The following is a 72,089-nucleotide window of genomic DNA, read 5'->3' on the forward strand; positions in this document are numbered from 1 at the left end:
GTCATAACAGGCTTTTCATCTGTAGAGATTTCTCATTTTATATAATTTTACAACTTAGGAAAAATGATAAAACTTGTGTTATCAATAGAAGTATTGTTATATAGAGATGCAAGGTGTGAGTGTTTATAATGTTTTGACTCTAGTTTCCTCCTAATTTCTGTAGTCATTTGGAATTCCCTGAACACTCTTTATTCTTCCTCTTCTCATACACAGATACTGTGTTTTCATCAAGTACTAAACTAAAATCAACCATGAATCGTTCCTTGGATGGTTTGGTGTATTCATTTTGTCTACTTTATGAATTTCAAAAGCACTAATTTGTGGTACATCATCTCTAAACGTTTTAAACAGCTGTGTTCTGTGGCAGAAAAATTATACATGCATCTGTCAGCCCCTTTAAGCTATGTGGGTAGAGTAAATGAGGGTTGGCATCTAAGATACAGGATGCCAGTGTCCTCACCCAGGTAGTATCACTTGCCAGCTATAAAGTTTAGCATTGGTTAGTAAAGTTCTCTGGAACTCAACTCCCTAATCGTAAAGGAAAGTAATTCATGTTGTCTGAGGATGCCATAAATATAAAATTAAATAATTCATATAAAACACTAATCCACAGCTAGGAAGAGAGATCAGAGCATAAAGTACTCGTTTCTCATGTATAAAGGACTGAATTTGGCTTGCCAGAAACCACCTAAAATCTACTCTAATGGTGCATTTGTTGTAACTCCAGAGTTGAACAGATGGGAGTCTAAGACAGGCAGATTCCAGATGCTTCCTGACCAGTCAGTCTAGACAAGATGGCGAGCAGCAAGTTCAATGAGAGACTGTCTTAAAAATTAAGGTAGGGAGTGATAGAGGAGTACAGGCCTCATCCACCTCTGACTTCCACACACGCCCACATGTGCACACACATATACACCACATTCACACAAAAGCAAGTAAATAAATTACAACCGGCAGTTGGCATAAAGTATTATCTAGTGAAAGTGCTACAAAAGGCATTAGAAACTTCTCAGATATGCTGGTACGTCAGTAAAGTCTACACTTCTTCAATAGCAAAGTCACATCACAGTAAGCTTTATATTCTATTTTATTACATTTATTTATTTGTGCATGGAAGTGTATGGAGGTCAGAGAACAATTTTCAGGAGTCAATTCTCTCCTTCTACTCTGTGAGTCTCAGGGATCAAATTCAGGTCCCCAGGCTTAGTGGCAAGAGCCTTTCCCCACTGAGCCATCTCACTGGCTCTGTATTCTTGATAATAGGCTGAATAAGAGAAGTAAATTTACTAAACTTATCAAGCAAGGAGAAATAAAATCAGATAAGATGGGATTGAATAGAATTGACACAACGTTTGACTAAATTCCCAGGGTCATTCATATAGCCCAATATGGAAATCTCCATTAATAATATTTAAAGGAATAAAAACAAGCAATAAACTGAAGATGAAAAATATGGCATTTAAATCATAAATAATGCAAAGATGAGTATGTATATAGCGCCTGGAGAAAAGGGTAAATGGTGTATTATACATGATGCCGGTGGGGAGACGGAAGCAAAGGTTTAAAGTCCACATGCACTTCTTTTCATAAAATGACTCTAAAAGTAAGCAGGTAGCTTTGAACAACATATACCAAGCTTTCCAACATCAAGTAGGAATAAAATTTAAAGAAGCCACCAACCTGTTCATAAAAAAGAATTCCCTCCACCTGCTAACTGGTACATTAACCACACACACACACACACACACACACACACACACACACACACACTTTTTAGCTGTCTAAATCATAATGTAAAAATCTCCATCAATAGCTTGAAAATCATGAGGCTCAGAGATATCAATAAGTGTACAATACTGTCAATAGCAAATCTAATAAATATTCTTAAAATAATCCAAATATCTGAAATCTTAAAAACTAGCAGTGAAGTTCATGTGTATAATTGAAACTCTGGCTTGGATCTGGTTGCAGTAAGGACAATCATTCACTTGTTGCTTTAACTTTTCCAAGGCCGGCTGTTCAGTGGCCTATTGTCATAGATAATTCTGCTTCTGTGTATCTTGTCACCAGCCCATCAGGTGCAGAGAAAAATGAGCCAACAGGCAGCACTCGGGGGTTGTTGAAGTGGCAGAAGGTTCAGTTCTGTGGAACAATGGCTTTAGCTTGACCTTGTATGATTGGAAGGTAAAATACTGCCTTACCTAAAAGCACGTGTCCACAACTGAGATGAAATCGTGTACCCATTCCTCAAAGAGAATGGGGACTCTGGAATTCTATCAGAAAAGGTGCTATGAGTCACCACTGTGTTCCAAGTTTTTTTTCAATTATTTTTGTTTTGTCTTATAAGAGATATTATAAACTGTTTTGTGACAGCTCCCCCTGCCTTTCTCTTCACATATACACACATGCCAAAATAATGCTCCTACATCTGGCACCCTGTAGTCCTTGGTGCTACTGTAGCTGCATGTGGGTAGTGGGTAGCCATTCCAGCCCTGATCTGGAAGTTCCAACCCCCATTGAGGCTTCGGTAACTGTCACGCCTTGTAGGCGGGGCCAAGAGAGGACCCTAAAGACCCGAGATCCAGATGCGCAGGCTCTCTTGGTTCCTGGACCCTGGACGCTGGAGGTAGACCGAGCAGACTTCTCCAGACAGCACTGCCGGATTGCGCCATGCCTTTCCTAGACCCTGCAACCTACCTATCCCTTCATTTGTAAGTTACACCTCTAAATAAGCCTCCCTTTTAACTACATGGAGTGGCCTTAATAATTTCACCAATACCTGTGTTTTAAGAAGTGTCACATTCTTCACTCTGAATGGCGAGACTGAATTGTCAGCAGATAGTCTATATGTAGCCCTCTACTAAGACTGAAGTCCCACTAATTGCTAATTGCAAAAAAATTTTAAAAAGTTGATGTCTTAGTTAGGATTCCCACTGCTGTGGTAAAAATCGCATGACCGAAAGCAATTTGAAGGGGTGGGCGAGATACTTCAGCTTACAGTTCTACATGACAGTCCATCATTGAAAGAAGTCTGGGCAGGAACAGTGACCTGAAGGTATGAATTGGAGCAGAAACCGTGGAGTAGTACTTCTTTCTGGTTTGTTACTCAAGGTTTGCTCAGTCAGTTTTCTTATAGCACAGAGGACCACCAGTCCAGGGGGGCTATTCCCCACAGTGATTTAGGTCCTCCCATATCAACCATTAATAAAATACCCATTGGCCAATCTGGTGGGAGCATTTTCTCAACTGATGTTCTCTCTTCTCATGTTTATAGCCTGTGTCGAGTTGACATAAACTAGCCAATACAATGGATATATGTACAATATAGATGCTACAAAAACATTCAAACAATGGCTGAGTGGTGACTAGGATAAAGCAGAAGAGAAAGAAGGAATATTCTCATGGGTAGGAGGGACATCCTAAATAACCAGAGATGGACAGTATGAATTTTTTTCAGACTTCTTTCCAAGTAAACATGGTGGAAAAAAATGGATATACATAAGCAAAAAATGCAAGCATCGAAAATATCTACAGCAGTTCCCACTCTGAGACTCCATCTGCCAATCCCCTTCTCAATTCTCCTTTCAATCTTTGACAATGCCATGTTGCTTGATAAAAGTTTGCAATGTGGGTCATTGTGCATGACAAAATTTTCACTTATTGTAGTTACTCTGAGGCATAGTATTAGCAAGTATAATTGCAGATTTTAAAAATATCAAAACAAAATAAATTCAGAACTCCAAATAATAGGTACAGAAGAATATTTTTTAATTAGCTTGTTTTTCTTGGCTAACAAAGCACATCTGTACATTCATTTGCATGAAACAAGTTAGATTTTGGCTGTCTCTGACCTTCATCCAACTCATGACTATCTTATTAATTGATAGATTCAGATATGCTCTACACTGGGGTGCCTGAAAGAGTTCAATGTAACTTCACTTTCTACCTGGTAATATCCCCTGCCCACTTACCTCCTTCTCTCAGATGTCTTATGTAGCACATTTCCCTATCTGTGCTTTGTTGTTTTCCTGAGCAGAGAACTCACATAGTCCTTGTTTATTTCTCCAGTTGTAACTAATATGTGAGTTTGGGAATTGAATAAATCATATCTGTAGTTTTAATTATTACTCCTAGCACTTAAGCTTGTGCTTGATGGCTTGCTTTCAGTTACTAAGACAAAGTAGTTTAGATGTCTTAAGAGCAAAAATGGTCCATTTGCCACAGTTCTGGAGAATGAAAAGATATCTGTGGCAGAGTGTGGTCAGGAGCTGGTGAAAGCCTACATCCAGCTTATACAGTGCCAGCTTCTCATTATATTACCACACTGCAGAGAAAGAATGGGATAGCTCTATTATCTCTCTTCAGGGAAGCATTGATGTCACTCATAAAGGCTCCTCTTCATGACCTAATTGCCTCCTAATCCCTACCTCTTAGTCCCTACCTCAAAATATTCTCCAGACTGGCATTTAGATAAAAACTTAATGAATTTGTAGGGAAGCAAACATTAAACCCATAACCCATAGCACAGCAGTTATGCACAATGTGTTTATTCAATAAATTAATAAGTAAGTAGTGAAGACCAGTCCTTTGGAAGAGCAGGCAGTTTTCTTAATTGTTGAGCCATTTCTCAACCTATACAATGCATCGTAATCATAGCCCTTTCTCATTCTCCCCTCCAACACCTCCTAGGCTTATCTCTTAAACCTCCCTTTAAATTTCACCTTTTCCTTTTATAATTATTTGATTACAGTTTTAAGCCACTGAGTCCAGTTAGTGCTATCCATGTGTGCATAGACATTGTGTCATCCTCTGGGGTAAGAGCACTCCACCATTATCCACACCCCTAAAGAAACTATCAGTTTCCATCACTGCCAAAAGCTCTCGAGCTAGGGATGGTACCTTGGGAACTCCTCCCATCTCCCATGCCAAAGTTTGTCATTGGGTTCATCTTGTGCGGACCTTATGCAAGTACGTATAAGTTCTATGAGTTCATGTGCACAATGGCCATGTCATGATCAGATGACATTTTACCGTATTCCTCCCCATTCTCCAGCTCTTTCATGCTGTCCACCTCCTCTTCTGGAATGTTCCCTGAGACTTTGTGAGGGTATAGGGCTATCAACCTATGGCTGATCACCCATCATCACTTATTCACAGCATTTTTAACAGTAATGGGTCTCTGCACTAATCACTATCCACTTCAATAAGAAGCTTCCGTACCAAAGTTGGGAGAGTTTTCTGGTCAGCTCAAAAGTGGTTTCTATGTGTCTTGCAGAATATGTGGTATCTTCAAAAACAGAGTCTTATCTCTGATTATGGCAGACAGCTAATTACAATGACAATAGCCTATACTGCTTGAGGTGCCACTGGGGCCTCTCTGACCACTAGCTTGTAGGGAAGTAACCAACACTTAGCACTGAAAACTTCTAATGAGAGTCTTCAGGAGAAAGTAGCTTACTAATGTGGAATACTTCTATTCAAACTTCTCTTGCTTCAAAGAATTATATTTTTAATTATCTTATAAACGTGTGGGGTTTCATAAAGCTTTGTCACGCATCCTTAGTTTGGGTTAACCCCACTCCTGTCATTATGTCTGATTAGGTCCTTAGCTCCCAGCACTCTCCACCTGTCCTCACACATTCTGTCCCCTTTTCCATTTTTATTTGGATTGAAAGATTTCTAGGTAGCCTCTTCATGGATACTTCACTTAGTTAAGCCTTCCTTCACCTCCTCATCACTCCAATACCTGTTGACATCTTCTGCCTCCAGTATCCCCCATCTCTACTTTCATTTCACCTATATTCTACTACCCACACCATAAATTCACTCCCTCCACCGATGGTACATTTCTAGTTGACTAGCTCACATGCATACTCCCTGTTAAACATGCAAAACAAAAGATTTAAAGCTATGACCTTTATATGTAAAAGAACATGTAGAGTATGTCTTTAGAGATCTGAGTGGTACTTCTCAGTGTAATTTTTCCAGTTCTATTCATTTACCTACACATTTCATGAGGCCAATTTTTTTATAGCTGAATAATGTCCCATTTATGTATATGTACCACAGTCCCTTATTTGATATCTCGGTTGATGCCATTTCTTGAGAATGACACAGTAATGAAGGGTAGAGTTTCATAACATCCCTCCATCAGCCACTCTTTATGACTTGTGATCTTAATGAAGGACTCAGGAGACTGTGTTTGTGAGATCACCCACTGTAAAGGTTTGTACTCTGGTGTTATTACCAAAACATTAAAAAACCCAATGACCCTTTAAAACTCTATTGTCTTTCAACATTAGAATAAAAAACAAGTTAAACCATTTCTTTACTCTGAGAGGGAAGAACCAGGGCACAGTCACATTCAAATCAAACTCCCACTTCTTTCTATGGCCCCCTTCAATTCTGGAGTTTGCAGCATAACTGTGACTGGCTACATCTCCATCTGTGATATCTTCTGATCTATCATTGTGACAAGCCTCAGATCCCCCCCCACACACACACACACCGTTTTAATTCTGGGGTCTCCACAGCAACTCAGGCTGCTCCTTTGGTGGCCTCTCACTGTGCCACCTCAGTTGATTTCCATGACCACTACCTACCTTCAAAGCCATTATGATATGAGAGATGCTTATATATTAATAAGTTTAGTTGCCTGAATGAGATGCTGCTTTGGTTTTCCTGAACCACGGTTTCTGTGTGCTGACCCAGAGGAAATATTCCCAGAAGACTTAATGTCGATGATGTAAGTCCCTTTAATCACTTCTAATTTATCAGCCTCAGCTAACCAGCATTGACCGTCCCAGCAAAGCAAAGGTTTCACTTCTGTGGTGCTAGTCTCTTGCTAATTACCACTGATTCTTCAGATCTAGCTGACCAGACTCTACATATTCTTAATTCAAAATATCACACAAATGGCAAGTATAGTCTTTGTTTCCCTCTGAAACTTCATAAGTCAGTTCTCCATCATCTGCATCTCTTTCAGCATTCCTGTCTGTCAAGCTTTCACAACAACAGCTCATTAAACTCAGTAGCAGTCCCTGCTGAACATTCCAAAGTCATTCCACCATCCTCCCCAAAATGTGGTCATGTCTGTCACAGCACTATCCTGTGAACTTTGTACCAACTTCTTTCTGTCTTTGTTTGTTTTCTATTGCTGTGATTAATAAAAAAAAAAAAATGGCCAAAAGCAATTTGTAGAAGAAAGGGTTTATACGGCATACAGCCCATCATCAGGTGAAGCCAAGGCAGGAATTCACAGGAGGAGCATGAGGGCCATAACTGAAGCAGAGGTCATGGAGAAATTCTGCTTATGATCCTGCTTCTCATGGCTTGCTTGGCCTGCTTTCTTATATAACCCAGGACCGCCTTTCCAATGGTGGCACCAGCCACAGTAGGCTGAGCCCTCCTACAAAAACTGTTGACCAAGACATGTCTACAGGGCAGTCTTCTGGGGGTATTTTCTCAGTTTAGTTTCTCTCTTCCAGATTATGCCTAAGTTCCTGTAAAGCTGGCAAAGCCCAGATAAAACATCATTCTTAATAATCTGTTTTTTTTTTTTTCCACACACTAGTGTTAGGTTCAAATGTGCTATCAACTTTTTGAAGTCGAGGACAATCTTATTATTGCATGTCTACTTTCAGTGTGGCATACATATGAGCACATACTTAATCTGTAAGCACCTACTGAAAATACACTGTTATCTGAAAGAAACTACCATGGCCATTAGGAACAGAGAAACAAACCATGCACAGTAGTTTTGTGACAGATAAAGGGGTGATAACTGTATAATATGACATAAGATTCTGGATCATAAGAGTTTAGAATATTTGCTCAGAAAGACTGCCTAGCAAGAATTGTGTCCATATGTCAAGGGACACATCCAGCTTATGTTGACCATTCCAGGATTATACTGAAGCTATAGTACTCGTATTTCAAGTCTGTGCTGCCTCTAACATACAGTGTCTGTTTGTGGAATGGCTGGATTCAATGAGGAGCTGGAGAACAAGGACGCTCTTTGTGCTGCTCAGTACTACTCTGTCTTCCAGAGCACAAATCAGAGTGCTTCAGGGGGGAAAAGACAATTTTGAAATATAAACGAAAAATCTGATGCAGACACAGGCCTGGGGGTATGCATATAACTTTGGGTATGGTAAATGCAGCATGTTTATAGGGTATTCAGCTAGGAAGAGAAATTGTGAGTTTAAAGTTGAGGACAGAAAGGTTTATAATAATCAAATGAAATTGGGCTCTATCAAAGTGCAGGTAGGTAAAATTATGAGTAGACAGAATAGCCAAAGTAGAAAAAAATAGATAAAATAGAAAAAAAAAGAACAATTTTACTGAAGTTCAGCATTTAGCATGTGATTGAGGATACAGAGTCCACAAATGACATAAAAGTTAGTAAAAAGTAAGGAAAAGAAGAATTAGAGTAACATTTCAAGGCATTCTGAAGAGAAATGTTTATGTGCAGTAGAGGGTTCAAACTAAATAAATGCTGGAGATACGGTCCTTTGGGTTGTTGTGAGTCTATCTCTAGAACTGTCAGTGAGTGGGCTACAGCAGAGGGGTGGGGTTGTGAGCCTACAGAATCCAAAGAAATCTGTGCAAGCACTGCTGCATCTTAATGTTCCCTGTGAACAGGCTGAGGCTAATGTTTCCCTGGGAAGTCAAGTCCTAAAGCAGCAACAATCAGAGAAATGAGGAGCATGGGGCAAGTGTCAGATTGGGAGTGCTTTACAGATAAGTGAGAAAGCAGAGTCAGCTTTTAGGTGTCTGGACAGACAACATGAAACTTCCTAAGTTGTGCAGAAATCTAAAGGCTGGGAAAGAAAGAGGAATTTAATCGTCCAGGTCTCTCATTCTCCCATCCTACATCTCCTTTAGCCATTGGTCCACGTTTACCATGCACATTACAAACTTACTCTTCCCAACTCCAACCACACAGCCCTGTGGAACAACTACTACAACAGCATCCCTCAACTCAGTCCTGAGAGACAGAAAAAGCTGAATCCCTTGGAAGACTCTGTTGAATGGTCATGATATCTTCCTCAGTCCTGGGTGAATATGACCATGTTGTTCATTCCAAAGCCCATCTTTCTCATCCACAAAAGCTACCAGCTGATTCCACAGCAGTGAATGTGGAGGCTCTCCAGCTCTCCAGGGAGCAAGCGGTAATTTTAAGGGGAAGCAGGAGACAGGTAAATCTGAGTTCTGTAAATTGGATGTAACACCAGAAGGAAGTGAATTTCAAGGGCTCCATCCTGAAATGTGGCTGAGAATGACAAAAAGGACTTCAGCAGAGGTGGCATTGGTTAAAGCATAGTACATGTTTGTGGACAATGCTGCATGCATATAGAACAGTTCAGTGAACCTCTCTGAGCCTCGGTGCTCATATATATAATGTATAAGTATATAAACTTCATAGGGTTATTATGAGTTACTATATAAACTTGCTGTGTTGTTTCCATCACATACTAGTCACCTTCAATTATGTGGTAGGACAAAAAAAGTGGTTTTTGTTTAAAAAAATGATATACATTTATTTTATTATGTGTGTGCGGAGGTCAGAAGATGACTTATGGAAGTCATCTCTCTCCTTCTGCCACCTGGGGTTCCAGATATTTAACTCAGGTCATTAGGATTGGGAACAAGTTCTCTACCCTTCGAGACATAACCAGCATTTAAGGTAGTATTCTTTAATTCCATAGACATCTATGCATCATTTTATGGTGAATTTAAATAAATTATAGGAATGGAAAACACAATCTGTGATGATAAAGAGATATTGTATGACCAAGCAAGACAGCATAGTTTTATAATCCCAGAACTCAGGAGGCTAGGGCAACAGGATCAGAAGTTGAGACCATCCATGAATATATACATAGTAAGTCCCTGCCTCATAAAATATAATAGTTTTTGATCAAGTAAAGGAATTATCTTATAACTGGTACTTAACTGTTGTTTGTTTATTGATCAATCAGAAGCAAATGTTAGATCAAATAAAATAAGCATATATATCTTACATGAACAAAAATATCAACAATGCTTACTTAAAATGTTCTTTTATTTAAAAATATATATTTATTGTGTGTCTTTTCCTGTGTGTGTGTATGCATGCCCAGTGAGACTAGAGGAGGGGTTTGGATCCCCTGGAACTGGAGTAACAGACAGTTGTGAGCTACAATATGGTTGCTGGGAAACAAATCCAGGTCCTCTGCAAGATCAGCAAGTGCTATTAACCTCTAGGCCATTTCTCTTGCCACTTAAAATATGTTCTGTAACCAAAAAAGTCACTATATCTGGGCTTTAGTAAGTGTTTGCTGAGTGAATGGAGAAATAAAGAAGTGATTGAAGACTGTTAATATTGACTGTTCTGTCCACTGGGTTGCTAATTCCATAAATCTTTATAAAACATTTTGGTTCATATGTGTTTGTATGTATAAATGATATGATCATCTTGCGGGGATGGTGTGGGTATTCATTCATATGTGAATATGACATATATTTAGAGGTAAGAAGACAACCCTGAGATATTGTTCTTACCTTCCACTTTATTAGAGACAAGGTCTCCTTGGTGTTTGCAACAGGATAGCTGACCCCTGAGCTTCAGGGTATTCTCTTATCGCCACTGCTCATGTGGCTCAAGGAGTGGTGAAATTTCAGATTCACACTACCTAGTCAAGGTAGTCAATGTTTGCATGAGTAATGGGGATTTGAATGCAGGGGCTCCTGCTTCTGCAGCATCAGGAGCCCTGGCCTCCAGAACCAGTCTCAAGCCTTAAACTCTTCAATTAACCTAAAGTAAGGAAGGAAGTCTTGTGGAGGCTTCATCTATAGGCCCTGAAGTATGGGGCTAGTTCTACAGGATCAGGTAAGATTGTAAATGCTGCTGTTGCTGTTATGGTATGCAGTTTTTGGTAGGGCCTCTGTCTTCCCATGTCTGTAAGCCTAGGATTCTACAATATACTTCGTTTTGAGCACTCAGTTCCCCCCACCCCCGGAATTGGAATTTACCCATAACTTTCAGCCATAGTATTAGTTTTTGTTTCTGTGCCTGCGTTTTTCAGGAAAAGGAAGGCTGGACTTCATCCTTTGACACAATAGCCTGCTTTCCCATTCCTAGTGATGGACAGCACCAGAAGGTAATACTCTCCCAATTTGACCCAATGCAAATGTTAACCTAATTTCATTCCAGCTGGATAACAGACAACATGAGTAGACATCATCCCAGGGCCCACAGGTTCCTTTGGAAACAACAGTGGATAGTTGGCTGCCTCTCACAAAGACTCAAGCTAAAATTGGATCATTTCAGCCAGCCTGTGATCTTGCAGCTTCCACCTCTGTCCTTTTCTTCACCACTAGGCTATTTTTGTAACAGAAATTCCAACACATCAAACAATCAAGCCTGTAGATGTAACCAACCGTCTTATTAAACAAGAAACACAGAACCAATGCAAAGAAGAAAGCCAAGAGATCAGAGCTAAGAGCCTTACCCGCCTGCTGCAGCTAGCCAAGAGACCTCTCTGAAAAAGGGGCCTACTTCCTATGTGGTTGTCTTTATATAGTCTTTCTGTTCTGCCTTCTCATTGGTTGTAAACCCAAACACATGACTGCCTTGTCACTGCCTCTCTGTAGAGATTTCCAGGTCTTCTATGGTATTTAGATTAAAGGCTTGTGTCTCCAATGCTGGCTGTATCCTTGAATACACAGAGATCTACCTAGCTCTGTCTACCAAGTGCTGGGATTAAAGTCATGCGCCACCACCGCCATGCTCTTGCTATGGCTCTAATAGCTCTGACCCCCGAGCAACTTTATTTATTAACATACAATTAAAATCACATTTCAGTACAAATAAAATACTACCATACAAGCCCATTGCAGGTAGAACATGCCCACCTAAACCACAATGTTTTCTGTTGGTATCAGAGATTATGTGAGGTTGTTAATTACACTGACTCATTCTCACATACATTTTCTAGAGATCCAAAGTGGTCATGATTCTAAAAGACAAATAATGTGAAATTATGTATTAGTTTCAACGTCCACTGCTTTTATCACCTCATGATTCTTTGTTTTTAATATCAAACTGAACATTCCCATGCATCGGGTCCTTGCTATGACAGCTTTCTGACCTGAATAGTTCAATATATTGGAATGCATAATGGTTTCACAGCCAGCCATGAGTTCAAATTCCATCTGTGAAAATTAGTCTGTGTCACTTCAGAAAAGTTACTCACTCTTTCCTGGCCTCCAACTCTTCAGTACTAAGAATGAGGTTGATAATACTTGCCACAGAGGTTGTTTGAGAAATAAATGCGATAACAGATCAAGACCATTCAGACCAGTACCTTGCCCTAAGGAAAAGGTAATCCCCTCCCTCTTCTTTAGTTTCCCTTAGTAAAAAGAACTAAAGATCAAACAGATTTCAGAATCAATCACAATCAGTTCTACTCCTGAATATATCCTACAATTTTAATAAACCACACCAATATAAGAAATATGACTGTAAAAACATAATTGGCTGTATTTTTCTTCTTACATCAACTAAGCAAATTCAAACAATTTCATAAATTGGAAGCATTTACAGACTTTTTTAAAAAAGAAGTTTCTTTCTTCATTTATTTATTTAATTTTTTGCAGTCCCTGGTCATTTTGAGTGTGCAATCAGCTTTATTGTTGTGGCACAGTTTGCAGCTGTGAGATCTTGGTATATAGGAAGGAAAAGACACCTTTGAAAGTGTTAGGAGTTGTATTTGCTTTCGTGAAATGTGGTTATGTTTGAAAAAAATCTAACTGATATCCTAAAACTTGACCTTTTTTGGTAAGGATACATCAAAATGGTAGAAGAACTTTTCAGATTATAAGGAGTAAAATCATATATTTCTTTGACCAATCCCAGAAAGAATTATTGTATATTGCACCAGACAAGCACTTGAGTGCACACTTCTTTGTACATCAAGACAGATGGCAAAATGTGGCTCTTTCAGCCACTGCCTCATAAGCTTCTTTCTTGAGTCTGTGCAAGCCCTTATCCAGGGTGTCACTTCTGTGCATTCATCTCCTAGTTTTGATATCTTCTCTTTCCTGATGGATCATATCATTCTGTATGCTGTGAAAATGTGTTGCCTTGATTGGTTGATAAATAAAGCTGTTTGGCCAATGGTGAATCAATATAAGGTTAGGTAGGGGAGATAGGAGAGAAGAAAAGAGAGCAGGGAGACACTGGTAGCTGCCAGAAGAAGCAAGATGTAAAGGTACCGGTAAGCCACGAGCCATGTGGGAAAGTATAGATTTATAGAAATGAGTTAATTTAAGATATAAGAGCTAGCTAGCAAGAAGCCTACCATGCCCATAGTTTAAAAATAATATAAGCCTCTGTGTGTTTAGTTGGGTCTGAGTGGCTGTGGAACCATGTGGCTGTGAGAGCCAGGCAGGACCAAGATAACTTCAGCTACACTTTCCACTTATTTGTTTTAAATGATATCCCTAAATTCTTTGATATGCCACCTTTTGAGAAATTCATCCTATTCCTTCCTCTTGGACTCTGTAACAATGAAATATTTTAATAGTTTTCAGGCAGACTACATTATACAATATATGACAAACTACCCCAAAATGAATCAATAATCCCAATAGGTGATCTAAACCCAAAAGACTGTAAGAGGAAACCGTAGCAGTAAACCTTCATAGCCTTGCATTTGGCAGTGAAGTCTTGTATATAACAACAAAGGCATGAGCAACTACAGCAAGGACAGACAACTTGGAATTCCTCAAAATTAGAAACTTTTGTCCATCATAGTATTACCCAGAATGTGAAAGGTAAGCCAGGTGAAATGTTGGTAAACTGTGTGACTTACAATACTTGGAAAATGTGACATGAAAGACAACGCAATTTAAGAGTGAGTGAAGGACTTGGGTCATCAGCATTTCTCCAAAGAAGACACACAAATGGCTAGTCATCACATTAAAGAAGAATCTCAATGTTTTTAGGAAAATCAAGATCATAAAGCACCACAATTTCAGAGTTTCTAAGGTAAAAAGAAACAGAAGTGAGGTTGGTGATGAAATGGAAAACTTGGAAACTTCATACCCTGCTTACAGAAATATTAAAAGCACAGCTCTTGAAAAAAATAGTTTGGCAGTGCCTCAAGAAGCTACAGATATTATGATCATTTCTGTTTATAATCCTAAAATATTTAAAACAAAGGCTTGAACAGGGGCTCGTATACTTATATGTACAACAGCTCAGGGCTATGCTCACTAGGAAGAAAAGTATGCGGCCATAAAAAAGAATGAAGTACTAATGCTGGTTTAATGTGGATGAACACACTATGCTAAATTTATAAGCCAAAGGTACCAATATTGTCTGATTCTACCTACATGGCCTGTGGAGAACAAACATACGGAAAATAGATTTGGGAACGTGAGGAGTTGCGATAAGTTTTTCAGGAACGGGGTTTTTGTTTAGGGCACTGAAGGTATTTAAGAAATGACATTTGTGTTGTGATGATTAGTATATACACTGAAGACTTTATTGAACAGCAAATTTTGTTAGACGTTATTACCCTTTAAAACCCCAGATAAATTTAAAAGGGGAGACATGCAGATACACAATTACAGCTGAAGCCTTCAGCACTCATGAATAATTTGAGCTTGTTAACATTCCTGCAGTACTCCAAATAAGAGTAGATAAATGTTTTCAAATGCACATGGACAATTTTCCAAAATAGACTATACCCTGAATTGTGAAACAAATCATAGCAACTTAAAAATAAATGAAATAATATAAACTTTGTTCTTGGATCACAAAAGGATTAAGCCAGAAATCATTAGCAGCAAAGAAACCTGGAAATTCCCAAGGTATCTGAAAAACTTTTAGTGTACTTTTAAATCACAGAGGGGTCAAGGAGGAGTCATGAGAGATGTTAAAAATGTTTTTATTGGATGGAAATGAAAGCACAAATAGATCAAATTTGGGGGGTTATATCTAAAGTGAAGCTTGGGGGAAATGCATAGCATTAAATACTTACGATAGAAAAGAAGGGTCTCAGATAAATCAGCTGAGTTTTAACCTGATAAAGGTGGGAAAGGGAGAGCACAATTTGCCACAACCAAGTTAAGAAAGAAGGGAAGCAACAGATATGGCTGCAGAAAACAATGGGGTGTGGCCTGTAGTAAGATGCTGAGAGGGAAAACCAAAGATGGCTTCAGACACAAGACCCAGGTCAAGGTCAGAGACTCGGGAGATTATGTTGTACTCCCACTGCGTGTCCTCTATGGCCAGTTTGGTGTGCTGCCCTCCTCCAGCACAATAAGCTATGCTCTCTGCTCAGGTTTCTCGTGTTTGCACCTTTATGTTATAACAGCAGTATCTGGACATTAAGTTTCTACTGTGAGTCATTGCAAACTGAGAGGTATTGAATCGGGTGCATTTGCATTTCCTACCCACTTTTTAAAAACTTTTTAAAGTGTGAGTTATATAACACATCTAAACAAGTGTCTCAAACATAAACAGTGATATAATTTTATTATTATATGACACTCCTACTAATTAGTTATAGCTAGTACCTTTTAATATTTCTTTACAAATGTTAGTACCTTGTTTTATACACACACACACACACAGTATAATATTAGCTTTTCGTAAGTTCTTACACAAAATTTGAACATCTTAAGGAATATTTTTGTGGTTTTGGTTGCCCTGTATGCTTATCAATTTTTAAAAATTGTGTTCTTCTTTCCTTCTACTCACCCTTGCCTCCTTCAACCATTCTGATTTTAGAAGAGAATTTTGATCAAGTTTATGAGTTATTCCTTTATGGTGACTATTTTTGAGTCTTATAGAGGCAAATTTTAGCCACTCTGGGAGAAGATAATGTTCTCCTATGTTCTCTATGGACCTCTAAAATCTATTCTACATGTTACCTGTCCTTTTAGGATTATAATTCACTTTAATTAATTTTGGAGTATAAATGTCATAAAACTTTTGATTTTTTGTATTAGCGATATATTTATTTATATAAATTAATATGCATTAGTTCTATCCCATCCTGTGTACATCCTCCGCCTTTCTGTAACTATTTTTCATAAATAACAGGTCATTTATGTTAGTATGGATGCTATTCTAAGCCCTGTTATGCTCTTAAGATAGGAAAAGTTCATTATTTTATCCAGTGTTGCTCTAAAATAAAATATCCTTAAAACTCCTGACATTTGAAAAAATATGTCCTCCTCTATCCCCAGGATCAGCTACATAATTTGCAAGGGACTCTGTAAAATTAAAAGTGGAATTTTACTCTGCCTCTTGGCCCAAATCCACTGTCCCCATAGTTCTGCCCTCATCCTCCTCAGCCTACCTTACTAGTCCATCTCCATTTCTTTCTGAAAGCTACCAACATGCAAAAATACTTTCTACCAGGAACCCCAATGGCCATACAGGGCTAAGAAAAGGGTAGGTGAGTTTTACTATCTTTCCTTTACTCCCTTTGGGTCTCTGGAGATTTAATCTTAGTCCTACAGTAGCCTGCTTGCAGTAGACCTTCCTCCCACATATCTCTATGCCCTGCAGAGTCTGCCTCTTGGTGCAGAGCCAGGGTTCCTCCAGTTATCTTCCCAGTAATCCCTATTAGCCTTTCCTTCTAGCCCATCTTCATTCATTTATGTCACTCACAGACCTGCGGATACACTCAATGTCAGGAACCCCACATCCACCACACTTGCCTAGGATCCAGAGTAGGTAATAGCAACCAAAGAGAGGAGCACCCATCCTACAAAGACAAAACCAGATAACTACACCAAGAAACACCTCAAACATCATAACTCCAGAAGCCTAGACCCTAGTGCAAAAACACAAACTGGAATGACCAAGACAGCATGCTTCCAACAGAGCCCAGTAATACAATTATAGTAGGTTTAAAAAAATGCAACATAGCTGAAGGACAAGACAAGGACTCCAAAATAAAAAAGCAATCATAGATATGTCTGAGAACCTTAAAATGATATAAATAAAGGCCTTAATGAAGACAATGAAAATAAAAGGAAAACATTTAAACATTTCAACTCATAAAGTAGGATTTAACAAAGAAATAGAATTGCTAAAGAAAACTCAAAATGAAATAAAACTTGAAATTAAAAACCTTAGGATGTCAAACAAAAACCGCAGAGATAAACTTCACCAATAGATTACTTATGCAAGACAGAATTTCAGGTCTTGAAGACCAGGTAACATCTTAGTCAAAGAAAATGTTAAATCTAAAAAAAAAAAAAAAAAAAAAAAAAAAAAAAAAAAAAAAAAAAAAAAAAAAAAATCCTGGCACAAAAAATCCAGGCAATCTGGGACACAATGGAAAGATTAAACCTATGAACAATAGGTATAAAGGAAGAAGAAGAAACCGAGGTCAAAGACACAGAAAGTATTTTTAACAAAATCATGGAAAAAAAAATTCCTCACTGTAAAAGAGGAGATGCCTATGAAGGTACAAGAATGATGTAGAACTCCAAGTAGATTGAATTGGAAAAGAAATTTCCCACAATACATAATAATCCAAACTCTAAATGTACAGAACAAAGACAAGACATTAAAGGAGGAAAATACTGAATGAAGGCAGGAGCAGTAGGATAACAATGGAGACCCCTGAACGTCAGAAAAACCTGGGTGGTTGTTCTACAAACTCTGAAAGACTACAGCTGCCAGTCCAGACTACTATACCCAGCAAAACTATCAATCAAAATCAAAGGAGAAAGAAAAATGTACCTTGATTAAAACAAATTTAATCAATTTCTATCTACCAATTCCCCTCTACTGAAGGCACTGGAAGGAAAACTTCAGTCTGAAAGATTAACCACATCCTAAAAGACCAGTAAGTCAAAAGAGGAGGGAAAACACCCACAACCATATCAACAAACCAACAAAAATAAAAAATACTGTTAATTTATAACTCTCAATATTGTGAGTTCCATGATGAAAAGACACAGACTAACATAGTGCATTTCAAAACACCATCTATCTTTTTGTTTTATCCAAGAAATGCACCCCAACACTAAGGATAGGTATCACCTTAGAGTAAAAGGTTGTAAAAAGGCATTGTGAGCAAATGAACCCAAGAAGCAAGCAGATACAGCTATTATAATGTGGAGGCCAAAATAAGGAATCAGATCACCTGGAACTGGAGTTACACTTGGTTGTGAGACACCTAAAATGGATGCTAAGTACCAAACTGGAGTCCTTTAAAAGATAAGCAAGTGGCCCTAACTGTTAAGCATTTTCATAGGCCCCTCCAATCCACTCTTAATGTTATCATGATGGACTATCATCTATTTGTTTATACAGTCATTCCATAAGTATGTTTTGTATTTCCCCCTTTATCTCAAGTTTCTAAAGGCAAGAAAAAGACAAGTACTATTTTCATGGGACTCATGTTAGAGAAAGAGAAGCATAGACAATCTAGTAATTATTATGTAATATTAGATAAACAATAATACAGAGATAGTCAACTTAGTATGAAGGTTATTCAACTGAGTCTCAAGGAAACAGAGTTCAGGAAAAGCTTGCTGGAGATTCCAACTTGGTTTACAGGAATGCAAATAATTGGACAAGAAAAACAGAGACAAGGCAGAGTGCCCTGCTTGTTTTAACTATTGAAAAACATTTCACTGCATAGATATGCCATAGTTGGATTCTTCTAGTTCAGAAGGATCATTAATAACGCTTGATGAACAACCACACATAAATATTTGCATAGAGATATGTTACTTTTCTTGAGTAGATACCTAACACCGAATTGCTGCTGTTTAGTAAGTTTACTTTTTTAAATAAATGTTAATAAACTTGACATTGCCCTCAGCAGTGCATAGGAGTAGGAGTTTGCTAAGCATTCACCATTCCTTGCTATTATCAGACTGGTAGATTGGTTTGTTTGTCAATGCTGGGAATGAAGGTTCATATCCATGGCAAGCATATGCTTTCCCACTGAACTAGATATGTGAGCCACAGGATCTTTGATTATAGATTTTCTAATGTATTTACAGTAGTTTTGTTTGCTTTTCCCTAATGATATAATGATATTATTACATTTTCATGTACTTATTAGTCATGCTTAAAGCTTCTTTGGGAGGAAATTTTCATTTAAATCTTTTGACCCTTCATATTAGCTGTTCATTTCCTCATTGGAAAGAATTGTTCCAAAATAAGTGGCTTTAACAAACAATTGCAAACATTTATCTCTGTGAATTAAGGTTTCAGTGGCATTTTAGCTTGTCGATCAAGCTCAGCTTTTCTCATGAGATGGCAATTGGGATGTCAAATATCTGAAGCCTGACTTGGATTGCAGGACCCATTTCCAAGATGCCTCATTCACAAGGCTGCCAGTAGCTGCTCAACTCCATAATATATGACAGCCAGCTTCCAGAAGAACAATTAGTCCAATGGATAGAGAGCAAGATATAAACCTCCTTGGTCTTGAAAGTCTCATGCAGAACCTCAGTGAACTTGCCTAATATTTATACAGTCTAAATTCATATTTTCCTAAACAATTGTGATTTTTCTTTAGAGTTGAATAATATTCCATTTTATATGTGTGTCATGTTTCCATTACCTGTTCATCTCTGGAACAATATCTAGTTAGTTCCAGTAGCTTGTTATAGTAGAAAGAGCAGTAATAAGCATGGGTGTGCAAATATCTCTATGGTAGGGTGTGAAATTCTCTGGGTATAAATCCAGGCTTAGATTTACAAAGTCATTCGATTGCCCAATCTCAGAAGGAAAAAAAACCTAATTGTTTATTCTCCCTCATATGTGTATCTTAGTGTTTAATGTATGCATATACATGTGCAGTCAAATGCACATGTGGGTATAGTGTAACATTTAGTAGGAAGAACGAGAAAGAGTAATATTAGGTCATGAGGAAAAATGGAATATGGTTAAATGACTCAGGGATCATTAAAAAGTACATAAATCTATTTTTTTCTGGTTTTAACTTTTATAATTTTTCCTTTCTTGAGGTTAAATGCATAAAAATCTAGTTGATATCAAACATGTAAAATCTGAATCAAAGACCCATCATATTAGAATTGTTATTCTAACTTTATAGAAATTCACTGAGATGTAGAGTTTGGGACTGGGCAAATGTTTGAGTAGCTATGCTAATGAAGCCATATGTTGCTTTGATTTGTGAGTTCATTGCAATGCAGTGAATTAATAAAAATTGGCATGCCTTCAATTCTGCCACACCCTACCCATAACATTGTCCACCTATTTTGTCACGTAGGTAGAAATTACACAAAATAACAACAGACAAGGTACCATCCAAGGCCATAAGAATGCTGTCACCCTTGTTATAATTTAATTGGTTTCCCTTTTCTTGAGTTGTTAGAAATATATTTTAATCCCAGCACTTGGGAGGCAGAGGCAGGTGGATCTCTGTGAGTTCGAGGCCAGCCTGGTCTACAAAGCAAGTTCCAGGAAAGGCATAAAGCTACACAGAGAAAACCTGTCTCAAAAAACCAAAAGAAGAAGAAGAAGAAGAACAAGAACAAGAAGAAGAAGAAGAAGAAGAAGAAGAAGAAGAAGAAGAAGAAGAAGAAGAAGAAGAAGAAGAAGAAGAAGAAGAAGAAGAAATATATTTTAATATTAGTTCTTTATCAGACTACAATTTAGAACTACTTTCCCTGGCCAATAGCCATTTATTAGTCTTTAGTTGTGTTGGTCAATTAGTATTGTTGCATTTTTCCATGAGCCAAATTTGGCTTCACTGACATTACTAGTTTTTAAAATTTTAATAAATTTTTCAATCTGGTTGTCAATATTTTCTCTCTAATTATGGTTAAGTAGAGTCTAATTGTACTTAAGTACATTTTCCCTTGTCTTTGGTGGTTATCAGCATATAATGTTAGGATATTGATTTTAAAAGTTTTTGAATAATTTTTAAATATGTAAACAGACACCATAATAGAAAGTTCAGAAAATCATCAGGACATATCTTTAAAACAATTATACTAAAATGAGAAACATTTAAAAGAAAGTGAAAATTTTCTAGATATAGATGACCTACTAAAATTAAACTAATATATGATAAACAATTTTTAAAAATTTACCAGTGACAAGATTCGAGCAGTTAAAATCAATTACATTGAAAATAATGCCCAAAATTGGATCAATGATTTTTAAGTTATTTCATAAAATAGAAGAGATTGTTTCCATGTCTTTTTTACAAAAACAAATTACACAGATACTAAAAAGAAACAGGCAAGGACACAACTGAAAACTGAAAATTATAGAACAATTGCCATGATGAACATAGACGCAAAAATTCTTAATAATAACATGCTAAATCAAATGCATGAATACAACAAAGAGATCATTTTTCATGACCAAACTGGCTTCATTTCAGAGATTCTGGAATAGTTCCACATATGTAAATCAATAAAAGCAATCCTTCACACATATGCACTCAGTGGAGAAATCAGATCCTCATCTTGCTTGATTCAGAAAACTCTTGACAAATCCAATTTTCCTTTATTCTAAAAGCCTCCAAAACACTAGAAATAGTAAGAATACAGCATAATATAAAAAACCCAATTATGAAAAGCTACAGTCAATATACTAAATGAAGAAAACTCAAATTTTCTCCACTAAAATTCAGAAGAAGGCAACTGTAACAACTTTCACCATTTTTATTAAATATAGTGCTTGAAGTCTTGGTTAGACCAATAAGACAAAATTAGGGCATATAAAGAGTCCATATAGGAAAGGAAGAAGTCAAAGTATCATCATTTGTGTATGATATGATTCTACACATAAAATGCCTTAAGGACTCCACCAGAAACTCCAAGATCTTATAAACTTTGTACAAAGTTTAAGGTTATAAAAGAAACAAACAAACATTACTAATATTTTATATACCAATAACAAGTCAGCTGAGGGAAAAATAAGGAAATAACTCCCCTCTGTAGATAGAGCTTTCCTGCCTTGCCCACAGTCAGGACAAATCTTTGTCACCTGCCAGTCCCACAGCCGCTCAGACCCCACCAAGTAAACACAGAGACTTATATTGCTTACAAACTGTATGGCCGTGGCAGGCTTCTTGTTAACTGTTCTTATAGCTTAAATTAACCCAGTTCCATAAATCTATAACTTGCCATGTGGTTCGTGGCTTACCAGCATCTTCACATGCTGCTTGTCATGGAGGGGGCTGGCAGTGACTCCTTCTGCCTTCCTGTTCTTTTATTTCTCCTCTCTGTTAGTCCCGCCTATACTTCCTGCCTAGCCACTGGCCAATCGGTGTTTTATTTATTGATCAATCAGAGTAATTTGACATACAGACCATCCCACAGCACCCCTCACAAATGCTTGTAATAAACTTAACCAAGGGCATGAAAGACTTGTATAATGAAAACTTTAAAACACTGAAAAATGAAATAGAGGAAGACACTAGAATATGCAGAGACCTCCCATGCTTATGGATTGGAAGAATGAAAATGCAAAAATGATCCTACTTAAAAAAAATCCTACTAAAATCCATATATGTATTTGATAAAGCTTTCATCAAAATTCCAACATCACCCTTCATAGAAACAGGTAAGAAGATCTTATTATTCATAAAAAGACCTCATACAGCTAAAAAAAATACTGAAAAACTATTAGAGATGTCACCATACTTGATATCAAATTATAATATGGGATAGTAATAACAAAACCAAACATGGCAAGGAACAGAAACAAATGTAGATCAATGGGGCAGAATAGATGATACAGAAGTAAATTCATGCAACTCCAGACACATAATTTTCCACAAAGTTGTCAAAAATATGCATCAAAAAGAAAAAAAAGGCTCCTCAGCAAATGGCACAAGGAAAACTGTACATCCACCTACACACAGAATGAAACTGGATTCCTAACTCTTATCTTGTGCCAAAAACAACTGCATTAACTTAAGAACTCAACATTTGATACTATTAAGAGGAAAAAGTCAGATAAATGCTTCAAGACATGGATATAAGTGGGAAATTTCTCAATAGGACTCCAGTTGCTCAGGAAATAATATCAATACTTGACAAATGGGAAAACATGAAATTAAAAACATTCTCTGCCATAAAGGAAGCAGATAATTGATTAAAGAGACAGCCTGAAGAACGGGATAAATCCTTTAATAGCTAAACAACAAAGGACTATTATCTCTAGTGCACAAACAACAAAACTCAACCATCCAATGAATAAGTGGGCTAATGACATGAGCATACAGTTCTAAAACAACGATGACATGGTAATGACCAATAAACATGGAACATGGGTAACTTAACTAGCTATGAGATAAATGCAAATAAAAACTGTACTGAGATTCCATCTCATTCCAGTCAGAATGACAATCATGAAAACAGATACCAACAATTGCTGGCAAGGACATAGATGAAAGGAATCCGTTATATGCGATTGGTAGGAATGTAATCTAATCAAACCACCATGGAAATCAATATGTAGATTCCTCAAAAAACTACAAATGGACTTTACCAGATGGTTTAGTGGATGCTGTCATCCCCTTTCTAAGTTATAATCAGATTACTTGGGTTCTGTATTACAAATTTTGAAAAGCAAAATTGTTAATGTTATGAATTCATTAATATTTGCATCTATAACTGGAAATGCAGTTTGGGAATACTTTAGTTTTATGTAAACATGTTATGTTTTCAGCAAATCCTTTAAAAATTCATGATAATATAGTCATAAGCAATTCCTTGATTACTGTACCCCTTCCTCCATTGCCCTAAGCTCTGGAGAGCGGAGTCTGTCTGATTCAGCCTGGTGTGCATGATTCCAGGAACACAGCAGGTTCTCACCTATATGATCAATGAAAAATGGAGATGATGTGTCATGAGAAAAAAATCAGAAGCATTTAAAGTCATACATTTTCTTTTAAGTAGTGTTTCAGCTGCAAATTGTCTGTTTTGATTCTCCATGTCTCCATTTAATCAATTCAAAATATTTTTAATTTTTAATCTCTGGTATAGCTCATGGATTATTCAGAAATATGATACCCACTGTCCAAATATTTGTAACTTCCCTGAAGGAAATCTGTTGATGAGGTTTTTATGTAACTCCATTTTAGTTGAAACATACTTTAAAATCTCTTTTGCTTTATGGAGATTTACTTCATGGTTTAGTATTTGGTCTAACTTGAAAAATGGTTCCTGTGTACTTGAAAAAGTGGGTTCAGTGTGTTTCATACCTATCAGACCAATTGTATAAAAAGAAATTTCAAGCTTTTTAGAACCTTGCTGACTTTTTGTCTGCGTTTCAATTGGAGTATTTAACACCAGGTTGAAATTTCCACTGCATACTTCTTTTTCTCTTATTCAATAGTGTTTGGTTTTACCCTAGGTAAAACCTAGGCTTCTAGTTTTCTAGTCTTTGGTTCTTCTGAGCTCTTTAGTCCCTGATTCTTGGTTACCAACGGCCATGTGTCTAGTCTCTTGCAGTGGTCCTTAAGTCAAATCCGACATTGGTTTGCTACTCCCACAAGCTCTGTCCCCCCACTGCCCTAATATATTTGGCAGACAGGACAGATTGTAGGTCAAAGATTTTGTAGCTGGGTTGGTGTTCATATTTCTTTTTTGGTAGCCTACAGAGTACCTATCCACACCAAAGAGACTACAAAGTAGGGGTGGAGGCTCTATGTAGACATTAGCCCAACTTCTCCATATTCTATGTGTTCTATGGGTGTTGTCCATGGAAATGCAGCCCCACTATCAGTTTGTGGAGAACAACCCTTTGTCTTAGCAACAGCTTGGGTTGTTTGGGAATTCCTGTGGGACCTCTTTGGCCGACAACTCAACTGAATACAACCTGCCACTGGAAACCTCAGCTGGTGATAAGACATGGCCAGTTGAGACTTCTATCGCCCATTACTACGAGTCTTCATGAGGATCACTTTACACATTTCAGGAAGTTTCCATTGTACCAGGTTTCTACAACACCCCTCAAATGCCCCCCAATTCAAGTGGTGTATCCCAGCACTCTCTTTCCACCCTGTCTCCACCAATTCCTGACCCCACTCACCCATCCAAGTCTGCCCATAAATAAATGCCCATCTATAAAATGACTTCCAATGGTATTCTGTCATACTCATAGATTAGGGCCTCATCCGGTCATCATAAGAGAGGCTTCATCCGGCAGCAGATGGGGACAGATGCAGAGACCCACAGCCGGATATTATGAGGAGAAAGAGTCTAAAATAGAGGTTTTCATTAATTCCTTCCGCTCAGAGCTGAGGGAATCCCAAGGGAAAGGAGGCAGAAAGATTGTAAGAATCAGAGGGGACAAAGGACACCAGGAGAACATGGCCATCTGAATCAACTAAGCAAGGCATATATGAGCTCACAGAGACTGAAGCAGCAAGAATGGGGTCTACATGGGTCTGTTGCAGGTCCTCTGTGTATAATCATTGCTATTATCTTAGTATTTTTATGGGACTCCTGACTGAGAGCAAGTTGGTGTCTGACTCTTGTGCTTGCTCTTGGGACTCTTTTCCTCCTGTTGGGATGCCATTTTCAACTTTGACAGTTTATGCTTCATATTATTATATTTTATTTTGTCATGTCTGGCTGTTCTCTTAGAGGCCTGTTCTTTTCTGAGAGACAGAAAGAGAATGGATCTGGAGGGGAGGGGAAAGGAGGGGAGATACGGAAGAACTGGGAGGAGTAGAGGAAGGGGAACATATAATCAGGTTATATTTTATGAGAAAATAACCTATTTTTAATAAAAGGAAAAATTAAAAAGAATTTCATTTGAATTACCTATGCTTCTCTAATTTTCAAATTTTGTTTAACGGTTTTTCATTGCTAGATATCTTTGCAATAGTAATCATTCTGTATTCCTGATGTTGAGATTTAAGTTATGAAAGTCATCTTGGAAATTTTACTTATCATGTGCGTGTGGTCATGCAAGTGTCTGTGTAAGCACTGCCATGCCTGTGTGTGTGTGCATGTGTGCATGTGTGTATGCGTACATGCGTACGTGTGTGTGTGTGTGTGTGTGTGTGTGTGTGTGCATATGTGTGTCCAGGAGCAAGTGTAAATATGTTTCTGGAGTCTGTTCTGGTCTTCGATGTTTCTCGAGGCAGGTTCTTTTCTGTTTCTGTCATTACACAGTGTACTCCAGGCAAGTCTCCTGTCCCTGTATCCTATCTCACTATGAGCATGCTAGGATTTTACATCTGTGTCACCACATTCAAATTTTTACATGGACTTCAGGGTTTTAATCTAATTTATCAGACTTGCACATCAAGCATATTTGCCTACCAAATAAGCCCTCCAGCCTCTATGATTCACATAGTATTTATTTTTCAAATTCTATTTTGTCTGATATTAATATAGATATCCCATCTTTGTTGTGGTTATTTTTAATCTAACAATTTCTTCCCATATTTCTCTTTCAATGTCTCTATATTTTTTAAATCTAAGATGAATCTTTTAGGCATATGCTATAAATCAGTTGGATAGCATGTTTGAGGACCTGAGTTCAACACTCATCACCACAAAGAAATAAATATGTAGATAAATAAAATATGAAATAAAATGGCATATAGTATGATGGTTAGCTTTAATTGTGAACTTGACACAAACTAAAATTATCTGAGAGAAAAAGTCTCAATGAGGGAATCTCTATACATTTGGCCCATGGGTATGTCTGCACAGATTATTTTGATTACCCTTATTGATGTGGGAAGACTCACCCAGAATGTGGTTGTCACCTTCTTGCAGCAACCCACAGGAAAGGATGTAGACACAGCCAATTACTCTGCTGATATTAGAGTCAGCTTCTTCCAGCTTCCAACAGGGCATGAAAGACTGGGCTTCTTCAAGAATTCTTGAGGTCTCTGGTACCCAACTGACACTGTTGAGACCCTCAGAAACTACTTAGTTCTCATTCTCTCCACTATGACACAGACATTGCTAGACTACTTCAACCCATATTGTGTAAGTAATCTTATGCACCCTCTTTTAATATATATTCATTCTACAGGTCTGTTTCTCTAGAAATCTCTGACTAGTACATATGGGAGCCACTTATAGAACATAAATAGCTGATTTTGCATTATTATTCCACCTGACACTTCCAGTATCTTTGATCAGAGAATGTTTGATAAACTCTCCTTGCATGTAATTCCTGATACCATTTGAATTCCAGGTGTGGCTCGGCTTTTCTTACTTCTGTGTAGCATATCTTTATTTTTCTGTTCCCTTTATTGCTTTTTTTTATGTCAAAAAACATGGTGTTATGATTACAATTCCTTTCTTAATTTTTATCTATTTAAGTAACCCAAAGTTCTGTGTATTTATGGGGCACAGTATAATTTTTAGATATTTATTTGTCTCTAACATGAAATAATACAAAATGGTATACATTTATGGTATAACATGTACTGTTTTGGTATGTGTAACATGTAATTTTTGAATCAAACTGAAGAATATTCTGCCTTCTTAGATATGAATTATGTCCCTGCCTTGAGAATGATTTAATGATTTTAATGGTATTTTCTTCATTGTTATCCCAGTCACTACACCATGTATCTTAGCTTATCAAAATCTATACTATTGTGTACTTAAAGTATTAATGTGAATTAAGTTCCATAAAAACAATTTGTCCCAACATCAAGCCATTTCTTTCCACTTCAGCCATAATGCATGGCATATGCTACATCTAGCTATGCTATGAACCAAAAATGCACCATTGTACATGTTACTTTATATGGTTACATTATTCAGAATAATTTTTGCAGAAGAGAAAAAAATATACAGAGGCAACATCTTTTGTGTCTATCATATGTTTCAGTGTTCTTCACTTATTCCTGTGGCTTTGTCTTTCTGTCCAGTCCCCTTCCATTCACCCAAAGAAGATCCTCATTATTAGTATTTTTGGCATAGGTCTATTCTGGTTTTGTTTCTCCCAATATTTTCTGTTTGTCATATGCTATCTCTTATCCTACAGATTCTTCTGAAGAGAAAGTAGCCTTTAGTTTTTGAAGAGTTTCTCTTCAGGATTTAATTTCCTTCTTTGACTATAACATCCCACTTCTTACTGTTTGGAATCCAGAGACATCCTGGGTGCACCATTGTTTGCCATCAACTTTTAGAAGGATTTTGGTGTTTGCTCTTCAGACACATTCCCTCTCCTTTTCCCTCTCTGCTGTCTTTGTGAGTCTCCCATTATACATATATTTGCATGCCTCGAATTGTTCCACAGGCCTTTGAGATACTCTTCATTCTTCTTGAGTTATTTTCTTGTAACCATTCAGAATTGATTATTTTTCTATGGACCCAAGTTCCCTGATTCTTCTCTACTGTCATCTCATGTTATTGTTTCCATTATTGTGCGTTCAACTCTACAGCTCATGTTTCTTTCTTTTAATAGTTTACTATTTATTACTTAAAAATAAATAAATCCTGAATTATTGTTAAGTCCACTTGAGCTTCAGTTCTTCAACATCCTTACCTTTTGTAGAAATATTTGTTTAGTTTAAAATGTTTGTCTCTAAATCACAGATCTGAGGTGGAAAAAAGAAAAGCCTTTGTTTTCCCCCTGATGTGTGCATCAGAGGGTCCTGTTTCTCTGCCCATCACTTTATTTTTTGACTGTGGAGAAGTGTATATTTCGCATCATGTATTGTACTAACTTTGTGCTTTTACCCTGAGGACCATTTTTCTAAATATTTTCTCATGATTTTTGCTATTGCTTTGCTGATTTTTGTACATGATCTGCTTCTCCTATGTGATTAACTTCAAGCCTAGTGACCGATGAGTTACACTCATCTAAGCAATGTTATACCCAAGGATTAGGCAGAGGTGCTTGATGTTCCAAGTCAATAAAGATGCCACCCTGTGAGTGGGCTTAAGAGAGAGGTGAGACAATTTTCGACTTGAGGAACTCAGCATTTGACTTATATTTTCAATTTACAGCTCGTGCCTTACTCAGTCTTCTTCCCTGATCTACTACTGTTTCCCAGCACCAAAAACTCACGACACATCAATTCTAAAGCCTTTACTTTTTTTTTCTCCTCTAGAACTAAAAACTCTCATTGTATGTTCTGCCCAGGTCACCCTGACACTGACCTCTTTATCACCACCTATTATCTGGTATTTCTGATTCTTTAGATACTGGTTATCACCCTGATGTCTGCCACTTCCTGGTTTGGTCTGTGCTATGAACAACTGAGTTTGCAAAATAAGGCCCAATAGAGAGAGGATGTTTCAGAAGAAAATATGCCTCATCTACATGGTATTTTTGTACAAAAACTGTTAGAGCACATTGTCTTCTTAACTATCTAGAAATTATTTGCTGAATTAAAATGAAGTAAATTTAATAATTTTTATTTGATAGCACTTTCTGAGTGAATTATACTTCTCAAAGACTGAGAATGTTTTTTTCTTTTAGTTTCTACACTCATTTTCCATGTAGTGGACATCAATTAGAGAAAGGTGATTTAAAAGCATTATAAAAGATATTTTCATACAATCAAAATTTTGTCAGCTATTTTAAGTTGTAAAAGTAAACTCTCCCATCTAAGTAGAGACCCCCATTCTATATTAGAGATGGGCATGTCTTCAGTAATGAGCCACCATGGTTGCTGTACTGTCTCACACATAACCATAAACTAATGATTCTTTCTTAGTATAATATGCATATTAATTAGTTCCTACAGCACTTGAGAGACTTCTGGACTATTCCCACCAGCAAGGTCAGGAAATGCATCCACCTTAGTTAGCAGCAAATTTAAAAATCCTGAAGCGAGTCAGGGTCACAGAGAGGAGTGAACACCCCAAGGGAAGGGCAAAATCAGGGCTCAGGATTTTTCACATCCCTGCAATGATACCATGTGACCTAATCAATGGACTTCATTTGTAAGCAGTCTAATCCTCAATACCCACAATTGCAATAGACAGTCCTGTTCAATTAATACGTGGTCAGGGTGCTTTCAGATTTAGTATTGAAAAATGTAGGTGTTCCACATTAAAATTCAAATATTCAAATGCAATATCTCAGGAGGATTTGGATTTAACGACTGGTGCTGAGCTATGTGTAATAATAATATAGAGGAGTTTGCCCATTAGAATTTTAAACTAAGGTTATGATGTATGCTAAGGTAAGAATGACAATCATTCAGCTTTTAAATTTTAGGGGCTACAGGTTTCTTGAATACTCAGTGAACAAGAAAATAAATTCTTTTACATTTTTTTATCAAAGAAAAACTGACATGATTATATTTTCCCTTAAAGACTATATCCATATTTATTTATCTCTGAATAAGTAAAGATATAGATATATGTTTCCATTTGAGCTGATATAAATCATTTCAAGTTAGTGCAAAGGAAATAATTAAATTGAGTATTTGACTAATGTCAAAATTACTAAATTACTCTGAAATTAGCTAAACTGTTTTTTCAAATATAACAATAAACTTGAGGAATACAATCCCAAATGTTAATGGTTATAGCGTGTGGTGAAATTCAACAGGAAAATGAACTTGTATAGTAGGAATTGGCTATGAAAAGCATTTTTAAGTATTTGAAGTAACATTAATATCAGGGTCTCTATGTTGCCTTCAGAGGGGAGACTTCAATCACTAGATAACATTTGGTTACTCACCTGCGAACTAAAGAAACTAACAGAATTAAAACCTGATGTGTGTTGAGAAGAATAAAGTAGCCAAAGGTGGCCTTCTTAAACCACAGTTCTGTAGATGTGGATTCACAATAACTAATACTGAGGAAGCCACGTGACACTGTGAGCTGCCGTGTGGTCATCTGAACATGAACGAACTCTTGTCGAATGGTCTGTAAGAGGGTCTTTGACAACCCATGATCTAGCCAGAGCTTGCAGACAGCAGTTATGATTTTAAGCAACAACAAAATTAGCTGAAAGATTTCTAATGATTATCTTATCTATGGTTCTTCCCTACCACTCATTCCCCTGTCTAAATCTGAAGATCTGACTGGGCATAGAGCGGAAATGCCAATGTAGCAACACTTAGCTTCAGTGACATCAGGACTATTTTCTCCCACTGCCAGGTCCCCAGTCTCAAGTGTGTGAACATACAATCATTTGGTCTCCATTTCCAATGTTCTAAAACTGCTTCAGTCTTGTTATCTTACAGGGACCAAGCCCAAACACATACAGTAAACACTGTGATACCCAATTCGAAGCATCTCTTCAAATTGCAATATTCTGCAAATTTCTAAATATTTGTATAATATTAAATTATCTGTTAAATTTTGGAATGTTAATCATTTATTTGGGAGGAATAAGAACTATAGGTGATGGATAAAAGAATACAATTATGATCTGGCACAAGACACAGGCATAGAAATTTGGAATAACAGGTCTTGCTCACTTGAATAGCCTTCATCTATTAGGCAAAGGTCTCTGGGAAATATGGACTTAGATAAAATGGCACATTAAAAATTTAGACAAAGAAGATTATGACATAATTTTCAAATAGAATTAAGGAAGAAAAGTGTGGCTGAAGAGCTGAAGGGGCTTTGTGGTTAGGAGATGTTTCTGCTCTTATAGTGTACCAGAGTTTAGTTCCTTGCTCCTATATGGAACATCTTACCACTGTCTGGAATCTGGCTCCAGATAATTTGACACCCTTTTCTGGCCTCTGAGGGCACTCACACACCTATACAAATACTCACACGATACACAGATTCACATAAATAAAAATAAAATAAATCTAAAAAGATAAACAAGAAAGGTTATGGTTATTCTACATTGTCACATTTACTGGATTTGAATTTCCTGATAGACACTATGCCATGGATGAGGATGCTTGGCCGAAATAAGAAGGATAAACTGGCTAGCAGTATTCATCTTTTTCTGCATTCTAACTGCAGTCATGACTTCCTGCCCCCCACGCATATTACCACAACCAGAGCCACTCTACCTGCCTTGCCTTTCTCTCCATGATGGTCTACACCCTCAAACTATTACAAGATAAACCCTCCTGTCTCAAATTGCTTCTTATCAGGTAGTTGGTCACAGCAGCAAGATGAGTAACTAAGGCAGAGGAGTAATTAATTTTTCTTAGTGTATTTGATGACAGACATCTCACTAATCTCTTTTTGTCATTATTTGATTTGGTAAAGCTCACAACTTGTGAATGGGTAGTCATTTCCCACAATATAAGAGTGAAAAATTTAGATTTAAAAAGGCTTGTTTTTTCAAGACTTTTAGCTTGTAATTCTCAGAGACAGGATTTGAACTTGTTTCTAAAGCCATATCTAACATGTAAAAACATATAACATTGGACTGTAAATTACCAGTTGAAATGTCTCCCAGTAAATTATAGTAGCATATAACAGTAAGTTACAACCTTATAATCGATTGAATGTCTGAAAGCCATTCTGTCCATTGAAAGGTTGAATACAGTTGTTTACAAAGGTGTCGGAAAGCCAGGAAGGGTTACACGAAAGTAGTATGGTTACACTTAAATACCATGAAGCATCCATTGGACAGTGACAGAAGAATCATCCATTTCTGAACTCACCCATTCCATAGGTGTTCATACTGATGCCCCTTCATCAAATTCTTTGTTTTACAAAATTGACCGTTATAGTTCTATTCCTAAAGGTCCTACTGACATGAAAATATAGGCACACCACAGCCCTAAAATCAACACTTTCAGAGCACTAGGGGAAATACGTCATGCACTATAATGTTCCTTTTTTTTATTGAAAGAGAGAGTCTAATTATGCACGATATTAAAAAGAGGCAGTTATCACCTAAGAATCATCTTTTGATCTTTAAATTTGGAGTGTGCTGTTCAAAGTTTCACTTGTAGCCCTATGCCTTGTTGTCATGGTCATTGTTCACTACATTGCCATCACAGAAAATAATCCAACTCACGGTGGTATTTACTGGGCCAAGAGTATCTCTTTCCAATGGCATACTGTGTCAAGTTCATATGCTCACAAAATATTGGTTATGTTAATATGATACACAAATACTTGACACAGCTAATCCTGTTGTGTATTTTAAATGTGACTGTGAAAAATATTTACTTATGTTACAAATCAAATTTAAATCTCTTTTGCTCTGAAAGTCAGGCCAAGTAGCAAAGCCTGGCCTCCTGCTTGTGCTCTGCACTAGAACATCTCTTGATTACCCTGACAGAGTTCCAGTCACAGGCCGTGAGTCAGAAGGAGGGTTTTCAATGTCCGGCAGCTAAATGTGTCAGCCATGACATTTCTGAAAGTTCTATTTTTATATACAGAGAGGAGGAAAAACCACTTCTTTGTATCTGTCCTTTGCAAAATTCTCAGTTTAGCTCCAGCTTTAGATACATACAATGGTGAATGCATTCTTAGTTAACACGACAAGCAACTGACATTTTAAAACTGGAATAATACATGTAATGAAAAAAATAATCGACGCAAGTTTGTCCCCCTGCATTCTTATTCTCTGTCTGCCAAAAGGCCTGTTAAAATGCAGTGCAAATAATACAAACTGCAATTCCTATTTCACTGTGATCCTAACCCTTTTTCCCTTACTGTTATATGGCTTAGCTGAAAATGTTGAAAAATAGCTTGCTTGAGTTAAAATATTATGTGAATTAAAGAGGCAGTATTGTTTGGAAGCCTCTTTTAATTGGTCTATGGGGAGATTTTTCTGTATATATTAAAATGATTGTGTGCCTGAATTATAACGAACTTACCTTTCTTTTGTGTTTAAATATGAATTTGAGACAAAACATTTTAATATTTCTTAGGCTGGGTTTTATTGCTAAAATTATTGGTTTGGCAATCCTGGCATGAATGGAAATTTCTGATTGGCTGTCATATCAATGTCAGTGGAGCCCAGGAAGTGCATGGCTCTGGCTGTTTTCCTTATTTTTATTTATAAATTCTGTTTCATAACAGCAATAAGATGCTCCAGGCCTTGCAGTTCTGGGGGATTATTGCACTTGTCAGATGGTTAAAAAAATAAAAAAAATCCCTACCCCACAGTCTCCTGTCTCCAAATACCACTAGAGGCATCTAATCACCAAGAAACACTATTCCTGGAACTCTTAATGCTTTATTATGACATATCTAACTTTTAAAATAAATCATTTATCTTGAAGTCTGCAGTTGCCATAAGAGAATCTAACCAGTACCTAAAGAAAGGGAAGAAAATAAAGTGTAGATATGAGAAGCAAAAATGACCAAGCCGTGGTCATGTGACTGTGAGTCCTAAGGGATTCCAATATCTAAAATTAAGCATATGTCACACTAAAATTGAGAGGCTTTTCTCTTGTTAGTCAGAATGCAGACATGCTCATATACATGTTTTTACCTGACTCTCTAAAGTTTGTTTTCGACCTTACAAATAAATACTGACCAGTTCATATAAGAAAATATGTATAAATTAGGCTGAATATGTAAATGCATCCATGTCATGTTAGGGAAAATGCATTTTTCTTATGCTGAAAGGATGTTTTCATTTGTGGAAAGATCTTATGTAGTGTAATTTGCTTGATAACTAAAAAAAACTAAAAATATTAAAAAGAATGCTTTTATTAAGTGCATATACTGTGGTTTTTGCTGTTGTTCTTTTGTTTTTTAAGATAAATAAAATATAAAATCAAGACCTGATATACAACAGTGGGGAGAGACTTAAGCTCTCAGATTAAATTTCTATTTCTAAATAACTATTTAGAAGTTAAGTTTCTATTTCTTTATCTTTACTATTGTTCCCAGGGACAATGTAAACTGAATGAAGCTAAATTATCTTTTCAGGCAAAGAGTATCAAAGTTTCTCTTGGAAGATTGCCAGTTTTAGGTAGGGGGTGTTTATGACCTAGGGAGTTGCTGAAGCAATAGAAAAAAGATTAATAATTTGCACATGTGAGATTCATGGAAGGCAGGATACAGCTGTAAAGAATTAACCCCTTTGAGAGACGAACAAACACAGAGCAGCTGAGAGGAGACCTGTTAGGAAAGACGAAAACTATTCAGAGTACAGACGTCCTCGTAGAGAAATGCAGAAAGTACACTGGGGATCTGACAGCTTTTGTCTTCATTTATAAATAAGCAGATAACTTAAGAAATCTTGAGACAAAAGGAGCCAGTTGTGACCAATTAAAATGTATCACGGAAATGTTAAGTAAGCACTCTGATGAGTCGCTTAATGAAATTAGTACTACAGTGCTCTGCTGATGGGATTGCATTCAGTTAGTGTGAAAGAAAGGTAAGTCATCCTTAGAGGGATGTTCTACACCTCCATTGTCTGGAAAGTCATCTTATTGACTGCTAGAAACTCATTTTTCCAGAATCCACAGACCTTAATTAAGAAACAAAATGGTAAACAGGCCGACACATATTGTCAATAATAAACAAGAAGCCTGAGTTTCATTTTAACTGAAATCAGAAAGGGGGTTTGTTTCCCTTCAATGAAAGAAGCCCACTATAATAATTTTAAGGAACTTAAATGTTGAATTTTAAACATGACGATGTTACTGAACCCATTTTTTGCTAAAATGTCCTTGAAGTAAATCTTCATCATTCCAGTTTCCTTTGAATGGGAGGCAGAGGTGGAAAAAAAGGCACACCTAATATGCATTACTCAGGCCTTCGGAGTCTATAAACAAATAGGTCAATGATCCTGAGCACCTGAGCTCGGGTCTTCAGAGGGTCCCCAAGACTCCCTGACAGGCTCTAGAGGTCATACTTTCCTTCATAACAATACTGAGGCATTATTGTTTTCGGAAGTTTCATCCTCTTGTGAGTAAACGTTTGGTAGGCTCTGAAGAGCCTACCTGACACAGGATGGCATCAACTGGTGACTAATAGCATGTGTGCTTAGGAGCTCTGTCCTTCAAGAATTATTAGTTAACTTTTTTGAGATGATCAATAATTTTTAGGAGATTTTATACATAACTCGGACTCCAAGTTTGAAAAGTTCTAAATTTTGAACATTTGACCCACTTTACCTATGCTTACCTATGTTTTTGTGTTCTTAATGTTTGCTTCGTGGTGCTAAACATATTGCAGTTGCTATTACCATGATTAGATTATACCTATATGTTCTGTGTACAGTACAAGCTCTGTCTTAGCAGAAGAACCTATAAAACCATTAAATTAACTCATTCCTCAACTTCCTATTGACAAGCCTGAACTTTCCCTTCTTGAAGTACAGCATAATTTTAAGACTTTTTCTTTTTCCGGTATTTAAATCTATATGAAAACTCTGTCTTAATAAATTCAATTTTGTTTCAAAAACAAGCAAACCAACAAAAGACAAAATCATGGAGTGTCAATGGCATATAAAATTAATAACAGTGGTTTTGCTGTCCTGAATGAACACACAGACGCATTCAGCAGACTCTTGAGACTTTCCAATTATTCTTCCCCTCCTCTTTTCCCAAACCCAGTCTGCCATTCTTTTAGTGGACACAGTTGCAAAAGAAGCGTTTACAATTTATCTTCTTATTTTATGTAAATTACTATCCAGATTTTTAATAACAGCTTCTTCTTAGTTAAGAATATGCCAGTTGCTCATTCACACAGATTCATAACCATATAGGATCAGAAAGACAAGGCAATAGCTAATATATGGTAACAGTTTTCAAGGCTAATCTGTGGTGTGTCTGAGTTAACCATGACAGCACATTTCATCCACAGGAAGTTGTTAGTAGATCCCTTTTTCCATTCTCCAAATTCCTTCTTCTTTTTTCAACCCACAACATTGAAATCTTAACTTTTATCTGCAGTATAGTAATATGTGCTTGGTAGAGCACCATGCACTACATGAAGAAGAGGTCAGTTTCCTAACGAGCTAGAATCTGCTACATTCTTGCAGTTACATGATCCAAATATCCCACCTCGCCCCAAATAAGACCTGATTATGGTCATTAATTTTAGGCTTCATTGAAATATCAGCAGCAGGCCCAGTCTGATAGCTTTAATACAAAGTTCCTAAATACTACACTTATTAACTAACTAGTGTATTCCTAAAAATTCCCCACCTGAAATTAATATTGTGAAAACAGTATTGGAAATATTGAAAAAAAGTAGTGGAAGCATTTGTCAGGCTGTGTTAGTTAGTGGTAACTCTACTGTAAAGAGGACAGAACATTCAAGGAAAATTAATGTAGTGATTTAACACAATTCTATGTTTAATTAACACTATAATGGCTTGCAGTTCAACTCTTGCATTTGTCTAAGTATCTACATTTTATCATACAAAATAGAACAGGCAAACTTGGCATTTGTATTTTTTTTATATTGATGAGGAGTTGTAGCATATTTATCTAATGTAGAAAAACTATCACAGGTGGATAAAGTTTATAATCCTATTTTATTAATGCTACAAGACAGAGTAGCTACATAATATTCCTGGAGTCATAGACACATGAATGAGGCTGAAGAAACTGAGTCACAGGAATTTTATTTCCTACTTAGGCTTTTAGGTGATAAGTTTTTGCACTAGATAAGCCTCTCCACCAAGGCAGCAATCCAAATCAGACCAAATTAGAAAAAGCCCCAGTTTAACAGGTAAAGCGTTCCCTCGTGATTTTCCAGCCCCCCAGAGAGGAGACAGGGAAGATAGACCAGAAAACCACGTGTCTGTTTTCTGGGATGCAGCTTATATACCCTGTGGGAGTGGTCTTGAGCCTCTCGATGTGGGAGGAGTTGTGTTTGTCAGGCATTGAAGGGGTGGGTTTGAGAAAAGAGATGGAGAGCAGAGTTGAGGTGGATCTTTCACCAGAACATTAGGTTCTTTTGTTGCTTTGAAATTACTTCCTTTGCTTCCTTTGTCCAAGGCTTTATTTACTAAGTACCTACTATGTGCTGTGAACTTCTGTACATGGTGTCTTAGACATTCTTTAAAAACTAACCTTCTAAAGATGATTTCTTGTCACTCGAATGAAGAGATGTTAAGAAATTTAGCAATTTTGCACATGACTAAATTACAGTCCCCACTCCAGGTTTAAGAATTTTTCTTTTACTACCTTGTCATAATTTCATTTAAGACTAAATGGTAAATATTTCCATAAACAAGTATATAAGCAACAAAATCATTAAATCCCAAGATAATCTAACAACAGTAAAAGAAAATAAACAGAAATCCGCCAAAACATAAAACTTTTGCTAGGGGGGAGAAAGTAATGTACTTAAAAGCAAGAATTAAAATATAGCAAATTAATATTGATCCCTTATAATGTCAGACATTCTAAATCCATGGCTTCATGTATCTTAGTTTCTAAAGCATTTTGATGGGGAAATAAGAATATATGAGTAAGGTGGGGCATAAGAATAGTTGACAAAATTCCATACACACAGAATAGGAAAAGAGAACCAAATGGTTCCAGCAGGAACCTATTCTGCTGTGTGAAACACTGTGTGACTACTCCCCAAGGTATTTTCAACCATGACAATTGAAACTTGCTTATTCTTTTACTAAGATAGACCAACTTGTTTTCATAAGCAATTACAATCCATATCTCCAATTTAGCAAGGCATTTACCCATAGAAACCTACCCAGATTCCATTGCTTCAGAAAATCTCCTGTGGCTTCTATTTTGTGCTCTGAATTGTTCTGGATGCATGGAAATACAGGCCAGTGACTTCGAGGTGATGAGGGACTGAAAGGTGGCTATGATCTCCTCTTAGGCTTATTAGCCTATTAAATTGGCCACGTGATTCTCCCAATGATGGCAACACTCTCGACTTTCATTAGGGTTTGAGGGGAGTGCTTTCAGAGGTTAGAGAAAAACACTTTCTGCTCGGTGGAAGTAGAGCAGATTCATCTGAGAGCAGCAGGACCAAGATTTTAAGAACTGTGAACAGATGAGTCAAATGTTTCTTACCTGAGGAACAGTACAGAACACAAGGATTTGCTTCATGTAGTATTGAGCAATTTGCTGAGACCTTAGGTAAAACTCCTAGTAATCCGACATGGCTGAAGTTGTCTCTCAGCAAACACATTAGCTTTACTAAGAAATAAAGTCTAAGACATTTGCCTACAATGCCCTCTTCAGTTCAGCGCTTTCCGAGGAGCACCCAGACAACTGTTTATTTTTTTCAGCTAACAAAGGAACAAGAGAGACACTGACATTTCTGCTTGGGAAAAAAAAAATCTTTCAGATACTTGAATGCATTTTTAAAATCAGAGTTTGGAGAGAGACTTAAGCTCAACTCAGTTAACACGCCTTGTTCTTCTCACTCCTTTAATTACTGCTCAAGGGAGACTAAGTTGGCTGTTCCTGGCTCCTAGGCTGCTTAGGGGTGGCTGTTGTTAGAGTCCTCTTGAGATAATGTTTCTTCTGGGTCAGTCTGAAGAAAATGCCGGCAACAATGGCAATCCCCAGGGCGACACTCCAGAGGGGGGTCTAGATTCAGCTGTCAGTCACCTTCAGCTCAGAGCCATCAAATCTATTTACACAAAAGCTGGTTATCACAAACCCTTTGAAAAACTATGTAAAGAGGAGATTTACCCATCCTTGAGTCTTAGGTCTCTTTTTTTCCTCTTGAACCCCCTCCTTTCTCTCAGTCTGTCCTTCGTCCCCACCCCCAGCTCCCTTAGTACCTCTGGGAACTTCTAAGTGTCCCCATTTCTTTTGTTCCTCCCTCAAGCTTACTCCGCTATTGTGTTAGAGTTTGAGCCTAAGCTTGAATATCACTCACAGGGAAGAAATATCTGCTATTATATGAGCAGTTTTAATTCTAATACTTTGTTTCCAAAAGGATAGAATTGTCTAGGATTGAGAATGGTAGATTCTTCGACGCTGATCAGTGCAGTTGTACAGTAGTATTTCTTCAAGCATTGGTTTGTCTATGCCCCCACTTTCGCATGTTTTATATGCATATTTTTCTTTTTTGTAAAGGGTTTTCACTAAAATTATAAAGCCTGGAACACTTTGCAACTAAAATACGTTTCCACAAGATGAAGAAATATTTTGTTCTTTCCCTACTACTGGATTTCAGATATAATATGAGGAGTTTTGTTGTTTTCTGTTATTTCTATATCTTTTTAAAGTATATAAAATGAGGGACTTTTTTCCCCAATGATGAAAAAGAGAAATCTTAGATTTCTTGACTTCATAGCATTATGGTAACATGCCATTGGAAGACAGTTTTGATGAGTAGAAACTATAAATGCAATGTTATATGGAAAGGTGTGTCCACTTCACTGATGTGTGGGTGATTGCTAGACTTGGACTAATAAAGTATCAAGCAGCCTGATGCCTGAAGGGAGTATCTAAAATCGTAATGACCTGGTCCATGGTAAGAAATGTTAGTGACACAATTAGAGGTAAAAACAACAGAGAAGACACTTTCAGTTTATTGGATCTTAACTCTGAGGCTCAGTTTGAAGGATAAATCATTGAGGTGGGGGAATGTATCTTGATAGCCTCTCTCTCTCTCTCTCACACACACACACACACACACACACACACACACACGCACGCATGCACACGCACACGCACACGCAGACACACGCACACACAGAGACAAAAAAAAATATACTATACAGAATTAGAACCCTGGCCTGCAGATCTGCTTAACCAGTTCAATTGAGACTGCAGCCCTCAGCAGTCACAGAGATGGATGTGCTAGCCTCTACTGGTGAGCATTTGACATTCTAACAAAACTAACTACATATTCTCATTTGCTCATATACCACTGTTTCTTCAGCATTTGGTACTGGCAAAACCTTGGCAGTTGAAAGGACCATTAGCAGCTAACTATGGAGCAGAAAGGGCTCACATAAAAGAAGTGCTTAGGACACACACAACTGATGGTTAGGTCATTTTAAATATCCTGAAATGTTATTTGTACTGTTAATTTACTCTCTGTGGGACGGCTGTGGCCATCCAAGTCTGCATTCTTTAGTTCCATCCCATTATTGCCCCTTCCTAAATAGTTTGTTCCCTTCATACTGTCCTCCAAACACATCAGGTTTTAGCTTTGTTTTGCTTGGAAAAAGCAGAGTCAAATTGCTGGGTTTTATATGCAGACTTATGTTCCAGTGGCAGGGTGAGGTGATTTACCCCACTAAGAACATTGTTCAGTGTATGAAGTAAGTACTTCATAATCACCTCTTTGTATTTTGTTTTTTTTTTAATGTTATGACTTAAAAAAATAAAAACTCACAAATACAAAGCACCACACACCAAATTTTACCATCCCCCAAATCTATGACTCTCAGCGATCTTCTATACAGTTGGGGTAGCCATTCTAAAACTGTGGAACTTCACATTGAATTTTACACTTTCACTATCAAATATCTTCTTATGCTTTTGGGTGGCATCAGAAACAACAACATTCATGAGTTAGAAGCAGAAAATCAATTAGTTTTATGTCCTCTTTCATAACATATGTTTATTACCTGCATTCAGTCCTTCTTCATCCCTTAATAGACAGTCAGCCTTTCTTGCTCTCTTTTCTACATGTTATACTACATCTACATGTACATTTGTTTAGACATATATATGTATTATTGGCAGGGTTCAACATATGAGGGAGAAAATTTCTTGCTGAGATTATATGACCTCACTTAATACTATACATTATTAATTCAAACTTTTTATTTTGCAAATTATTCTTTAGAGCTGTATGGCATTTCATTTTATATATATATATATATATATATATATATATATATATATATATATATATATAATATCACTCTCTAGGGACAGGTTTGCTATGTTTGGGGGGCCTGTTTCAACAATGCCATTCTCAGCATTACCATAACAAATATATATATATATATATATATGCATATTTTTTTTTTTTTTTTTTTTTTTTTTGGTTTTTTCGAGACAGGGTTTCTCTGCGTAGCTTTGCGCCTTTCCTGGAACTCACTTGGTAGACCAGGCTGGCCTCGAACTCACAGAGATCCACCTGGCTCTGCCTCCCGAGTGCTGGGATTAAAGGCGTGCACCACCACCGCCCGGCATATATGCATATTTTATGTAGTATCTTTATTTCCAGAGACTGCAGTGACAAATTAAAACAGATTGCATGACTTAAAATGCCAAAAGTTCGTATTCTATATTCTAGAAACCAGAAGCTAGAATTTAAGGTGTCATTTATGTCTTTCCTGCTGTCTTAGGGAAGCACTCTCTGGGTTTCAAACTCAGCTCTTCGTGGCCACATGACTCCAGTTTCTGCCTCTGTCCTGAGTCTCTTCTCTGAGAGATATTTGTCTTTGGATATAGACTTTCCAGTGTGATTCAGAACGCTGTCTTTCTTTCTAGATCCTCTACTTACTGGGATTTGCAAAGGCTTCTTTCCCTCACTGAGTAAGAGTCACAATGTCTAGAAATTTCCCATGAACATGTATTTTAGAAGCTCAACATTCAGTGCACTAAATACTCAAACTTATTAATTAATTTTCAGGGTATTTTTTTCAAATGTTTTAGGTATGGTATTTAACCATTTTGTTTTCTTTTTTTAAGAACAAAATATTCATGGTGTCTCGATGTATACCTTGAATGATGAACTTGTGTATTAAACATTTGATTTGAATAGTATATTTGATTTTATCTGCTAATGAGGAATTCCTTTGTTGTTATTGAAGTCAGGATCTTGCTATGTAGCTCTAGCTGGCCTGAAACTTACAATGTAGCTTAATCTGGCCACAAACGCATGTCAGTTCTGATACCTTGGCCTTCTTAGTGCTGGGATTATAAACTGAGTCATCATGACTGGCCCTCAGGAGAAACTCTTATAAAATTTTAATGACTTAGTTTTAAGACCATAAGAATGTACTGAGGAAGGGTCTGGGAAATCATTTGTCCTTTTGCCTACAAGGAAGGCTTATTTTCATAACCTAAGTGGTGGCTTAAGTTAATGACTATTAGAATCCCAGTGCTCCACCAGGGGCCCAGCCATGGATGTCTGCATCCAGATTCCTCAGACCTTCCTTGGATGGGGTTTATGGCACAACTAACAGGGTGTCTGGCCATCCCATCACCGGAGTAGGTCAGTTCCTGCCGTCTCTCGTCCATTGCCAGCAGTCTTTTCTGGCAGTATCTTTGTGGATCTCCGTGGGCCTCCCTAGCTCTCTGCTTCCTCCCCTTCTCATGTGGTCTTCATTTACCATGGTCTCCTATTCGTTGTTCTCCCTCTCTTTTCTTGATCCAGCTAGGATCTCCCACTCTCTTTCCCTGGTGGAGCACTGGGATTCTAATTAGTGAGAAAGAAGAGGGTTTATATGAGCGAGAATTGTTGAAGCCAGGGTTGGATAAAGCACAGGGACAAATAGCCAAACGAATGGAAGCACAGGATCTATGAACCAAAGGCTGAGGGGCCCCCAACTGCATCAGGCCCCTGAACGGGTGAGACAGTCATTTGGCTTGATCTGTTTGGGAGGCAGCCGTGTGTTGGTGCCAGGTCCTGGGCTTGTTGCATGAGTTGGCTGTTTGAATCCTGGGACATATGCAGGGACACTTGGCTCGGTCTGGGAGGGGGGGACTGGTCCTGGCTGGACTGAGTCTACCAGGTCGATCCCGGTCCTCGGGGGAGACCTTGATCTGGAGGAGGTGGGAATGGGGGGTGGGATGGGGGGAGGGGGAGGGGGGCGAGAGTGGGAGAACAGGGGAATCTGTGGCTATTATGTTGAACTAAATGATGTTGTAAAATAAATTTACTTAAAAAAAAAAAAAGAAAAAAAAAAAGTTAATGACTATTAAATTCAACCATATCATGGTGCAAGCATTTGTTTAAAATATATTGACAAGGAATTAATACTATCACATGAAAATTTAGAGAAACATGTAAATTTTAGTTAACAATGATTGGGGAAATACAGTAAGTTCAAATGCATTCATATTTATTTTTATTTTTGTAATTCCAGAGCCTATAAATAACAGAAAGATAATCAAATATTCTTTATTACAAACAGATCCTAGTGTTTTAAATTGAAATATTAATAGATTATAACGGAAATAATTGTTTCTGTAAATGATTGCATTTTTCCTTTAAAATCCTCTTTCTTGTTCTCTCTCTCTCTCTCTCTCTCTCTCTCTCCTTTAGGAGAGAGGAAAGCATATTTAATCAACATTGTTTTGTGAGAAGGAAACATTCCCAAATGTGTAAATTAAAATTAGAAGGACATTTAGGTAATAAGCAGTAACTGAGATAATGAATGATATTCACAAAGAATGAAAGCAACATTGGAAAATAAAATGTAAGATAACTGAAAACAGCTTCATTTTATATGAAAATGTTTATACAAAGGAAAGTTGTCTTTAACTGGAGAAGATACCAATCTAATATATTTTTTAATTAAGATTAAAGGGCAATTTTTATTTCTATTCCAATTTTGTAGGAAGCTATGGCTGCCCCAACATTCACTATTATGTCAAACCTACAGCCATCCACAGCTTGCATGAACCTTTCCACAACTATCACAAAGCTAATTGCTCAACTCAGAGACCTTCTAGATCCCAGATTTTCAATTGTACAAATAGAAGTATATCTGTCACCAATGATCTTCATGTTCATAATAAATGACAAAAAGCAAGTTGCTTTTCCCATTAAGTATCAAACCAGGCACTTATGGAACCATGTTACCTATTTTATGTCATGACCATAGCTGTTCAGCATATCAGTCCTTAGTTTTCTGAAATAATACTTCTACTTCTGATCTCCAAATAGCTACTACTTGAGCTAATAGTTTACTAGAAAATGAATAATGAATACACAGGAAAGTTGTAGGGATAAAAAGGTAAAAATTAGTTTAAAAATTATTTTCTATTTAATAATGATGGGATGGTGTAAAAGTAGGTCATAGGGAAAGATCGAAACTAATGGGACAAGAAAAGGAAAAACAGAAAATGAGATGATGTACGTGATTGTGTGTATACGTGTTTGTGTTTTTGTGACTGTATGTATGTCATGTAAGTTTCTGTGTATATATGTCTGGCTGTTTGTGTGTGTAGGTGCACACTTAAGAATTCTTGGTTCCCGCATGAATGCGAAGAAACAAGCGCATACACTGGAGTCTAGTTTACAGGCTCAGCTGTCACGTCTCAATGTATTCTTCCTAACTGTTTTCCAACATCTCTTTTCTCACACACCAGTTGCAAGATTTACTCAATGTCATTTCCAGAAGTAACACCTCAGGAAACACTTTCAGAGCAGTTTCTCAATCCCTGCACACTGCTACTTTTAGCAGCCAAAAAGAATCTCTGAAATAACTTTAAAAACCAAGGTTTCTGAATATAGCAAGAGCCCAGCTTAAAACATTGTGGATAAGGTGTACTAACATGAACTATTAATGCCATTAACATGGATTAAAAATAGTAACTTAAAGCAGAAGCTCTAAATCATTGTGTCTTAACACTTACATTTAGAAGTACCTGGATTGAGAGGAAAATCTTGATTTTTCTTTGGCTAGTCTTAGAACACTCAACTGATGATAAGAATTTTTTTAGATGGTAAGGTTTTTATCTAGGTAACTGGGATGAAGGCTTTCTTTGACAAAAAAAAAAAGATTCATTTCTTTTGACTATTTTATAAAGTATTTGCTCCTAAGAACTTAAATATCAAGAAATAAAATGAACTCCTGCTGGAATGTATTAAGTGAGATAATTTACATGGATTTGGGGTGTGTAGCTCATTTTCCATTTTAAAGGAGTCAAACTATAAACAGCAGACTCTGCTCTAGACTAAATGCAACAATGCATCTGAGTATGCACTCATGTGGTGTGTATATTGTCATTGTTTTCCTTCTCAAGGAGAGATGGTCTAATGTAGAATTTAATCATTAAGACTGTCATTTTTGGATCACAAGTACAGAACCATCTTGAAAATTTTGCTACGGGAAACAGGAAAACATAAAACCCAGGTTTGAGATCTTGGGCATTTAAAACCTTGAAATCTCATAAATTAAGCATCATTGTGCCTGGTCCCATCTTTCATAACAGCTCTCCAGAGAAAATCTAAAAGCCAGGCCACTCTGAGTGGAGCTGAGGATGATTCAGTAGGTGGCACAATTTTCACTGAGTCAGTACTGAACTGATGCCCCAGCATGGTATGAGGGGGCACCGCACTGCTGGAGGTGTCGTCTAATGGATGAGGGTAAAACCAAGGTCCTGACCACCAGCAGTTATTAAAAATCCCATGGCACTTTTCAAAAGAGTAAAGATGATGTTAAACCCTGTGTCCTGGCTAATTTCCAAATTGGGCAATTATATTCTGCCTACTTAAAATTTCTCTGTAATTTTAGTTGGATAATATATTCTTCATCTTCTGCCCTATGCTTTTGCTGTTTCCAGCTCAGAGGTGGATGTATTTCTGTGGTGAGGGAAGTGATGCTTCTTTGAAAAGTGTCTTACAAGGTCTAAAATCAGAGGATGAAAGGGACAACATCCATCTATCAGAACAGGTGCCATATTAGTTTGTTTCTTGTGTCATTAGGCTGACTATAAGAATATTGCCAAATAAGTGTTGTTAAAAACAGCCTCGTCAGGGAGTCAGAGGTGCCACGCTTGCAAAGGTTTGCAAGATGGATATTTTAATTCTATTAAGATGTGACTAAGAAATGAGGCTCCTCCTGAAGTGAATATATTATGTAAATATTAACAATCTAAGCATACAATTATAGACATTTAATAGGAATAATTAAATTTTCTAACATTTGCCTAGCAAGGCCTATCATGTGCATTCAAAGACACTAGATGTCATCTCACATTTCCTTATGGGATAGCATTTCCTCTAAATAGGTTATTCCAAACAGAACAAATTATAATTTGGAACAAATGGGAGCATTTCCTTTAAAAGTAATGAAGAAGCAGGTCATGGTTAGCACGCTTTAAATTTAGGGAAAGCCATAGAAAACAACCTTGAAGAGAAAACTAAAAAGCGGGTGTGTGTGGTCAGACCTGTACTTCAAACTGCCCCACCACTCCAGAGTAAAACCCTGAGGGAGACTCCCCAAAGAGGCTCTTGTCTCCTAAATGGTGGTGCATTCCTTTTTCTTGACTGTGAAGCTTAATAGAAAATAATGATATTAACATCACTATAAATGACTCAGTTTCCTCCAGTGCCAAATCTTTTTCCTGTGACAAGGAAAGATTGATCAAGTCTCACAAAGCCCTAGAGTTACTTTCTTATACTGCTCTACTTAGTTATTTAGAAACAAAATTGTAACATCAAAGTGCTCTTTCCAACTAGCTCTCTCAAGTCATCCTGCTTTACAGATATATAGAAATGCATACTATCCGTACTAGTACATGAGTTGAAATAAAAGAGTGCTTCAAATAAAGCCTCTTACAATACTTGCAGACAGCTCGATATACTATGATAATCAAGTTTGGTAATCCTCGATGTAAAAAAATTGTGTTCATTGCTTAAAGCAATCACTTGACAAGGAAATATCATCTTTTGAATTTGGACTTGTCTTCAGCAGAAAATAACGCAATATTTTTAGCTTAGCTTTTACAGCTACAGCACACTCCAGTTAGTAACATTAGGAGTTCACTTTAAAATGGAAACCCTAGTCACTGATCACTTTGTCTTTTTAGTATGCAGCCCAGAGGATTCAGAAAAAGATTACATTTACCATAATTAACATATATGTAAATGGAGATCATGGCTATGAATGATAAATTTTCATAGCAATTTAAACCTTGTACAAATTAATCAACCGTACAGACACTTGATTAATGGAAAGCAGTGTCACTTGAAAATGCAACATGTTAATATATATTACAGTTATCACAGATCAAAGAATCTTTAAATGTAAACCCGTTAGAGCAAAGTTCAACCTAGACTTTTAATAAATGTAATTCTTGTGTAATTATGAGATAAATTTGAAAAATAAAGTTAGCCTGCTACATATTTATTTACTAATTTTAGGAAAAAGTCATGAAGATAGATTTTTAGAAATTTCATTACAGTGGCTAGGATTCAAAATGCAGAATTACAGAATTGGCTAAGGATGAGATCAATGCAAAGATGCAATTACAAAATAGAGGCCAAAAGTTTCTACCCAGGTCATGATAAATCTAGACATTTTCTTCTAGGTCCTTGCTTTGTGTCCTACTAAGAGAGTCAGGGTAAACACATTAAGTCAAATGATTGACATCTACTCAAAATAGTGTTTGAGATGACATTTCTCATACTGTCTTGGTAAACACAGTTTTCTTTGATTTTTGAGCAATAGAAGTAAAAATTCTGGTAGTCTTGAATTTATTAAAAATAAACTCTATGGGTAAGAGAGATGGCTCTTGCAGAGGACCTATGGTCTATTCCCATCATCCACATGGTGGCTTACCACTGTCTGTTACTGCATTCCCAGGGCATCCAATGCTCTCTTTTGGTATTTGAAGGCACCAGGCTAGCATGAGGTGTATACACACCCACACTCCCGGACACACACACTCGGGCAAACTACACACACACACACACACACACACACACACACAAAGAATAAATAAATCTTTAAAAATAAAGAAATGGAAAAAAATTACTTTCATTGTGAAGAAGACCACATAATTTCCAGGAAGAAAAATCTTTAGAACAAAATATAGATTTTACAGTTAATATACATGTGCTTGAACTGCAAGATCTAAAATATGAAGTTTATTTGCACTATAACTGCTTTGAAAGGCATAAAAGCAAGCATACTACTTTACAAAATCAATGTAGATTTGTTTTACAGAGGAAATCCCATAATGCATCATGAATGTTCTTCATTAGTGAAATCTAAGCTAGCACTAAATCGTACTACTTAAACCAATCATCTTAGGGTTTCTATTGCTGTAAAGAGACACTATGATCACAACAACTCTTATAAAAGAAAAAGATTTCATTGGGGCTGGTTCTGAGGTAAAGTCCATTATCATCATGGTAGAATATGGTGGAATGCAGGCAGACATGGTGCTGTAGAAGGAGCTGAGAATTCTACATCTTGATCTGCAGGCAACAGGAGGTAAACTGAACAATGAGAGTGGCTTGAGCATATATGAGACCTCAGAGCCCACACCCACAGTGAAACACTTCCTCCAACAAGGCCATAACTATTCCAACAAAGCCACACCTCCTAATAGTGCCACTCCCCATGAACTTATGGGGGCCAATTACATTCAAACTACCACACCAGTGGTAGTGTATTCTATATCAGCATTGTTGATCAAGGATTACTAAAGGTGCAGACTAAGAAAACCTTGAACCAATACTAGATAGAAAGATGAAAAAAATATGACCCCAAGTTCTGTGCCAAACTCTTCTTAGGTAGCTAGGATTAAGTTCACCTCAACATAGCTAGAACTTGTTGAACATTTGACTGTGTTGTACATCTATTAATGGTGTTTAAAATATACAAATGTATGATTTTATTAGTAAGCCCTTGAATCTTGACAATACTTCGATGAATGAGAATTAATAAATGTTGACATAGGTAGTGAAAAATAAGACTGGGGTATATAGAGACATTTGGCTTTCTCATTTGTAAGGTTGCATTCTGTATACTGTACTGTATTGCCTCCCTATGACTGTGAAACAGTATTTATATCTAGCTCCCTAAACAGACCCATTGGAGTCACACATCCAATCATAAGACACTAGGGTATGATCTTTCATGAGGATGTGGATTAGTATGATGTGGAAATTTACAATCATGTACAAGAAGACACTGGACAACAAGAAAAGAGTTAAGTTTCAGCTAAACTAAAACAGCTGTTCAGTGTGGTCCAACTGGAAATGCTGAAAAGTTCTACATTGCAGTGTTCCAATCACTAAAGGCAGACTTTAAGGGGAAGAAAATCCTTTAGATAGACAAAGAATTACAAGAGAAATACGCTAAATTACTCAATTGCAGGTTATACAACATTGTACTAAATATTACAAAAAGTGGTCATTGTATAAGATAATGTATCAGGGGAAGTCTAAATACTAGTAGTTCGAGGAAGTCTATTTCTCTTTCAGATTTATTGATCCCCATCCAGAGAGTCTAGGGTCATTGGAGCCCCACAACATTATAAAGGACGTACCCACCTTCCTTCCCCATCAATACTTCACTGCCCTCATTGTACTGCCCAACATACCTACAAGAACCTATCTTTCACACCTTTAATCAGATTCATTTAATTCAGCTGCAAATGAAGCCAAGGAATACAGTCACTCCAATGGAAAACCGATGTCTTGTCCAACATACTCCTCAAAATTGTAGATCTCGTTTCTGTACAATAGGAGTCAGGGATAGGTGTTAGAAAACAACCAGAAGCAACAGTCTCCGTCTCGGCCATAAATCCATTTTCTTAATTTACAGGGGTGGCAATCAATTAGTAACACCATATTTTATGTTTTCTTTAATGACCATCCCAAGTTCCTTGTTAAGTTCTTTCTGAGCATCCTAAAGTCTCGACTATACCATACACCAGAAAGTAAGGCATGGATGTCACTACTGTTTGTTTGAATCTCAGATACAATCAGTAACGCTAAGATGTCTTTTCATTGGAAAAGAAGCTTTGCCTGTGTGAGTTTGGGGGGTGGGTGGGGGAACAGCTACTGGGCATCACTAAGATTTAAAACACTGCATACTTGCTTTTCCTGCTTGACTCTGAAATTAATGAAAATTTTAATAATTACAGACATCAAAGACTTGATAATTAAGTGCTTTTATCATTCGTTTATCTGTTCATTCATTTAGCAAACATATGTATTGAGTGTCTGTCATCTTCCAGGCTCTGATCCAAATCCTGCAATGCAACCAAAAATACAATTGAGCAGTGTCTGGAGTTTACATTCTAGTGAATGATGATAGACCACAAATAAGTCTATATAAACATTATATTTTTCCATATAATCATGGGTTATATTTTGTCCCCTTCAAAATTCATGTGTGAAGGTCTAACTCCCCAGTACTAAAGTGTTGCCTGTGATTTGAGGTAGAGCTCATCAAAAGACAAGTGAATTCTAACAAGATTGTTATTGTGGATCCTAACCCAATTTTCTTAATGTCCTTAAAGAAAGAAACACACACACACACACACACACACACACACACACACACACACACGAGGACGGAACAAGAGATATGCATGTGCACCGAGTAATGACTTCCTTACAAGGCAGCAAGAACAAACATCTATAAGCCCAGGAGACAAGCCCCGTAGGAAATTAACTGTCTGCACCCCCACCAGAACTGTGAGGCCAAGGGCTTCTGTTGCTGAAGGTTCCAAGTTGGCTTCATTGCTGCGTGTGCCAGTATGCTGCTGTCTGAAGGTTTGTTCCATTCCAAAATTGATACTGAGACATAGACTCCAGCACAGTAGGGACAAGAAGTAAGGACTTTTGAGGGTGATTATGGAGTCTTCATTAATGGTAATAGTGGCCTGATAAAAAGTTTTCAGGGGAATTTTGTTCAGTTTGCCTTTCTGTGAATGCAGCAATAAGGCACCATCTAGGACATTAGTCCTAAGTCAGCTTACCCATCAGTGAATTTGACAGTGCTCCAGTTTTGGACTTCTTAGACTCGAGTCAGTGTGAAGAGTATTTCTATTATTTGCCGACTGTTCAGTCTAAGGGGCTCTGTTTTAACAGCCTGAATCACTGCCTGTTCTGAGACAAATTGTTCCTTGTGCTAAAATGAAGTAAGGAGCTGGGAGACTACATAGATTGGCATTTGAACAACACACATCTGAACTGAAATCTAAAATGATGCAAAGGACTCCACTATGTAAATATCTGGAGATGAGTGCTTTGGGAATAGAAAGTAGCTAATACAAAGCCCATTTTTCCTTATAAAAGTTACGTAAAAGGCCAGTCTGGCAAATAACCATTTTCAACATCACAACACCATTTGCTCAGTAACTATCTATTCATGGTATGTGACTTCATCACTATGACAAATACTTGAGAGAAATAGTCTAAAGGAGGAAGGATTTATTCCAGGCCACACTTTCAAGGCCTGCTGAATCCATTGCTCTTAAGCTGGGATAATGCAGAGCAGCATGAAAGTCAGCCAGAGCTTCTGTTGGAGGAGACAGTGCACCTCATCACAGTTGGACTGAAGCACAATGTGATAAAGGAAGAGAGTGGCCTGAGCTCTAGGCATACCCCTCAGAACCACATTCCCTGCAAACCACTTTCATTCAAGACTCAACCACAGTCCACAGTTCCCACCAACTCCCAATAGTGCATTCAATCATGAGTCCACCAACACACTGACCTGCTGTTTATGTCAGAGTCCTTATGATCCAATCAGTTCCCCCAAATATCAGCTATAAGCATTGCTGTGCTGGGAACCAAGTTTTCAACTCCTGTGCACTGGGTGAGGGTGGGGGCTTTCATATCCAAAACATAACAAAATACTAAAAGCACTATGGAGTTTAAACTGATACTATACACCATGAGTAATGTTGTAATAACAATTTTACTGTGAGCATGGCTGTCTATTCATTGACTATCTGGTGTCATATATTCCTTTTTTTTTCTGGTACAAATATAAGGAATGTGTTTGGCACTAACACAATGCTCACATTGTTGGCATTGCTAGCACACAAGCTATAATCAGACAATGTTAACTATAAGAAGAAGGAGCTCTTTAAGATCTACTCATAACTTGGAGTGTGATACTTTTTTTTGAGGTGGTCTTTTTCTTTTAAAAATCATTCGATATTTATGGAGTACTCACCCAATAGGCTCAGGACCCAATTATGGTATATGAGCAGTTTTACAGGTGAGAGCATTGAGGCTCAGAAAACTGAAAGTTTCTGCTCAAGGGTGTGCCGCAAATGAGTATCCAACAACAAAGGCAGACCTGAAACTGACGCCTTGCTTTCCTCTGCAGGAAAACTGAGGTGTTCGAGGCGTGGACAATAACACTGGGCTGCAGCAGCGCTTCCCAAACTCTAACGTGAATATGAGGACTTCGTCAGTAGGAGTCTGCATTTCATACAAAGTTCTCACCTCATGCAAGTTGTCTGCTTAATGAGCTTTCTTAGGAAAACAATCATTCAACAGTTAAAAGCATATAGTATTAATTGGTTCTTGTTGTCTCAGAAAGCACATGCTGTTTATTTTATTGTGTTCGTCTTTCGGCTAGGTATTACATATTATTATAATTTTTTGCAGATTGCTACATGTTACAAATACTGTCTCCCTCTCAGTTCTTACCGTTGTTGTAAGTGCTTGCACTCAGAGCCCAGAATCGCGGTGATGTAAGTAGTAAGGCAGTGCTATGCTCATCACTGGTGTCAGCAAACCTTTTATCATTGTATAGTGACAGACCGGAGCAAAAGCAAGCAAGCTGTAACTTCGTCAGCACTGATGCAAACAAGTGTTTTATCTAGTGAGGAATAGAACCATCCCGAGTGAAATACACTTGTTAACACGAAGGGACACTTGCAAAGGCCAAATTCAGAGTAGCTGAATATGCTCAATTAGTCCTAAAATTTCTGAATGGGAATAAAAAATAGATGACAATTTCAGAAGAGGTGAGTGTATTTTTTTTTTCAAGGAACAGGAAGAATTTTACAAACACTTTATAAGATCTAGAAAACAGATGTGCATATTTTGTTTTTTAATACCTTTATTGTTACATAGTTTGTAGTTTTCCATGTGTCAGAAGGAACTTTTCTAAATTATGTCCAAAGTATTTTTTAATTAACTTTAATTTAATTCTAATTAACACTGGTTGAATTTCGCCCAGTTTGGTGATTGTGTATAGTTTATATGACCAAACACCATCATAATTTGCATCCCATCTAGGATTCCCTACTCTGAAGAGCTATCAGCAGCTCCCAGAGTGGGTCTCTGGGGTGAAGCCTGCTTTATCGCTGTCATGCTAGATCTATTTGGTAGTAAAATCAGGGTTAGTCGCCTGGTGCCCCTTCCGTAGGAGAAAAACTCTATATTAACCCTGTCTTCAGTCTTCTCTGGAAACTGATAATACATTTTGTCCTTTTACTCTCTGCTCTTTTCACTTTCTGGCATTCCAGAAGTTGTCAGACTCGCTGTTCCAGCACCTTCCTGGCAGGGCTAAATTGGATCTAAATTTCTTGCAGCTCCTCTCTTCTGGGAGGTTTCTTCTCCACGCTGCCTGTCTGCTTTGTTTGGTTAATACCTTTCAAATGATCAACATCTGCCTGTCTGCACATCCTATGGACTATCACCTCTCTGCTTTGGTACTTCTGTCTTCACATCTCCCACTTGCTTTAGCTTGAAATGGGTTGTTTGATGCTTCATGACCTCTCTTTGGTCTTTTATACAATGTGGGACATCAAATCCCTGCCCTTGTTGATCACAGGCAAATATCTGCTACTGAGCTACTATTTACTCCTCCTGGGCATTTTAAGAAATCTGAGCTGGGCCTGGTGGCACACGCCTTTAATCCCAGAGCTCGGGAGGCAGAGACAGGCAGATCTCTGTGAATTCAAGGCCATCCTGGTCTACAGAGTGAGTTCCAGGACAGTAGAATTCTGTTCTACTACATTTTAAATCATTATTTGTCTGTTTATTATTTTTAGAGACTATGCAAGCAGTCAGAGCACAGCTTGCAGGAGTTGTTCTGCTAGGTGGTTGGACCTGACTCCAAACACCTTTACTTACCAAGTCATGGTGCAGGCCACACAGTTCTGTGCCAAATGGTTGTTATTTCCACATATGTAACTTGTATTTGAGAAGCCTTGCTAACACAATCAAAATTTTGCTAGAAAATTTAATCTTTTACAAAATAGCAATAATGTCAGGGAATTAGAGAAGTTATACAGTATTAGCAATGAATTATCCCACTAATATACAAAGGTAAATATATTTTGTCATTCTCTATGCCCAATATAAGTACTCACAAATAATCAAATTCCCTTTTAGACACACAAAAAATGAACCATGTGTGGTAACACTCTTCTCATCTCTACCACTTGAGAAGGTAAAATCAAGGAAAGTTGATTCAGGTACAAAGCTAGCCTCATCTATGTGGAGATTCCAAAGATAGCCTGTACTACATAGCAAAAATGTCTGTCAAATCCAACCCCTCAAAAATAATAAATAGCAAAATAATAAATAAAATGAAAAATAATCAAAAGGGGAAACTGGAAGGTCATGCATTTGAGGACTGTATGGGTTATATAGTAAACCTTACCATAAGTAAGAAAGAAATGTAGTATCCCCCTCCATTATTGTATCTGTTCCCCCAAACACCCCTGTTCTAGTTTCCTGTCTTCCACTTGTGCTCCAAGATAAACACACTAAACAAAAGCATTGAAGCCAGAACCAACCTATGAATGAGAACGTGTACCATTTGTCTTTCTGGGACTGAGTTATCTCACTCACATTCACATATGGTCAGCATTAATTGCACTTACAGGAATATTATGAGGGGGGGGGCATAAAATTGGGAGAGTTAATGTTGGCACAGTATCCAGGGGAGCTGGAGGCAGAGAAGGAAAAGAATTCCTGCTATGGAGAGCTGTGTCTGAGGGTAGTTTTCATTGTGTGTGTGTGTGTGTGTGTGTGTGTGTGTGTGTGTGTGTGTGTGTATGCTTCTCAAAGAATAAATTTAAAAAATAAACTTTAAATTGAAAATCAAGAGAGGACATAGAAAGGGAAGGAAAAAGGCAAGCAGGGGAAAGGATGGAGGAAACTAAGTTTAAAAGTTTCTGAAAGAGGAATAGAATGGTGCTCTATTCTGTGTAAGATCTTAATTATCAGTGGAAAAATGAATTGCTCCTATTTATTAACTAGCTGCTTATGGCATGCAGAAACGTCGCTGGTATGTTATGCTGATAAAAGAAATAGCATCTATGATTTTGTTCTACACTTGAAGAGCTGTGAGATGGTGTTTCTATAATGTCGTGCCTTACCCTCTTCATCATTGCAGTAGATCCTAGTAGAAATGGGTTATTCACCAAAATATTGACATCTACTATGGAAGAGAATGCCTACAATACACTAATAATCTCTCTAAATATTACAGAAGAGGATTTAAAATTTATTGTTAATTTATTCTGGCAAGAAGAACATAGCCTCCAGAAACTGTTATGTTTAAAACTTGAAATAGAAATAGAGATTCTTGGCATTTGTCTTTTTTGTTTTTCTAAATATAGAATCATAAGGTCATCTAGGCTGCAGTCTGGACTTCTCCAACATGGGTACATTTTAAATCTCAATAGGGAAGCATCTAAAAGCATTGTGTAACATCCTTTCTTTTCAATCAAAGAATTCTGGTAGTCTTTGTCAGTACTCCTAGGATGAATATAGCTGGAGAGATCGTACCAAGGCCCTTTGATATCAATTTATACCCAAGAATGTAACACTATGGTTGGAGGTAGAGATACTAGCTATCCTAAAAATAGTAATACCTCATTATTAATGAAACATATTGTGTTTGATATTGTGAAATGCTGTCACTTACTAAGAATATCAAATATAAAAGAGGTATCAATTAAATAATCAAGTATCAAATTATGCTTCTTGATTTTATTAGGACTTAAATGTTACAACTCAGGACAATGCTCACCCAAATCAGCATTCCTATCTGTATAAAAATGTCAATCAGGGGCCATGGAGAATCAGAACAGCAAATCTAGATACTTTGTCTTTGAAACTTTTAGATCAATGACTATGCAGTAAGGCCGTGCAAAATCTTCAATGAATACTTCTGAAACCATCCTAAAAGGCAAGGTGCTACTTTGGAAGTGTGAGGTCACTGCTTTATCTCTGTCAGAATCTTTAGAAAATTCACACAGATTCTCTAAATTCGTCAGAAAAAAAAAAAACTGAGTTTATGCCCTTAATTGCCTAGAGCACAATTATCAATCTTTATTTGAAATCTTGTTGAAACAAGCATTTACTACATATCTATTACATTTATTGTCTAATTATTACAGCAAGAAATATAGACAAAGAAAGAAGTAGAGAAGATATAGTCCTGGGTTTCAAGATACTTTCAAGACAGTAACAAAAATAGGTATTTCCTAACTGTAGTCCAAAGCAGAAGAGAGGTGTAATCAATATGCACTGAATTAAAAGAAGAAAATTAATTAAATGTGATGGGTCAATTAAGGAATTCCTTTGAAAGGAAATGCTACTTAAATTTATCATTGAGGAATTAGTGAAAACTTAATTAGGAAATAAGGAAAGCAGGTATTTCCAAAATAAATGTATGCCATATTTTAATAAATACAGGTAAAAGATGCTACAATACTAAAAACAATTTTAAACGATATGTTATGATAATGCAAGAAGTGAAGATCTGATGTACAAGAAGAAATTCCTTATTTATCATGTTCTCTTCTTTCTTGTTCTCCCATCTGTTCTTGTTCCAGATGGGATCTCCTGCTCCCCTAAGCTCTCTTTCCCTGGAACCTTGCCCTTCATTAACCCCACTCACGTCCAGGTTGTTCATGTAGATCTCATCCATTTCTCTGTCATTGGGTGATCCCTGTGTCTTTCTTAGGGTCCTGTTTTCTAGGTAGCCTCCTTGGAGTTGTGAGTAGTAGTCTAGTCATCTTTGTTTTGCATCTAGTATCCTCCTACGAGTGAGTACATACCATGTTTGTCTTTCTGAGTCTGGGTTACCTCATTGAGGATGATTTTTTCTAGATCCATCCATTTGCCTGCAAACCTCATGATGTGATTTTTTTCTCTGTTAAGTAGTATTCCATTGTGTATATGTACCACAATTTATTTATCCATTCTTCAGTTGAAGGGCATCTAGGTTGTTTTCAGGTTCTGGCTATTACAAACAATGCTGATATGAACATAGCTGAGCAAGTGCTCTTGTGGTATGATTGAACATTTCTTGGGTATAGGCCCAGGAGTGGATAGCTGGGTCTTGGGGGAAATTGATTCCCAATTTTCTGAGAAAGCACCATATTGATTTTCAAAGTGGTTATACAAGCTTGAATTCCCACCAGCAGTGGAGGAGAGTTCCCTAGCTCTACATCCTCTCCAACATAAGCTGTCTTCATTGTTTTTGATCTTAGCCACTCTGACAGGTGTAAGGTGGTACCTCAGAGTCGTTTTGATTTGCATTTCCCTGATGATTAGGAATGTTGAGCAATTTCTTAAATGTCTTTCAGCCATTTGAGCTTCCTCTGTTGAGAATTCTCTGTTTAGTTCTATAACCCATTTCTTAATTGGACTGTTGGGCGTTTTGATGTCTAATTTCTTGAGTTCTTTATATATTCTGGATATCAGCCCTCTGTCAGATGTGGGGTTGGTGAAGAACTTTTCCCACTCTGTAGGCTGTCGCTTTGCCTTGTTGACCGTATCCTTTGCTCTCCAAAAGCTTCTCAGTTTCAAGAGGTCCCATTGATTGATTGTTTCTCTCAGTGTCTGTGCTACTGATGTTATATTTAGGAAGTGATCTCCTATGCCAATGCATTCAAGACTACTTCCTACTTTCTCTTCTATCAGGTTCAGAATAACTGGATTTATGTTGAGGTCTTTGATCCACTTGGATTTAAGGTTTGTGCATGGTGACAGATATGGATCTATTTGCACCCTTCTACACGAACCTGGGGCTTATGCAGGGATACTTAGCTCAGCCTGGGAGGCGTGGACTGGACCTGCCTGAACTGAATCTACCAGGTTAAACTCAATCCCCAGGGGAGTCTTTGCCCTGGAGGTGGTGGGAAGGGGGGTGGTCTGGGGGGAAGGTGGGAGTGGGGGCTGGGGGGGGCTGGAGGGGGGAGGGCAATGGAAAAAAAGAAAAAAAAAAGAAATTCCTCTCAGTTTTTAGGATGACTTAGTGATAATCCACTAAGGTTATGTTAATGCTATAATTCAGGCCAATAACAAAGTGGCATAGAAGAAGTGGTGTCTAAAAATTATTACTCAGTTCATAAAATAAGTCAAAGGTAAAGAGATGGGAGCATCAGCATGGTTTTGTGTTGTAGTGTGGGACCATTTCCAGATCGGAGACTCCTCATTGCAACCTCATGTAACAAAATTACCAAACCAGTTTGCTGGTCTTTTAGGAAGATGCTAATCTCAATCATAATGACTCTAACCCCTTGGTGCATCATTACCAATAGGATCATCACCAAATACCATTAAACACATATGAGGGTTTTATATTAGGATGTGTTTACATACACTTTCAGTCCTTTGTACATAATGTATATTAACCAACCAAGCTATAAGTCCTAAGCCAATGACGCATCATAGAAAATGATTAGAAAGAAATGAGATCTGAGACAAACCACTAGTATTGAATTTGCATGACTTGTGCACCTTGCAGTTTACAAGATGTCCATCCTTAAGGACTAGGTGATCACTTTACAACCACTAAGGCAAGAAAGACAAAGACGAAAAGCTTTTAGGTGGAAGTGTGACAATGATATAAAGAAACATCAAAGACCAGAATTCTAGAATTAAAAAATAGCAATATATACACTAATATTACCTTTAGCTATGTATTTATTTATGTACTCAAAATATAGAAGAAACTCAATAATATTTAAAATAAAGTGAAATCATATATAGAAAAACTGATAGTTGAGGCCAAAACCTTGAAAATACCCAGAACAGCTAACCCAGATATACTTTATTGATTTCCCTATCCATGTATTAGACTTTATGAGTATATTTTTCAAAAATCTGATTTATATTTATCAGAACTTAGATTATACTTATTGAACATACCGTATGAGCTGCACATAGCTGTAAGCACTACGGATAGGCAAATCAACAATATAGACTTAGTTCTTATCTTTGTGGCAGCAATTACTCTAGTGGTGAAGATACAGAATTGGAAAAAAAATAAAAATTAAAAAATAAACTCTTCCAAGTGGTAAAGAAAAGTAAAGCTAGGTAAATGGAGAAGGAGTGTAATAATGCATGCAACTTAAGCATTGGTCATCAGGGAAGACAATGACCACTGTAAATGACATGACACAATAGAGTTAAATGACTAAGAATGAGGTGAAAGTCAGGAAGTGATGGCACACATCTTTAATCAGCACTTGGGAGGCAGAGACGGGCAGATCTCAGTGGTTGAGGCCATCCTGGTCTACAGAGTGAGTTCCAGGACAGCCAGGGTTACACAGAGAAACCCTGTCTCTGAAAACAAACAAAAAAAGAATGCAATGAAGATATGAGGTCATGCTCTCTAAGTAGCAGGAATAGGAAAATTTTAAAACCACATTTATATAGTAATATATTTAGAGTATTCAATAATAACAGTAAGAAGATTAGTGAGGAAATTGGAATGACAAAACATAAAGAAATATTGTGTGTGTGTGTGTGTGTGTGTGTGTGTGTGTGTGTGTGTGTGTGTGTATGTAAACTATTTAGAGCAGCAGTTCTCAACCTGTGGGTTGTGATCCTTTTGGGGATCAAATGACCCTTTCACAGGGGTTGCTAAAATTACAGTTATGAAGAAGCAATGAAAATAATTTTAAGGTTTGGAGTCATCACAACATGAGAAACTGTATTAAAGAGTTGCAGTATTAAGAAGGTTGAGACCCACTGATTCAGGGACTTCTAGCCCTTGGATCTTATTATTAAATTTGTGAATAATCTACAAAATCAGTTATTTGAAGCCTAGATTTGATTATCTGTGATCTCTTTTCAATGTTGATTAATAATATAGCTTCTCTGGTAAAAGGTAGAAAAAGTATCAAAAAGTGCTAATAGTGAACAGATTTGTTGTAGTTTCATTTGGCAAACCAATTTTAACTTATAATCACAAAAGTGCCTGAAGATATGGCATTTACAGAGCTCTTAAAGAATACGTTGATTAAGATAATAACAACTATACCTAAAAACTGAAATAGTGCTCCATGGTGGCTGGTCACTGAATACCAGGGGTAAAGGTAAGATAGGTATAATGGATTTCCTGATAACAATGGTAATAACAGAGATGGAGACTTTGTGGTCAAGTAGTGATGTTTATTCATTATAAACTAATGATAGTTTCTACTTTTAGGAATCCTGGGCAGCACCTAATAGACCACAAGGACCTTAGATACAAAAGAAAACATTTGTCAACTATGCACATCTTGACATAGAGGAGGAAAATCCTAGATGTGGTTTACATAAATTTCACTTGGGTTGCAGGAGTGAGATTCACTCTTTTTTTTCAGGCCTAAATCAGTGTATAGACTTGGAACCATTGTTAAAAGAGGCTAGCCACTGTTCCAATAAATTGGCAGTAGAGTTATGGATACATGGTGGGGGTCTTTACCATAAAGATAACCATGATGACACACACAGAAGAGAAGATGATCTTGAGTATTAGTCTGCATCAGAATGCCCTAGAACCTTTTTAAGAGTGCTGGGTCCCACTGTTTCAGCAAGTTTTGTGAGGGGACATCAGAATTTACATTTTCAACATTTTCCCAGTTGATTGATGCTGCTGGTTAAGGGTCACATCTTAAAAATACCATGTGGAATAGTATCGTTAGATATGCCCTCTTCAATAATGTCATACCCTGGAGGTTTAAACATCATTTAAAGTCTAATGTTTAGAACGTTATAGATTCCATTTCAGAAGATATCCAAAGAGATTTCAAATCTGTTTTAGTTTAAATTATGATAATCAAGTATATTTAATAAGAATAGTTAGAAACAGGAAATCCCTAGTTGCACATTTATTGTGAAATAGAAATGAAATTCAAGTTTCCTAAAATGTTCTTGTTATGCAAAGTTTTTTGTTTAACTATCATCTATCTATCTATCTATCTATCTATCTATCTATCTATCTATCCATCCATCCATAATCTATCTATTTAGAGAAAGAGAGAGAGAGAGAGAGAGAGAGAGAGAGAGAGAGAGAGAGAGAGAGAGAGAGAGTAGGCCATTGCATGTAGATGCCCTTGGAAATTAATCGATAATAGATGAGGACATCAGTTCCCTGGAACTAGGGTCAGAGGAGGTTGTGAACCACCCAATATGGGTGTCAGGTACTCAAGAAGAGCATCAAGACTCTTAACAACTGATCCCTCAAGCCAGTCCCAGTGCTAAGATACTAAACCAAAAGCAATACCTCATCCCAAAAGGATACCAAATACTTGAATGCTATCCTTAGTACTTAAATAATTGTTGGTGACTAAACCTCTTTTATTTACATGCTTAGTGGTCTATACAAAAGTTAAATGTATTTTTGAGAATGAGGATATACTGTCAAACATTTAAGTGAAGATGCCATGACATTTGACATTCCTACTCCCCCCAAAAAAGTAATTTTTATGTACACTGATGTTTTGCCTGTGTAAGGGTGTAAGGGAACTGTAGTTACAGACAGTTGTGAGTCACCATGTAGGTAATGGGAATTGAACCCAGTCCACTGGAAGAGCAGTCAGTGTTCTTAACCTCTGAGCCATGTCTCCAGTCCAATGCAAAGTTTTAATTGGAGGAAATCAATAGGATCCTGATAACTGAGACTTTAAATTATGTAATTTCTTCAGCTTATAACTTAATTAATGCAATTCTCCTTTCTGCGATAGTAAAGAAAAATAAGCAGTTTTTCATGTGGCAGAAATATCACTGTACTCTCCTTTCTTGGTCTTACCATTATGAACTTATCTCCAATTGCTATACTTCTACTTTGATAATAACTTGACAGCCTTGATATTTCACAGAAGTAAAATAAGAAAAAAAATATAAGGTGGAAATGGTACACAAATTCAAAAGTCCTGAGTAAATTTCAGAAGCAGATGACTTTGATTCTATGGCACTAGCTTTAGTTACTAAAGTAAATTTCCCTCAGGCCACAACTACAGTTTCATTGGACATTCCATATGACATGTCCCAACAAGGGGAAATAAGTTATAGATATAGATGAGAAAATTCAACAAGTGTAGCTTATGTTACTCTATTTTTCTAATGCTGGAGATGTGCTTTTAGATTTCCTGTCTGTGTGTGACCAAACCAACACCACTCATTTGACAAGATGACATCTGATACAACTCTGAATTCTGCATTTATTTCCTGGGCATCTATAGCAACAGATTACCTCACACCATGAAGTGTGTTCTCTCACCATGCCAAGGGAAATTTTTTTTAAAAATGAAAATTACTGCTCTGGCTAGAACTTCAAGTACTATATTGAATAAGTATGGGGAGAGTGGACAGCCTTGCCTCGTTCCTGATTTTAGTGGAATTGCTTTGAGTTTCTCTCCATTTAATTTGATGTTGGCTGTTGGTTTGCTATATATTGCCTTTATTATGTTTAGGTATGTTCCCCGTATTCCTGATCGCTCCAAGACTTTTATCATGAAGGGGTGCTGGATTTTGTCAAATGCCTTTTCTGCATCTAGTGAGATGATCATGTGGTTTTTTTCTTTGAGTTTGTTTATATGGTGTATTACGTTGATGGACTTTCGTATGTTGAACCACCCTTGCATCCCTGGGATGAAGCCTACTTGATCATGGTGGATAATTGTTCTGATGTGTTCTTGGAGTCTGTTTGCCAATATTTTATTGAGTATTTTTGCATCAATGTTCATGAGGGAGATCGGTCTGTAGTTCTCTTTCTTTGTTGTATCCTTGTTTGGTTTAGGAATCAGGGTAATTGTAGCCTCATAAAAGGAGTTTGGTAATGTTCCTTCTGTTTCTATTATGTGGAACAATTTAGAGAGTATTGGTATTAACTCTTCTTTGAAGATCTGGTAGAATTCTGCGCTGAAACCATCTGGTCCTGGGCTTTTTTTGGTTGGGAGACTTTTAATGACTGTTTCTATTTCCTTAGGGGTTATTGGGCTATTTAAATAGTTTATCTGGTCTTGATTTAACTTAGGTATGTGGTACTTATCCAGAAAAATGTCCATTTCTTTTAGGTTTTCCAGTTTTGTGGAGTAGAGGTTTTTGAAATATGACCTTATAATTCTCTGGATTTCCTCAATGTCTGTTGTTATGTCCCCCTTTTCATTTCTGATTTTGTTGATTTGGATTCTCTCTCTCTGTCTTTTGGTTAGTTTGGATAAGGGCTTGTCTATCTTGTTGATTTTCTCAAAGAACCAACTCTTTGTTTCATTAATTTTTTGTATTATTCTCTTAGTTTCTAATTTATTAATTTCCCCTCTCACTTTGATAATTTCCTGGCGTCTATTCTTCCTGGGAGACTTTGCTTCTTCTTGTTCTAGAGCTTTCAGGTGTGCTGTTAAGTCACTAGTGTGAGATTTCTCCAACTTCTTTATGTGTGCATTTAGTGCTATGAATTTCCCTCTTAGCACTGCTTAGCCAGAGCAATAAGACAACATAAGGAGATTAAGGGGATACAAATTGGAAAGGAAGAAGTCAAGCTTTCCCTATTTGCAGATGACATGATAGTATACTTGAGTGACCCCAAAGATTCCACCCAGGAATTGATAAAGCTTATAAACACCTTCAGCAACATAGCAGGATACAAGATCAACTCAAAAAAATCAGTAGCCTTCCTATATACAATGGACAAAGAAGATGAGAAGGCAATTAGAGATACATCACCCTTTACAATAGCCAAAAATGACATAAAATACCTTGGGGTAACACTAACCAAGCAAGTGAAGGACCTATATGACAAGAACTTTAAGTCCCTGAAAAAAGAAATTGAAGAAGATGTCAGAAAATGGAAAGATCTCCCATGCTCATGGATAGGCAGGGTTAACATAGTAAAAATGGCAATCTTACCAAAAGCAATATACAGATTCAATGCAATCCCCATCAAAATACCAACACAATTCTTCACAGACCTGGAAAGAATAATACTCAACTTCATATGGAAAAACAAAAAACCCAGAATAGCTAAAAGAAACCTGTACAATAAAACAACTTCTGGAGGCATCACAATCCCTAACTTCAAGCTCTACTATAGAGCTACAGTAATAAAAACAGCTTGGTATTGGCATAAAAACCGACATGTGGACCAATGGAATCGAATTGAAGACCCTGACATTAACCCACACACCTATGGACATATAATTTTTGACAAAGAAGCCAAAAGTGTACAATGGAAAAAAGAAAGCATCTTCAACAAATGGTGCTGGCATAACTGGATATCAACGTGTAGAAGGCTGCAAATAGATCCATATCTGTCACCGTGCACAAAACTTAAGTCCAAGTGGATCAAAGACCTCAACATAAATCCAGCTACTCTAAACCTGCTAGAAGAGAAAGTAGGAAGTAATGTTGAACGCATTGGCATAGGAGATCACTTCCTAAATATAACACCAGTAGTGCAGACACTGAGACAAACAATCAATCAGTGGGACCTCCTGAAACTGAGAAGCTTTTGTAGAGCAAAGGATACGGTCAACAAGGCAAAGCGACAGCCTACTGAATGGGAAAAGATCTTCACCAACCCCACAGGCGACAGAGGACTGATATCCAGAATATATAAGGAACTCAAGAAATTAGACATCAAAACGACCAACAGTCCAATTGAGAAATGGGCTTTAGAATTAAACAGAGAATTCTCAACAGAGGAAACCCAAATGGCTGAAAGACATTTAAGGAATTGCTCAACATCCCTAATCATCAGGGAAATGCAAATCAAAACAACTCTGAGATACCACCTTACGCCTGTCAGAATGGCTAAGATCAAAAACACTGAAGACACTTTATGCTGGAGAGGTTGTGGAGCTAGAGGAACTCTCCTCCACTGCTGGTGGGAATGCAAGCTTGTACAACCACTTTGGAAATCAATATGGCGCTTTCTTAGAAAATTGGGAATCAATCTCCCCAAGATCCAGCTATACCACTTTTGGGCATATACCCAAGAAATGCTCAATCATACCACAAGAGCACTTGCTCAGCTATGTTCATATCAGCATTGTTTGTAATAGCCAAAACCTGGAAACAACCTAGATGCCCTTCAACTGAAGAATGGATAAATAAATTGTGGCACATATACACAATGGAATACTACTCAGCAGAGAAAAACAATGACATCATACGGTTTGCAGACAAATGGATGGATCTAGAAAAAATCATCCTGAGTGAGGTGACCCAGACTCAGAAAGACAAATATGGTATGTACCCACTCATAGGAAGATACTAGATGTGGAACAAGGATGACTGAACTGCTACTCACATCACCAGTGAGGCTACCTGGAAAACGGGACCCCAAAAAAAGACATGGAGAAATGGATGAGATCTACATGAACAGCCTGGTCATGAGTGGGAACAATGAAGAGCGACGGTCGAGGGAAAGAGAGTGGGAGATCCTAGCTGGATCAAGAAAAGAGAGGGAGAACAACGAATAGGAGACCATGGTAAATGAAGACCACATGAGAAGGGGAGGAAGCAGAGAGCTAGGGAGGCCCACGGAGATCCACAAAGATACCGCCAGAAAAGACTGCTGGCAATGGACGAGAGACAGCAGGAACTGACCTACTCCGGTGATGGGATGGCCAGACACCCTGTTAGTTGTGCCATAAACCCCATCCAAGGAAAGTCTGAGGAATCTGGATGCAGACATCCACGGCTGGGCCCCTGGTGGAGCACTGGGAGTCTAATTAGTGAGAAAGAAGAGGGTTTATATGATCGAGAATTGTTGAAGCCAGGGTTGGATAAAGCACAGGGACAAACAGCCAAACGAATGGAAGCACAGGATCTATGAACCAAAGGCTGAGGGGCCCCCAACTGCATCAGGCCCCCTGAACGGGTGAGACAGTCATTTGGCTTGATCTGTTTGGGAGGCAGCCGTGTGTTGGTGCCGGGTCCTGGGCTTGTTGCATGAGTTGGCTGTTTGAATCCTGGGACATATGCAGGGACACTTGGCTCGGTCCGGGAGGGGGGGACTGGTCCTGGCTGGACTGAGCCTACCAGGTCGATCCCGGTCCTCGGGGAAGACCTTGATCTGGAGGAGGTGGGAATGGGGGGGTGGGGGGGGGGGGGGGGGAGGGGGGCGAGAGTGGGAGAACAGGGGAATCTGTGGCTATTATGTTGAACTAAATGATGTTGTAAAATAAATTTACTTAATAAAAAAAAAATGAAAATTACTGACTCAAAATAGAGTTGTTTGACTGTGTTGTCCTCTCTTGAGAACCTGAACATAACAATGTGCTCCCTTTTAATTTCAGCTTATGAAAGTCAGCCTTCGTGTGAATTTGATATTGCTGGGAGCATAGCTCTGTAGGACAGTACTATCGCCTCTGTATAGCAGCCACCTGTTCATCTGCCTACCTTTCATAGGTGATGAAACTAAAATGCATGCCACAATACTCTGGTGCCTCTGTTAAGACACTTTTGGAGTCTTCCCAGATAATCCAAGATGAATTTGTATCTTTTCTCTTTGACCCCTTGCCAAATAAAGTAATCTTTCCTACTAGAAATTAGGAGCTGCCATCTTTGAAGACATTGTTCAGCCTACTGTGTGCCACCTCTTTCACTGAGTGAAACACAGTAATATACATTGAAACATAAATGTGGATGACTCCTCTGTCTGAATTCCACCAGTTCCCTCCATACTCACTCTCTGCCATCCCTTTTGTTATGTACTCCAGGAAACATGACAGAGCTCCCTTTGGCTTATGATTAGGTTTACCCTACAGGGTGGGACTTGAGTAAGAGAAGAATAAAAGTAGGTTTGTAAAGTTAAAAGTATTTGCTTTATGGCCTTAATTTCTAATGCCTTCACCAAAGTTTTCTGCATCCCCTTACCAAAATTTATAGCTTCTAGTAAATGTTCCTTGTTATATACTCTATTTCTTGAAGTTTCTTATTCTAGTGATTTAATTTTAGTGTGTGTGTGTGTGTGTGTGTGTGTGTGTGTGTGTGTGTGTGACATGTATGATGGGCAGTTGTTGGATCTTTTGGAGCTAAAATTACAGGTGGTTGTGAATTGCCCAGACTGGGTTTTGGGAACTAAACTTGGTTCCCCAGAAGAGCAGCAAGCACTTTTAATTGCTGAGCCATCTCTCCAGCTCCCTGAGTTTCTTTTACAATTTTATTCCTATTCACTTAAGCCTCACAGAGGTGATAGAGGAGTAGTATACTGCAGATGTTTAAGAGAAAGATGTCTAGAAACAGAATGTACAAAGAGACAAATGTATAAATATTGCCTACCAATCCTATGGTATGAATGATATGTATGACACAATGTACAAATAATAATATATGTAATACAATAAATTCCTTAGCACCAGTTAATTTTCACAGAGTAATTTTGTTGAGTTTTGCTGAGATCTTACATTTGACAAACATGTATAAATCCGAGGGTATTTCAGTTGTTTTTTTTTCATTTATGTTAATACTTAAGATGAAAGTGAAACAAAGATGACAAATTTTGTAAGGCATTTGTAAATGATATGAGTGAATAGGAAAACAGCTTTAGACTATTAGACAAATGCATTACCAAATTTTAAAGTTGTTTTCACAATGCAAGGTCTATAGTCACCAATCTTTTAAGTATAACCCTCATTATCAAAACTACCCTACCATTAATTTCATGACTCTATTGAATCAACAAAAATATACAACAAACCATGAATCATGCATTCACAGATGTCTGTGATGTAAATATTCCTCCCATGGCAAACTTTAAACTATCAATGTGATATAAACAAATACCAAGTAAGAAAAAGATTAATAGTACTTGTATAACTTTTCTGTCATCTAGTTCTGAGATCCATCCCTCATAAACTTATATACCCACAAAATATTTATAAATATAGGCCATATATGTGTATACATTATTAAGAAGTATAATTACTTAATAAGTTTAGGAATTTAATTTTTAATAATGAACGAATTAGACAAATGGCTTGTATCTTCCAAAAATTTCATTGTAAGCCTGTACAAGCCTGCAATAGCACATTACTATAGAATACACCTTCCCTGTTGCATTTCAGGGTACTATATTACTACTTGTGATACTCTAAATCCTGCCCACCAGCTTATAAGCCAAAACTGCACAAATTAAACTCTCCTCAAAGTATTTCAATAGACTGGATTATCATTTCCCTGACCAGGGCCCTAGTGAATGTAAGTGTATGGTACTGAAGCCAAGGAAGTGAACAATGATCCTACAGAAGAAAGAGAAAAGAACAAGTAGAAATTTAGAGGCTGCTAAATTTGGACAATCAGAAGGAAAAGAAAAGATAATAAAACAGATTGAGAAGTGAGTCCATGAAATAGAAAGGAAAACAGAAGGATGTGGTGCCCTGGGCCAAACAGATAATCTTATCAGGAAGGAAGCAATGTAGACAACACCTGATGCTTACAGGTCACATGCCATAAAAGACTACTGTCTTGGTCAGATAAAGGCCTTGGATAATTTTGATAAGTAATTTCTTGTTAAAATGATGGGGATCATAGAGACTGAGAAAAGAAAGAAGAGATCAGAGAACTATGAAAAGGTCACATGATCAGTTTTGCAATTAATTTGAAGGACTTTAACTAATGTGTAGATGGAACTGAGCAAACTATCTCAGCAAACAGAAAAACAAAGAAAACTCTAGGGAGAACCACATACATGATTGTGGGAACTGTGGTGATATATTGTGCACCCCAATAAAACTTATCTGGGGATCAGAGGACAGAAACCAGCCACTAGATTAGACATAGAGGCCAGACAGTGGTGGCCCACACCCTTAATCTTATCACTCAGGAGACAGAGATCCCAGACAATCTTTGTTAGTTCAAGGCCACACTGGGAACAGTGTGAGAATGGTGGTAGATACCTTTAATCCCAACACTTGAGATCTCACGCCTTTGTTTGGGAAGCACATATGCCTTTAATTTCAGGAAGTAAGGTAGCAGGGCAGAAAAAGTTATATAAGGTGTGAAGAAACAGGAACTCACTCTCTTGAGGCTACGGATTTCATAGAGGTAAGAACATGGCTAGCTTGTTTTGTTTCTCTGATTTTTCAGCTTTCAACCCAATATCTGGCTCTGTTTTTTAGTTTTTTTGTTGTTTTTTTAATTAATATGACCTTTTAAGATTTATATTACATCTGGAGACCCAATATTTGTGGCATGAATTCACTAAAAAGCCTCTTGTGGCCTTGTAGGCCCCTGACTCAGGTCAGAGCTGCATGAGGCCAGAGTCTCCACCCCACCCGGGTGGGAGTCTCTATGCTGCTGGCTCAGTTTCTGTTGCAGCCTCTCTGCAGCAAACTCCCCAAGAGCAACCTCCAAACACTCCAGAATCAGCTGCTTTCACATGTTCCCCAGTGTAGGAAGATGGTTTTTTGGCTTCTTTTCTCTCCTGGTGGGTTCTAGCTTTCCCTGGATCTCCATCTTGGGTTGCTACCACACTAGGTAGCTGCCTTGAAACCCACTGTTCTATGCAGTCAGCAGAATTGATGAGTCAATTAAGATATCTAAAAGGGAGAAATTAGTTAAAAGAGAATTTTTCCTACGCTAAAAAAAAATGGGAAACATTTTTACAACAGAGGGTGTTTGTTCTCTGTTTGATAACACATTAGGCAGTCTGAAATTGGAACAATTAAATGAAAGGATAGTTAATTTTGATGGGATTTACATAATGTCAATTGGAAATATTATTTGTTTGATCACTTTTATTTTATCATTAAAGGAGTTGCTTAATATGAGTGTAAAGATAAAATTTTAGAAAAACTTGTTAAAACAAATCAGAAAGAAATTCAGACCCAGACAGAAGAATTTAAAGGTGAACCTATCTCAGCAGTGCATTATACGGTTACAGAGAAACAGCTTAAGGTTTTCAAACAGCCAACTTTAATCTATCCAGTAAACTCACAGGCACTGACAAATGTTCAAGACTGTGTAAGAGATGATTGGACTTCAATGCAAATGTTTGATTTGAGGAGACTCAAGGAAGCTATAGTCTCATATGATATGCATTCTCTGTTTGTAAAGTAGATGTTAAACTCGTGATCAATTTGTAATAAAATTATCCCTCAAGACTGGAAAGATTTGTTTCAGCTGTCTTAGAGGCTGGATGTCAGTTACAATGGAGGACTTGGTGGAAAGAGAAGGCTAAGACAATTGAACAACTACATAGGGATAGAGGTATGGAAATTTCCCAAGATAAACTTCTTGGAGAAGGTGATTATGCTGATATACAAAGACAACCTTTATCTGATGACCACACTCTAATTTTATGCTGAATGGCAGCCTTGAATGCTCCCTGAGGGGCCTCTCACAGGTATCCATTGGAAATTCAATTTAGTCCTTTCCTGCCATCATAAAAGAAACCCCTTCCCAGAGCGATTAAATAACCAAATGCCTATTTAAAAAAATACTGCTTGGGTGATAGAACAGCTATAGCAGAGAGAACAAAAAATTTAGGAGAAACCATAAAGCAATTTTTTGGCAAACTTCTATAAATGAACAAGAACCAAAATTAAAAATATGAATAAATGATATTCTCATTGAAGGTCTTATAGACATGGGTGTGGACATAACAATAATTGCACCAGAATCTTGACATCCAAATTGGCCTTTTCAGGAGGTAAATGTTCAGCTGTTAGGGATTGGAACATTATCTCAAGTAAAGCAGAGCACAAGATGGCTTGAATGTATAGGGCCAGAAGGACAGAGAGGAAAATTAAAGCCATATGTGGCTAATATAGCTATGAATCTATGGGGATGATCTATTACAACAATGGAATACCCATATTAACATTACTCCAACCTCAGAAACAAACCATAAACTGACACATTTCTGAGAGAAATATTAGAAGGTACTATGGAGAATAGTCACTGACCATCCAGATTGTAAAAGAACAGGGCACAATAGCTGCTGATCTTTCAAAGACACCAACATCCCTACCTTTAAAATGGTTAATAGACAAGCCTGTATGGATTCAGAAATGGTCTTTAACAACAGAAAAGCTACAGGCTTTATAAGAGCTGCTACAAGAGCAGTTCAGTGCTCAGCATATTCAAGAATCAATCAGCCCTTGGAAATCTCCTGTATTTGTTATTGAAAAGAAATCTAGTAAGTGGAGAATGATAACAGATATAAAAGCAATTAACAAGAAAATTAAGTCAATGGATTCTCTACAATCTAGAATTCCTTTGCCTAATCTGTTACCTAAAGGATGGCCTCTTATGATTTAAAAACTGTTTCTTCTCAATACCCTTACCAAAAAAAAAAAAAAAAAAAAAAAAAAAAGACAGAGAAAAATTTCCCTTCACAGTGCCTACTTATAATAATGCTCAGCTAGTCAAGAGATATAATGGGAAGGTTCTCCCAACAGGAAAATTAAATAGCCCAACTCTGTGCTAATATTTTGTATGAC

Source organism: Peromyscus leucopus, chromosome 4 (genome assembly GCF_004664715.2).
Source record: "Peromyscus leucopus breed LL Stock chromosome 4, UCI_PerLeu_2.1, whole genome shotgun sequence".
Taxonomy (NCBI): Eukaryota; Metazoa; Chordata; class Mammalia; order Rodentia; family Cricetidae; genus Peromyscus; species Peromyscus leucopus.